The sequence below is a fragment of the Molothrus aeneus genome, chromosome 18 (assembly GCF_037042795.1).
Source record: "Molothrus aeneus isolate 106 chromosome 18, BPBGC_Maene_1.0, whole genome shotgun sequence".
Classification (NCBI taxonomy): Eukaryota; Metazoa; Chordata; class Aves; order Passeriformes; family Icteridae; genus Molothrus; species Molothrus aeneus.
The window spans coordinates 5,957,536-6,028,245 of record NC_089663.1 but is presented as its reverse complement, the minus strand read 5'-3'; the positions used below and the strand labels follow the sequence as shown (position 1 = coordinate 6,028,245).

Below are 70,710 nucleotides of genomic sequence, written 5' to 3'. Positions count from 1 at the left end.
TTTTTTTTTTTTTTTTTCAGGGGGACTTTTTGAGTCATTGCATTGAGTGCTAGATCTGTGTTAAGGTCGCTCCTGCTCTGGCCGCTCCTGGGTGGTTTGGGGAAGGGAGGCGGCCGGGCGGGGGCAGGAGGTGCCGCTTCCCCTCGTGCCGTGCCCCGGCCCCGGCTGTGCAGGCTCGGGCTGGGGCCCTGCAGAGACCCACCCGGCCCTGGGCGGGCTGGGGGCAGCGGGGTGTGCCATGGGGGGAGTCTGGCCCTTGCTCTGGGGGAAAGAGTTCTTTGGGGGAGCTCAGGATCAGCCCTGCATGTTCTCTTCCCCAGCCAAGGCAACTACAAGGCCTTTCACTTGCCCTGCACAGGCAGGGCCAACAGTGGGATCGGCACTTCCAGGGTGATAGTATTTAGCCCTATTTTCCTCCTGCATTTAGTACCATAAGTCGTCTTCTTTATTTTTTTTTTTTCCGTCAGACAGCAGAGCGCTGGTAAACACCATGCAGAAAAGCCGTATTGTGGGGTTACAAAGTCTGGGCTGTTTAAGGAGCTCTGTCATTCCTTTTAATGGAGCTCACTGACGCAGATCTGGGTTCTGCCAGCCGAGGAAATATTGCTGCTGAGAAAAGGGTTATTGAAACCCACAAACTAAATATTATGAACAAGAATCAAATGGCAGGACATTCTGGAGTGTAATCCCTCCTGATTTCAGGAGAAGGGGAACGTATTGGTAAGTGGCTGTGGGTGACAGAATCCCTAAGCTCGGTGGGTGAAACACACTTGGGAAGGTGATGTTTTCAGAGAGGATTATCAACCCTTACTCTCTGGAGTCTCACACCTGGACAAGTTGACTCTTGCATGGAAGCAAGAATCCCCTTTTTTTCTGGACAGATTTGTACAAACTTGCTAGATAGACTTAAGGAGCCAGGACTGGAATGCTAAGAATTTTCTCTCTCTTAAAAAAAGAAAAAAAAAAAAAGAATTAAAAAGGCAACACTTCCCAGTTTTAAAACAATGATAAAATTATTAAATAGGACGGAAAACTCTAAATCAACTTTCAGCCTACAGCTGTTTAAAGTGTTTGCTTTGACCTTTGGTGATAGTGTCAATTCCGCTGCAGAAAATATATTGTAAACTATATAATGTATTTAATTGCAAGATGTCTTTTAAATGGTCTCCTTTCCTCAGGCTAGAGAACTGACTGTGACCAGGGAAACAAGGCTGGACTGTGTCCTTCTGTGTTTTGTGAGATTGTGACTGAGATGAAAATTTAAAAAAAAAACACTTGCCCCAATAGCATCTTTAACCACAAGAAAAATAAACAAACAAAACAGCAACAAAGGGAAGGAGAAATGGCTCCCTAAGCTAAACCAGGGAAAGCAAGCTCTGATCTCAGAGGCCTCTCAGCTCCAGAGACTCAGCTCACTACTTTATTTATCCCAGTGCTTCATTGTAAGGACACTTCAGTCTATTTGTCTCCTAACATCAGAAAAAGGGGACTTAAACACATAGCAAAGGCTCCACTACAGTAAGATTCCCCCACACGCACTGCCAAAAAAAGAGCTTCCATTGTTGAGCAACATATAAAGTGTTATTTCTATACTAGTCTGGGTGACATTTCCATTTAGTTTCTATAACTGTGATTAAAGGCAAGAGAGGTTTCTAAACATATCTAGAGATGCTGAGCCTCACAGTGTATAAATAGCATGCATTTCATAATCTCGTGTTTAAACGTTTATTTTAAAATAACCCCCATATACATTCCCGAGAGTCTCTCTGCTATAGGACATAGTGCAAGGCAGGCTTTGCATATCGTTTGCAAACTAGGGAGAATACTACTGAAGGCTGATTCAGTCTTTATTTTTCCTATTTTGTTAAAAAAAAAAAAAAAGGCAATGTGTGGGGAGGTCTGTGCCAATACACCACTTAGAGATAAGGACATTTTTGAGACACATCTAGGCTCTCAGCACAGATCCAGAAACATAAAGTAACTTAATTGCCTTTGCTTGGAACTTGTGGCTGACATTTCTAATTACATCCCTTACCCTCCCCTGCCAGTTGTAGCTTCTGCAACTACTGAAGTATTTAAGTTGTGAGGAAGTTGTCAAATCGTGCTTTCCCCCACACTATCCATACATCAGTAACATCACTTCATGTGCAGATTGTGTGTTTCCACTGTAAGCTTGCCAGTAGGTTTGTGTCTTGGGCCACTGGAGAAGTTAAATTGTGTGTATTATGTCCTAAGTCTTGTTTGAGATAACATCAAGGCTGAAGAGTGGAAAAGACATGGTAAACAATAAACAAAATAGACTGGACGGGAATAGATGGAAAGGTAAGGCTGAGCCTAGTTGCATCTTTTTTTATGATCTCAGTCCAACTGGATGTCTAGGTTGCAGGGATTGTTTAGAAGTAATGGCAGGATTAAACCTGAAGTTTTGCCAAGGTAACAAGAATACAGAAGTTTGATAAAGCTCAATTCTGAGCTGCTTTCAGCAATCTCTGTGAATGTGGCCTTTTAATTAGTGTGAGCAAAGATTTCATATAAATAAATAATGTGGAAAAAAGATCCCTGTTTTTTTCCACAAGCATCACAAAGGATGGGGAAAAGGAGGGATTGGGACAGATTGGAGATTTTGATTATTGGGCATTAGAAAAAAACCAGACACTGAATGGAGCTTGCCTAGATCATTTTTCTTTGGCAAGTGAGGCAGCATCAAAGAGGATGCAGGGCTGCCTTACACCAGCATGCCAAAAGCCAGGGACCTCCAATGGCAAAGACCAGATCAATGTGGCATGGATAAATTAGCCAGGAATCCATGAATTAGGGGATTGTCCCTTCATTACACTCCAGTTTAATCCACTGGAAAGCAGAACGAGGAAAGAGAAGCTTAATGTGTCAAAATCGTGACCTGGTTTGGGATGGCCTGGGAATGAAATTTCCTTCCCCTTCCTCTGGGCTCTCAAGTGTTCCTACGTGACAAATGCGCTGGGGCAGGTTAATTGGGAGCTGAGTGCAGAGGAAGAGTCGAGTTGGCAAAGCACCCCTGAAGCTGGAGGTGTCTCAGCCCTTCCTTGGGAGTAATTTCTGTGGCTGTAAGCATGTTCAACACTAAGCCAGCCCCAGCTGAAGATTGTGCCTTCCAGCCTTGGACAGAAAAGGTGCTGGGGAGGGGGAAGAGAAGAAAAAGCCAAACAAAACAAGCTAGGGCAAAACACGCGTGCGTCTCCAAACACTGTTTAACCTGTGTGCATAAATGTGAAGTCAGTGCTGGAGAGCCAGCCCTGGAGATCCTGTTTTGCTTTCTAATTTTTGGTGTGTACTTAATCCCGTGATTTCCAATGAAGGGAGGGATATTTAAAACACTGGGCTCTCCAAGTAGGACAGCCCTAGAAAGGAAGTTCTCTGAGGGCTTGATGCCTGTTACTAAGAGGCTCAAAATACAACTATCAGTTAATCAAATAAATAGCACTTCCCAGCCTCTGACAGCTAGGCAGCTAATTGACTGAGGCTATTAATAAAGGAGAGAAATTTACACAGAAGAAAGTGAGAACTGGGGATGGAGGTACAGAAACCTGGATAAAATCCATACTGGAGTTAAATGTGTCCTGGGAGAAATGGGTAGTGCCTGTGCACAGATTCTGTGGGTCAGAGATTTACCCCATTCCTGCATCCCCACTCTCCCAGGAGCACATGGTGCTATAATCCACAGGGCAGTGCACTGCTTTCTAACTTTTTACCCCTTCCCCCTTTGCAGGCATGGAATGAAGCTCCCTCCAGTCACCTGCTGCAAGACACATTATCCAGCTTCCTAACCTTAAGGATGAGACCCTATCAATATTGCCTCTGCTTTTGTGATCAGGGTAGTAGTGCAATATTGCTTATAGGGTCTTTTCTTTTGAGGGTTATTCTTCATGGAGAGAAGAAAGCCACAGCAGGAAAAAATAATCCCATATGCCCACCGAGTTAAGGGAAAAGTTGTGAAACGCTGAGTGTTGTTAGATAGGCGAGTAATTGTACAGAGATGGTATTTGTGACAAATAATCGTGCTATTCTGGTGACTCAGGTTGTGAGTAATGGGCATATTTTTGATGCTATCACACAGGATTCAAAACGGCTTCGTGTTTAAAACACAAGCAGTGATTGAAACCAGAGAAACCCATCATGGTTCCTTTCTAAAATAGTATGAGTTCTGAGACGTTTGAAGGGTGTCTATATTACATACTGATGTAAACACCCACCAAAGGATGGGAGGAGATACATAGCCATACTTGCTGTTTCTGTGCCTGATCCCAGCCCGAAAACCAGTGTGGTGCAAAGCAGAGCACAGCACAAAGAGGCCAATCTCTAATCCCAATAACCTCGGCGAAACAAAGCTCATGGCTCTGCCCGGCGAGTGCGGCCCGCCGGGCTCCGCGACCGTGCCCCGAATCCCCGGGGCTCTTCCAGGGTCGGGCGGCGCAGCGGGGCCGGGCACTGCCTCCGGCCCTTCCCGAGAGCTGCTCTCTGAGGTACGTGGGAACGAAGCAGGGATGGGGGTGTTAAATCTCCTCTCCGCTTTGTGAGGATCAGCTGGGGGCTGACAGCAGCCGGGATGGCCGAGTGGGTGGCCCTGCCTTCCATTTCAGGTGGTCCCCGCGGTCCCTTTCGGGACCTCAGGGGCCCAGGGAAAGGGGTGGTGGGAGGGGACTGAGGGCCGGATCAGGGCGCGGCGGAGCTGCCGCGGGGCCGCTGCCGCGCGTCTCCCCGGGGCGGCGGGGTACGGGGCAGGGTCCGGAGCCATCCTACGGGGCCGTGCCCGCTGCCTCCCCCTTGTACGGCTGCCGCTACCCTCGGTTTAACTCCCTCCGCCCCCCGCCCCGAGCTGCCCCTAGCATCATTCCAATGGGAGGCGGCCAGCTCGGGGACAAAGCCAGGATCTTCCCACCCCACTCGGGCTCTCCCCCTGTGCCCCCAGCCCGGCAGCCGCCGCAGCTGCTGTGCCAGCGCTGGGACCACCGGCCGGGCTGCCCCTCTTTCCCTGTTGCACTACTGTCACTGTCGCAGCGAGCAGTGCAATAATGAAAGGGCGTCAGTGCGCCGGGGAGCGCCGAGAGCCGGGGACGAGCCGGTGACAGCGCGCGGGGACGGGGACGTCCCGCCGCACCCGAGAGCCACCTTAACGGGGCGGAGGGGATACACACGACACAGACGGACGGACTTTGGTTGTGCAACTTTCTTTGTTTAAACACGCAGCGGCGGAGAGCGTGCGCGCAGGGGCCGGACAAGGTGAGCGGCTCCGCGCACCGCTTGCCCCGGGCCCGCCACCGCTTCCCGCCCCGCCGGCCCCCGGCCGCGCTCCGTGGGGCCTGGGGCAGCCCCTCTGCTGTACCCGGCCAACACCAAATAAATAAAAGTGACCCCCGAGTCCCCTGTCCCTGCCTTTTCTTCCTGGGGGGTTTCTTGCAGGTCAGCAGCCCCTCCTGCCTCCCTGGCAGCCCCTCGCTGATAAAAATCCCCTCGACGAGTTTTTGCCCTGCGATCCTGTGTGCTGCTCACCCGTTTGGTCTTGTGGGGAAAGGCCGAAAATGCGAATAGGAAACGAGCGTCTTCCTTCACTGTGGAGCCTGAAAAACTCCAGTCGTGTCCTAGTGCTGGGTTCAGCCATGGGAGAGCACGGGTAGGGAAGTGAATGTGGGGCGGGAGGGGAAGGGTTTGCAATAATGCAGATGAGAACAGTGCTTTGCATCTGGGAAGGCCAGGAAATAGCCCTTTGATTATTAGTGGTGATGGTGAAATGGATACTTGTATAAAAGAGGGCTAGGGAGGGGTATTTCCTTAGCAAAGGACTTTCCTGCTCTGGCCTTTTGAACCTGTGCTTCTCCCTAGCACTATTTCTGCTTCATCATGACTTTTTGCAGAAGAAGGTGAGTTCAGAAAGCAGGCTGGCTGTTGGAGAGGGATGCAATCTAATCCTGATGAAAAGGCTTTTACAGTCTATGCTTAATTTCCTATTTCTTTTGAGTTCTCTCTATCTTCCATCCCTCACATGCACAAGCAGATACAAAAGCTGAATCCTTCCCTGCAGTCTTTCTCCCAGGGAAAAGTCAGCCCCCTCCCCAGCTTCACCTTCAGGCTTTGCGCACACAAAATGGCTGCAGCAGCCTGTGGGTGGGCATGGAGAGCTCAGGAAGCTGCTTTTCTTTTTCCCACCCTGCCTGCCCAGGAAGCCCTTCTGCTTTTATTTTCTGTGGCATTTTGCTCTTGCATAGCTCTGTGCAAATCCAAGGGGGTCTCCAATGTGTAATCTATGCATGGAATGGGAGCTGGGGAGGGAAATGGCCAGTTTGCATGAGAAGGGGACCTGTCGGGCCCCAGTGTTTATTTTTTTGCTGACCTTCTGGGGATATGGTCAGTGAGAGCTGTGACAGCTGCTGGAAGCGGCAGGGGCTTTGAAGATTGTGAAGGTTGTGACCTCGAGGCCCCTTTCCTCTCTCTGTCCCAGGAGCTGCTGAGTCAATCAGGGAAAAGGGGAGGTGAAATGGGGGCTGCTCTTTAGCCATTTTTCAATCGGTGAATGAAACAGGAAAGGACAAATGCAAGAAGAAAAAAGAGCGATTACTTCCACTTTGGTGCATTACTGAGAAAGGGGAATCTCTCTTTGGCAAAAGATTATAACAATAATGGGAAACCACTGTGCTCCTAAGATCCAGCACCTTGAATAAAGGATTTAACTGGGCAAGGAGCTGATGGCAGATCAATAACAGTAAATTAGGGGGAAAGCCTACAAAGTCCTCTTGGTTCAAAGCAAGAGGAAATCCACCTCTTGTTTCCACCAGATATCAGCTCTAGATGTAGCAGCAGTAACATTCCCAGCTGTCCCACTAGCTCCCACCATCTCCTTGACCCTACACTAACACATCTTCATCTTTGCTGAGCTCAGCTGAACCCTGTGGCTGAGATTGCAGAGGCCACTGACAACGGCTGCACCACACATGCCAAAATAAAGAGACAAAGTACATTGTGCAGGGCTGTATCCTTGATGTGTGCTTTCAAATGGCACAAGCTCCCCTGGCAATAGACACCCCTGGGTAGCCCACGAGAGGGCTCTCACTCAGCCCCAGACCCCTCTCTTAAGCCCAGTGAGAGGGGTTTAACTCTTTTTCAATTTCTGGATAACATGATCCTATGGATCTTTCCTTTTAAAATAGTAATCAGAACAGCAAACAGAGCACCCGGCTTCGCTTGACCAATACACAACAGAGGCAAAGAAAGCAAACAGCAGGCTTTTCACTTAGTTTACACAGGGGGCACTTAAATACTGTATTGGTTACATAATACCATTTGGGGGTTGGGATTTTACACATTCTTCTACTAAATATATCTGTGAGATTTGTTTTAAAGTGATCAACATAAATCCAGCCACAGCCTTGAGGCCTATGATTAGACCTAATACCACTAGGTAGCTCATAGCATATTTGCCGAAAACCAAGGCACAATAGAATTTTTTCCCCTAGATCTGCTGGTCTGCACTGCACTCACTCCACTGCAGCAGAGGGTGTACATCGCCTCTAGAAGGGCTGCCACAGACAGCCACTTCCCTGCAGGAAGCACAAACAGCTGGGCTTTAGGGCCATATCCTGCCACTGCTCCACATCCAGTCCTCAGAATTCATTTCAGCACAGACTGAGCAGGACATGTTCCAGCAATTACAACAAACTAAGTGCTAAGAAAGAGGATGAAGCAGATAAAAAAAAAATTCTAAATCCTAGCTGTAATTGGTCAGGAAAAAAAGGTATACGCTGCTAAGTCCTTCAGAGAAACCTGTTCAGATGGGGCACCTGAAAGTACATTCCCTCCTGAAAAGCCCTCCAGTAAACATCCTGTTTCCATCCAAAGGGAGTAGCAGGTGGCCAAACTGCTCCACTGGAGGCTTGACAATGGCATTATCTATCCAGCTTTTCAGCTGAAGCCTGGCTAAATCTGTACACAACTTCTGAGACTCCAGCTAAACCCTTCCTGGGAATGGAAAGCTTCCCCAGGCAAAGCTTGGATCTAGCAGCCCTGCATTCTTGCAAAGGATGCATCCCTCTGCTCAGAAGTGAACAGATGGGGAGAAAAGTCTCAAAGCATCAGAGCTTTAAAACAGTGCTCTTGTCTTTAGTGTATTGTCACCAGAAGCTCCATGGGCAGGATCTCTGCCATAAGGAACTAGCAGAACAGCGGGTGGGTGGCTAATTGAGAATGGAAGTTCCTTGGGGCAAACCAAAATAGTCTTTGTGGCACTGCATGAAACTAGGTACAGTTCCTGGGCTCAGCATCAGACACCGACTCTGTAAAATTCCTGCTTACTCACTCTCCTGGGAGATGAACCTTTTAACCATCTTGAGACACACAGTAATCAGATGACAGGGATAAGCTGCTGTTATGGTGCAAACTTGAATGTATCATTTTTCATGAATGCAATAAGTCAAATATTTTATAGAGTCATCCTGCTACTACTGCAACAAATATCAGAGCCCTGACTTCCTCAAACACTGATATATTAACAAGTAACACCTTTGTCAGGAGCCACTATGTCTTTGTGAGCAGTTTGCCCAATTAAAATCTATGGGGAGTTACACTAACTACAAAAGCCACCATCACACTGTGCTAGAAACAAACTGGTTTGTTCCACCACTGTGAATTCCTGACATTTTTCAGAACAAGGCTGGGGTGATGGCCATCTGAGTTTACACAGCCCTCCAGCACAAGATTCTGTTACTTGGTTTTCTTTTTACAGTGGATACACCTTTTACACATCTCTCAATTATTTTGAAAAATTCAGACAAAAGGGAGGCTGTGTTCTGAGAGGAGAAAATGATAAACTTCCCATTCTGAAGGAAAAGGGGGGTCTCTCACCAACCCTAGAGAAGAAGTATGGAGGTCACCTTCATGTGCAAGCTGTTGCAGACACCAAGAAGGAGCAAAGCTAAGGATTTCTCGCTGCCTATCCCCAAACACCAAGTGATTAACTTAGGACATTTATAGCAGTGTTTGGAGCAAGTGAAAGAGTAGTTTTGGTTGAATGTCTGTCTGAATTCTCTGATCAGATCCCTTCTCCCCCTCATTTCCCTGTTCATGCACAGACAACCTTAATGAAAGGTAAATTTTTACAGGAAGAAAACTTAAACAACGACCAATCTCCTCCCCATCCCTCGAAATCTCACACACATAAAAAAAAAAAAAAAAGGAGGGGATAATTTAATTAGGGGCGGGAGAATCTGGATAATACTTAAATCGGGAGAAGCGAAGCCGAACTGTTTTCCACTTGCACCATGTATTATGGAAGACAGTGGGGTAAGGGGTCTTCTTTAAAGCCAGGACTATCTGAATGAATGGGTCCCGGCACTACAGCGGCTGGGGTAAAGCCCCGGGCTGCCTTCCCCGTCCGGCGGCGGAGCGGCTCCCCGGGCCCCGCTGCCCCGACGGCGCGGCGAGCACCGTGCGGCCGGCGAGCGGCACGGGCAGCCCCGGACGCGCTGCCGCCGGCAGGAATAAAGGGTTTCGGTGCCGGGGGCTCATTTTCGGTGCTCGGCAAAGGCCGGTGCACCGCAGCCGGCTGAGCCCCACAGCTGCTGCCGGGTGAACCGGCCCCCGCAAAGCGATGGTTTGGGGGGTCCCAGGGCCTCCGGCTCATGAGAGGACCCCGCTGACAGTCGGTGCCGCCGCTTTGTTCGCAGGCTCCGACCAAAAGGAAGGCGTCAAACCTGAGGATCTTCCCCCCCACCCCGTGACATAGGGAGGCAGAGGGCGGCCCCCTTCCGTCGGGGAAGGTGTGCTTGAAGCCACTGCCTTCCCCTCCGTGAAAGGCTGACGCGAAAAGTCACGTCCGCCGGTCCTAGCAGAGACGGGGAGGACAGACTCAGAGCGGGGCCAAAGGGGACACCGCCTAAAACCACTTCTCGACATAAACGTCTTGAATTTTTTTATTAACTTGGGGGCACACAATAAACATAAATTTGGAGGGGGAGGGGGGACGACACAGCAGGACTAAGTATTGCTCAGGCTATTTAGTCACACATTTCCGATTATCTCTGCCCAAAATACCTCTGCCCGACATCCAAGAACATCCTTTCCTGGCTCTTCTCTATTCAATTTAAATCCACTGATGCACATAAATGCCCCGGAGACCAGCCTGGAGGGAGCCTACTGCTGCTCCGACCGTGCCGTCGGGAAAGCACCTCCCGGGCCCACCGGGGAGCTTGAGGGTGAGCCCCCGCACTGCTTCACCGCATTTCCCTCCAAGAAGTGAGTGAGAGTCTCCCACCTGCAGCCGGTCAGTCCCGGCGGCGAAAGCACCGGGCGGAGAAGGAGCAGGAGCCACAGCAGCCCGGGCCAAAGAGGGGCTGGCTCCCGGCAGAACACCCAGCCTCCCTCGGGCCGTGCCCGAACACCCCAACACCCCACAGCCCCTGCACAGCCGGACAGGGACAGACAGAAGTCCCTGCCTTCGAGGGACAGGGTGGCCGTCGCCATTTTAACCTGCTCCGAGCAGCCCACAGCACACAAGCAGCGGGTGATCTTCCACCGCTCTGAGCGGCTGTGGGAGAAGGATATTGGGAGGGCAGGGATTCACCTGGGCAGCCCTGGGCATGTCACCCAGTCTCCATGCTGGCTTCTTGGACACCTGCCCCGGAACCCAGAGCACTGCTCACAGACAAGGCAAAGAAAACCTATCATTTTCTCTTCCAGATGGGACGAAAAAGCACCGACACGTTTTTGGGATCACTCAGTTCTGCAGCTACAAACTGAGTACTGCTCATCAGTTCCAGTTCAGTACCTTAAGCATAGCTCTACCTATTCATTCCAAAAGATCCCTGGACTTTAGCTAACACTTTATGAGGATGGAATTTTATTTTAGGTTAAGTACTAAGGAATTCTTTCAGTATAAACCATAGTTTATAGAGTTTATACAGTCTCAGACTGAACAACAATCACTTCTCCTTCGGTTTCTTAAGGCACCAGATATAAGAAAATATGATCTAGTGTTAAGGTGGTTTTCTGACAAGAACAATCTAGACCGGGCAACTTTCCTATGCAGAAGAGCACAGAAAGCAGGTTGGAAAGAAAAGCGACATTCGGCATTTATTGTTATCTTCCCTTCAAAGCATCATTTAATGTAGCATCCCACTCAGCACCAGCCTTCCCAGCGCCGCCCCGCGCAGCATCTCCTCCCCGGTGGGGTCGGTGCCCCGGCAGTGCCCCGGCAGTGGGAGCTCCGCCGCGGGGTCCCAACCAGGAGCGTGCTGTGGGCAGAGCAGGAGCCGCCCCGGCAGCAGGTTCGTGCTGAGGATGCTGAACCACCCTCCCCTGGCCAGCTCCCATTGTACGTCCGTTCCACGCCTGCGCCCTGCCCCTCGCAGCCCCCGCCCCTGCCCTGCTGGGCACCGCCGGGCTCGGAAAGCCTCGTTCTCCGTCACTGACACGCACATTCACTTGGTTCTGATGTTCCCCAAATTCGGGACCCCCCTTCCCGTCCCGGCAGAACAAGAGTTGAGGGGTTCATCGCTCCCCGGCTCGGCTTTCGGGTGTCGCCGGGGAGGAAGCCGAAAAAAGCTGCTATGTCAAATTTCCAGTCTTAGGAGCGTTCTCAGGGTTTTCTCTGCCACCCACTCCTGCTCTCCCGGAGGGCGGTGTCCCTTCAACTCCAGCTGCCGCTTCCAAAAAAATCACAAGCACCCCTACCTTTTTGAGTGGGGAGGAGGGAAGTTGTGCCCTCCCAGCTGCGAATTTACCCCTTAAAGACCGAACGTGTTCCCGCCGGTCGGATCGCCCCTCCCCGCCCTTTGCCGAGCAGCATCCCTCCTGTTCTCCGGCGCCCGGCTTTACCCCTGGGAATGGCAGTTTTCCTAAGGGGCGTCACGAAGCACTATTTCCCCCAGAGCCGAGACCGAGGGGCTCCGAGGCTGCTGGGATTTCTTAAGCAAGATTTCAGTTAATTGCTCACAATAAACAGCCTCCCGTATCATGAGGGAAAACAGAGCACATAGAGAGAGACAAATATTTTAACATTTTAAACTATTTTGCCTTTGAGACTGAAGTCTCTAAGCTCGACTGAGAGCCAATCTCACCGTGGGTTTGTATTGCTGAGGAAACGCAGCACAACATAAACGTGTTTTGCTGTGCAGCTTTATAGAAAATTGCCTGTAGCTCGACTATAATCATCTGCACATCCTCACCCAGCAAAGGCAGAGGTAATGTGTTCAAAAGTATAATATTTGCAAGAGAGAGCAGATGGTGCTCCCCTGGGTGCAATTTCAGGAGAAGCCTTGCATTCTGCACTTCTCGAGGTCTGTTTTACCCGCCCAGGTTTAATGCTATAAGAGCACTATATTTTTTTTCCTTCGGCAATGGAATCACAAGCACACTCAACGCTAGCCCAGTGTAAGATATCGCTGGCACGCGTCATGATCCTTCCCGTTTCGGACAAGCAGGGAGGATACAAGCGGAGTAGACAGGTGATTAAACAAGTGCCTATGTAGTTATTTTCCCACATCACCTTCCGTGTGCCCGCCGAAGCCAGTTACCGAGCTAGATGGGTTTGTACTAGGATGGGAACTGCTGAGAATGCATTACGGCGTGTTTCTCTCAGCGTCAGCAGCCGGACAGGGCCGGAAGCCCTCTCACAAGCCGTATAAAAGCACGATTAGAACAGCCCTAGAGCACGAAGGCCTCCGGGCGTCCTTGATGAGGGTTAGGAACTCAGGGCCCCGTGAGCCTGTCAGCTCCCTCTCCCGGGCAGGTACTGAGTCGCCGCTGTGTTTTCTCGGCACAAGAAGGCACAACGATTCGCTTTTGCAGCCTTTTGGGCTCTCGAGCTACTGGGCTTTAAACTTGCCGCCTGGCCAGAGGAAGTCGGGTGAAGGCAGCGGAGGAATCGCCCTCTCTGCTGACCCATCGGACACAGGCTCTGCCCAACGCAGTCCCGTCCCTGGGCTCGGCCCTGCGGCCAAGCATTGCCGCACCCAGCTCTTCCTTCCATGGGAGCCGCGCCCGCCCAGGCTCTGCCGGGGCCCGGGCTCTGCCCGCAGCCGGGGGCTCCACTGGGGCCGGCGCACACCGTGGGACCTCCCCGCTCCCTCCACGCCCCGCTGCGGCGGGCGAGGCTGAATAAAGAGACGCCGATCGTGCCCGGCAGAGAGCAGAGGGATAGGGGTAGAGTGAGCCGTGAGAACAATTCCGCTACGAGAATGAGGGTCTCCTGCCAGCTCCCGAGGATCGCCGTTAGCAGCGGCTGGCACGCAAATACTGGTACCCGGAATCCCTGAAGGCTCCTGTGCGAGAGCATCTTTCCGCTAGACATGAAAGAAATGAAAGAATATCGGCAGGCGGCGGATGCTGAGAAACCCAAATTGCACCGCCAGGCAGACATGCAGGGGAAAAAAAAATTACGTTCTTTTGGCACGTGAACAAAGCCCTCGGCAATAACTGCGCGGGTAGGAAGGGGAGCTGGACCCGCCGCTTGCTGAGGACGGCTGGTGGGCGCGATGTGGGTGACCCACGAAGCCAGCGGGAGCTGCATCCTCGCAGGATGGCTGGGAGAAGTCTCGCAGCGGCTCGCAACCCGATACCGCGTCGGTAAGAGATGGCAGCTCGGCTTTCATCCTCATGCCAAAGGGGAATCCTCGGCGGATGGCACAGGATCTGCTCCAGGGGAAGCGGTCCAGCAAGAGCCGAGGAGAGCCAGGTGAGCTACGTTAGGGATAAAAGGTGTTCCTGTAACCACCACTGACGCGCAGCCTATTCTAGTTAGGAACAGGTCGTTTCGTTTTAGCTTTTACTGTCGAGATCTTGCGAAATGCAATGCGTTTTTGTTTTTTTGGTTTTTTTTTTTTTTTTTTTTTGTACATGACAGGACAAGGAGAGCTCCCTTTTAAACGATCCTTTTGTGCGTTTTCTTCCCCCACCGAGCACAACCCGGTATTTAATTTTACAATACAGATAATTGCCTTAAATGTACACTGTAAGCAAACAGACTTCATCCTTGGCCGCACTTCAACGATCCTAAAGAAAAATAGTAAACAGAAACGCTTGAAGCACCGCTTCAGAGCTTATGCTAATGTTTTAAACTTCCCTTCTAATAACCGAGCAGAACATGACTTGGCAGAGCGCACCTAAGGAGGCACGGCCGCACGGGCGGTCTTGCAGCAGCTGATCGCCTTAGCAGTGTAACGCGGGGGAAGCGGATGTTATTTGTTTCCCCCCGAAGAGTATAAATCTGCGGCGATCAAAGCTGCGCTGCTGAAACCCTGCCGGGCTGCCAGAGGCACACGGCTCGCAGGCAGGCAGGCAGGCAGGCAGGCAGGCGGGGAGCGGCGCGGAAGGCGGGGGAGCAGCGCTGACTAGCGGCCGCGGCTCCGGCACCGAGAGAGCCACACGCGCCCGCCCCTTGCACCTCTGAACGGCCCTGCCCGCATCCACCCCACGCAAGCTTTTATACAGCTCACCCACAGGGCTGCTCCCTTGGCAGGACAGAGGAGCCACCAGCATTTAAGCGAACAGAAGAGAACTCTCGTGTAGGGGCTGTCTGCGGGCACCGGCCAAGCCAGGCTGAAGTCAGCCCGCCCTCCCAGGCTGCGGCGGCCGGGCAGGCAGAGATGGGGTTGTGAGGGCATCAGCAGAAGAAAAATAACATCGGGCACCTACTGCGTATTATGTTCAGCTGTTGTTTGAGTTGCACTTAGATTCACCCCACCTACTTCGATTTTCAGTACAGCACACACTTGTACTAATTATTAGTACTCAGAAAATGAAGCCGAGGTGGATAAATCATAACCACCACGAGGATCAAGCAAAGAGCCACAGATCTGAGCCAAAGCTAAACAGTCCTCCAAAGCCAGCATCCACACATTATTTTTACAATTAATAAAAAGCACATAGGAAGTAATTACACAGCTTTACATCTTGTACACATTCTGATTAATTTGTAATGTGTTTCATAAAGGTTTGAGACCCTGGAGATGTCATACAGCTTCTAACACCTCTTATCCTAATGAAGCAGGACACCATTTTCACAAAGGACAGGAGACAGATGAATCCCTCACAGAACAGCAGCTTGAATCAGTCTCAGAGCTATCACAGGATTTCACTGTGAACTTTATGCTAATTTAGAATTAGCACAATACCAAATATAGTAAAAAGGCTTTTATAATCAGTCCAATTTGATGCAATTTAAATAGAAAGAAGTATTGAACAGTGTAGCTGCTGAAGTCTACTTTTCAAGGTGCTCACTACATTCCCTCCTTGCTCATATACACCCAAAATAAACCAGTACTGTCCTCACAGGAATTGGCTGACCATGTCTCAATCAATTTCCATGCATTACTGCAATTACAGCAAGTTTGATTCAGGTAACAGATGAGAAGGAGCTAATGCTGGGTTTCCCTCTTTTGCACAGAAAATAAAAATTATTATGTGTAAATACCGCACACCCTACCAAAGAATTTATAACCATGGGAGCACTAAGATGCTTCGAATATCCCTGGAAATAAAAGGAAGAGGTATGAAATACTTCCTCCTTTAGGTTCCTAAGGTTTTTCAAAATGCTTAAAGTTTATTACTGTTTGTGACCTGCATGCATAACAAACCCTAAGGTAATGTCCAAATTGCCTTGTGTTTCCTACATAACTCCAGGGTGGTAAGGTTGAATGTTTCATTCTTCCTTGAGGAAGAAAACCATGCCCTGTGTTTCCTACCCCACCGGACAGAACCAAGCACAGTGAAGAGGGAAAGCATTTCCTTAGCTTCAAATATTCCTGTTTAACTTATTCTCTTGCTTCCTTAAAAAGCTAAATGACACAACCACAAGTGCTGTCTTGTATCCCCAAACACGAGTTCCTGAAAGGCAGCTGATGAAACAGCCATGTTATGAAGCAATTAATTATCAAAGATAATCGATTGGTGGCCCAGGGCTGGATTACAGGAGACGTTTTTAAAGAGAAAATTGCAAAACCAAAAGGGCACAGATGCAAACTCAAAACTAGGAAAGCGGCATTAGCATCAGACACCCTACATACTCAAATCTCTGACGGGCTCTCAGCTGCCAGCAGGGAATTTAGCAAAGAGGCAGCAAGGATGCCAAGCAGGGAGTCAGACACCAGCAGGATGCTGCTGCTGGAAGAGGACACTGCCACAGTTCAGCCTCTGCCTAGGCCAGGTGTGAAATGTGGAGCATCTACAGTGTCAGCCTCTGCTTCAGAGCTGGGGAAGGCAGGCAGAAGACAGAGAAGATTCAGCAAAACTAACAGGCTTACAAATACTGCTGAGGAAGATTCATTGTTACAGGCTTGTTTTGACTGGATTTTTTCCTCTTAGAACGATATGCTAATTTAACCTAATAAGAACAGATATACCCAATTAGTATTCCTAAACACAATAAATTAAATTATGGTTATACCATTTAAATACAAACACTGGTTTATATTTAGCCTCAACATTCAGAATGAAGAATCAATGAGCAACACATCCCTTCCAGCACACTGGAAGAACTAAACCCAGGTTTCATTCATCCTGACTAAAAAGTCAAAGTGTGTGGCAAGCGTTCATATGCAGAGCAGTTGTACAGAGCTTTAAAGAGCTTCCAGAAATAGAGGAAAAATATCTGTAGGCACACACTTGCCTAGAAATTAACATATCTAAGGAACTCTTTGTCATTTCATATTGAACTAGATATATAAGTATGTGTAAAATGCACTATTTGACAGATTTCAAAGACTGACTAGCAACTATTCCCGCTGAGAACAATTATAAATACAGATCCTTCTAATTCTTTCCCCAAAAGCCTTTCTGGTTTCTTAAAGGAGGAGTACAAAGCAACATTGGTGCACCTTTTCAGAGAGTTCTTGTAGTAAAATGTGAGCAACAGGAAAGCACCTGTTCTTTCTTATTTGAGAGGATTATTTTCTGCTAGCATCAGAAGACAAAATAAACTGGTTTCATTTAACCTTGAAGCATACAAAGAATTTTGACAGGAGGTATAAAATGTATCACTTTAAAATAAAGGAAAATAAAGAAACAAAACAGAATTCCCAACTTTTATATCTACATCTCTCAGTATTTCATGTTTTACCCTAGAGCCCCAACAGCTTTAGGCAGACAGTAAAATCACATGGAAAACAAATATCTCCACAGAGCAATACAAAAACAGATTCTCCAAGTCTCTAATCCTCACCCATGGGGGCAGGACTGAAAAGTTGAATTATAAGCAGCCAAAGTAAATAAAAACACCTGAATCACACTCTGAAATCTCAGTACTTGCAAAGGAGCACAAGCTATCATTTTTCACAGCTATAATTTTTGCACTTCCTACATTAACATGACTTGTGTAGCCAGAATTCAGCATGCTAGGGGTACCAATAGTTCTTGATGCACTATATTACACCTTCCCAAAGTAAGATGTACTTCAAACAGCCTTATTTGAGAGTCCTTCAGACCACCACTCAGGGATAAAAATTGGGGAAAAATCCCAACCAAACAAAATCCCCCCCAACTATTGTGACACACACCCAAGTGAAATATTAAGTCTAAGCAACGTCTACACTTTGGTCAGAATCAGAAGTGGAGGAAACTCAGCTCACAGGAATATTGTTGAACACGTCTTTAAATAAGGCAGTCATGGGTATATCTGTGTGTGGCAGCTTGGTTCTTTAGGAACAAAAGGCACAAATATTTTTCAAAACAGAACATAAGAAAGTAAGCAATAATGACTAAAAGTCAGTTTTTTCACAGCCTCACCAAACCAATTTGGTTCAAATCCAGAACAGAAAGCCAAAGGTCCAGTGAGAGCCCACTCAAGCATAATAAATAAGACTGAAAGCCACCTTTGCCAGGGTCAGAAACATCCAGGCACAGACCATCATTGGGTGGGGATAATACCTGGCACACAGACTGAGATGAGCCCCACAGCTCTACCCCTTCTCAGCCAATTCAGTATTCCACAGGTGCACAAACACTAAGCCCATTGGTGTAGGCACAAAGCATTTTAGCTCTTAGTGAACTCAGAGAGCTCATTGTCAAGACTTTCTTCCTCCTGTCAAATGCCATCGCATTTCTTGTGTTTATGTATATAACACCTTCAAAAGAAAAGCTCTCCTTCGTAAGGGAAAAGCTTGTTTATGCAGGTTTGTTTTGTTTTTAAATAGTTATCCTTTTATAGCTATAACCTCAATACCAATTAGTCAAGAGTATCAGTGAACCTGAAATATTAATCACAGGAAAGTTTATTTCTAATACAAAACAGCAAAAGCCAGTCCACTTAATCTCCAAAATGCCTGCAATCCTTAAATACACACATGCAACTAAAATTACTAGAAAAACATTCTTACCTTTTCCTTTGAAGAAAAATGGCAAGGTACACAGAAATGCTGTTACAGAGGTTCCTTGTTCCATAGGGTTTGGACAGATCTTCCCTAGCAGGAAATCCTTAAATAAAGCCTGGAGCCAGCACTCCTGCATGAGGTGCACAGAGCAGCCTGCTGGATTTGTAAAGCTGAACTCAACTGCCTACTGCACCCTCTCAACACAACACCAACACTGAAGCTCCCAACTGCAGCTGTAAGAGCAGTAAATCAGTTTCCTGCTTCCTTAACTGATTGACTAACGAGCACTGTAATCAGTAAACTATTCACACATGGAAACAAGAACACCTGAATGTTCTGACTTTTCTCACTGATTTCGTGAGCTTCTCAATTTCAGACAAAATCACAAATACATGGTATTTTGAATTTTAATCAGTATTTCCAGTACCACTGTGTAAAAATGCACTGAAGAATGAATTCCTTTTCACAGAGGAACACAGAAATTCTTAACTCGTTCAGTGAAGATTCCTTGCTAGCACTCCAGTGCATATCACTCTGTCAGAAATCCATGGCCAAAACATTGTCTCAGGGTTTTTTTGCTTTTCTGGATTCACACATACAAAGCCCCACAAAGATGTATGCCTCACTATTTATTCACCTGGATTGTCATACTGATCTTGTAGTGACATAGAAGTAAGTCAAATTTAACTGTTCCTTTACACCATGAGAAACTGTGTAAAATTCCAATATTAATTAAGCAAGCAGCAGTTTTCTGCACCTGTTCATAGAGCAGAGCAGCCTTACCAATGGACAGTCAGCTGTACCACCCCTACTAGAACATCTGAATTTCTTGGACAAAGTAAAACTCTTAAAATTTTGTCTTCTTACTCCAACACACACAGTATTTTCAAATCTTCCAATACAATACAGAATGAAACTCTCATAAGACATTTGATGCAATTTTCAAATGAATACTTTTTTTAAACTCAAAGACTGAATAGCTGACTACAAGTCATTCAAAACCACCGTATTTCAGAATCATTTTTCCGTTTCTACACTCAATCCATCTCCTCATCAATAACATTCTTTCACTAGGATGTAGAAATCAGTTTCTAAATATTTAATTATAGCTGGAAAAAGATTACAAAATACAAAGTTTTATTGTACTTGAGACTAGAGGAAAGTATTACTTTCATTTTTCCATTTCCTTTGAATTCGAGAAAAAGTAACAAGCAAACAAATGACAACAAAACCTAACAGATGCATGAACTAGTTTCACCAATAAAGCTTGGAAATTCAGAAAGGACTTCACCAAATAAATGTCAGTGGCCGAACCTGGCAGAAGCCATTCCCCACAGAAGTGCTGCATTCCTAGAATGAACTAATGCCCTTCAGTAACACAAAAAATCAGTCACCCAGGCAAGGCAGGACTTAGAAGAGACCAAGGATTAACATCTCCAAACACTGGAGTCAAACAAAGCGTTTTGGATCCTGTGTCAACTCAGAGCTCATCATGTTTTGCAGGGTCCAGACTGGGTTTGATGAAGACTCCCTCCATGGCTTTCCAATAGTTGTGGTGGTTGGCAGCAGGCATGCCATGAACCTCCCGCTGGCCTCGGATGGGGTGCCCGTACTGCTCCCCCGTGATGGACAGGAACACCTCGGTGCCCACGTGCTTGAAGCGCACGGCATCCTCCCGCTCCCAGTAAGAACCACTGCACTGCACAATCCAGAAATCCAGGTCATCTCCTTCGCCATCATCCCCAAAGGCACTTACTTCCTGTTAGAGACACAAGCTTCCTGAAGTGAAAGTGTAAGCAAACACCTCCAGGACACACAAACACCAACCACAGACCCAGCAGAGTTCAAAGACAAGGATGGGGAAAGCAGTGCTGTTGTTTTGCTTTGTCAACAGTTACTGAAGCCAGAAGCAGTAAGGCTCTACCAGACAATCTGAACACAAAGCGCCAACAAACTCCAACCTGTAATCTGAGCAAAAAGTGCTGAAAAAGCTCCAAACAAAACAAAACCTCACAATGATAGATGAACATTCTTACCTTAATGACAATATATGAAGTGTCTACACTGAAAAATGAAACTCAGGGAATGTTTCAGAGTCAATCTTTCCCTTAAACAATTCATTTGAAATGTTATTTTTCCATCACTTTTAATAATCAGATTATTGAGACACCCTACACAGAGCTGAACCTTATTGTTTCAGTCATTTTACTCATGATGAAAGAAAAATTTTTCCACAGAGTCAGAGCTTCCAAGTTTGAATGTAACAACCTATCTACACAGCCTGACATGACTAACAACAAAAATCTTCCAACAACCACATTATTTATGAGAGATTTTCCATCTTGGAGAAGTATTTGTTCTGGGGCTGAATTACAGTTAGAAATTACACTCTTCTAGATATGTACAAAACTATAATTAAGTATGATTGCAAGAGCAGCTCAGTTTTCCTGTGGAAGTAGGACAGAAAAATATGAACAGTGAAATGAAATAGGGATAGCAAGAAGACAACTGAGACTAATACACTGGATGACCAAGGAATATGGACATGGGAATGCCAAATGGTATGACACATGACTAGTTGCCTGGCTCTAGAGCAATCTTCACAATGTTGAGGGAGATACTCAATCTCTTGCATCTAGAAAACACCAAACATTTCAGAACAGCCTTCCCAGCAGCAACAGTGCAGAAAAATAAAAAAAGCAGATTTGTTAAAAGTACTGTGAAATACCAATGCTGGCACATACTATATTACCTCTGTCAAAAACTGAAATACATAATTTCAAGATGCAGAAAAGCCTATACTTGAATCTGGATATGCACAGACATACTGCTTCTGGCAGCTGGTACTCAAGCCTGATTCTCCAAAAAACCAAGCAACTGGAGAGACTATTGTCAATAGCATGTGCTACTTGTACAAAAGCTTAAGATTTAAACCAACTCACTTGGTTATTGGAGAGTGGTGATGGGAAGTGATGAGTGTGCAGATTTTTCCCAGTGTTAACGTGGGTGAGTCGTATGGCTTGCCCACATTTCACTGGTGTCCCACGCTGGCAACTGTTGTCACTCTTCCCACGGATCCGCCAGTAGCTGTTGGCATCATCTGAGGCTTCAACTCCTGTCACTGACTGCTGCCCACTTCCTGTTTGAATAAAATTAAATTACACAAGACTTATCCCGCTTCCTCAGTTCCAACAGACATGAGAAAACTACAGAAATCTGCTTTAATGTTGTCATGCCTTTGTGTACAAGACGCTTAATTCTCACAGTCCATTTACTGACTGCAAAAGGAATGCAGGTACCAAATCATCTTTCAGATGGAAGCAGGGAAACACAGCATGTGTTAGCAGATGCACACTGTCAAAGTTCATGGTGAACACAAGAAAAAAAATCTGATCCATGACAGGTACTATTCACACCATCCCACCTTTATCAAAAATACTATCAAGGTCTTCGTGTTGCCCAACACACCAACATCCTCGTTGCTAGAACAGGCACTGGGAAGGTGCTGCTGAGGGCCGTGACACAGAGCAGGGCTTACCTCAGGAGAGGGCAAAGCAGCCCTGCCACATCCCGGCTCCAGGGCCCACAAAGCAGCTGACACATCTTCCTGTCCCACAGGCCTCAGCATCCCCCTGTCCCTGCCGTGTCTCCAGCCCATCCCTACACCCCATCCCGGGCCTGCCGCTTCCCTCTGCACCAGGGATACGAACCTCGGGACACTCCAACTTCTCCACCTTCCCCACCACCCTCATTGCCTGCCCACCCCCGCCATTTCCCTGTCAGGCACGACCTGTCCCCCGCCGCTTCCTCGGCCCCTCACAGCCCGTGCCCCGCCATGTTCCAGCTCCCCGGCCAGGCCCTGCTCACCGGAGCCGTACTTGACCTCATGCGAGTGGAGCCGTACGCTGTGGCGGGTGTTGAGCAGTTTCAGCACCGAGCCGCAAGTCACGGCGCCCGGCGCCGACTCCCTGCCGTGGCACAGCCCGGGCAGCAGCGCCAGGAGCAGCAGCGGGAAGAGGCGGCGGCCGCCCCGCATCGCGCCGCACCCGGCCGGCCCCGCCGCCCCCTCGGCCCCGCCGCCCCTGCCCCCCTCAGCGCGGCCCTTCCGCTCCCCCGCGCGGGCCCAGCGACCGCCCCGCCCTCCGCCGCGCTCAGCCAATCCCCACCCGCCCCCCCACTCCGCCGCGCGTTCTCATTGGGCTACGGCGAACCGGCAAGGAGGGGAGTGGCCAATCAGAGAGCGCGGCGTGGCGGCCCCCCTCGTGTGAGGACGCGAAGGAGAACTGAGGGCGCTCTCCCTCACGGGGCCGGTCGGGGCCGCGCTGCCGCCCCCGGGCCCGGAGCGGTGTCACCGCCGGCTGCTGGGCACCCCCGGGGCAGCGCTGACACGGCTCTGCAGTTTGCCCTTGCTGAGAACGTAGGAGGAGAGGCCAGGTCTGTCAGTGCGACCCTCTCGTCTAACGTGGTCTGGGCTGTATGAAAAATCACAGCCAGGTCAGGCTGAGGGGTTGTTAAAGGGCCTCGGTGGAAAACGTGCTGTGGGTAGGACCGGCCGGTTATTACCGGAGCCAGGGAAGGACAAATGTCCTGACAGCGAGAGCAGTGCCAGAGACAGACCGGCCCGGAGGTCACAGCCCAGGTACGGGCAGTGCTCGGATCCCGCCTCGGGGAGCCGCAGTTGCACTGTCAGGTCAATCAGCCCCTGCTGTTCCATTCAGGCCGCTTCTAGCTCAGAGCTGGCAGGCGGCACATTTAGCTCTGCTCCTCCCTGCAGTTCTGGCTGTTAGAACGGAGTAAATATCTACCCATTTGGGGGATTTACAGAGAAAAGTAACACAGTGTTGAAAAACAAAGGGAATTCATGTTTGTGAAGTGACTTGGATGATAATTACAGCTCCAGTAATTTCTGAGTTATATTAGAGCTTCTAATGATAGGGCATGAACACTACACAAAGAACAACTAGCAACGGTTGTTGTAACATTAAGCTGTTGCAATAACATAACATCTTTGCTTTTGGATCCCAAAATTCACCTTCTGTGCGTCGATCTCTTGCAAAGTTCTTATAACTAAGAAATTATTAAGCTCTATTCTGTAGAAAAAAAAAAAAAGCACAAATTCACATACATACTGTCCTTTATTGCATCGTTTTGCAAACTGAAGAAATACCCCCCCCCCCAAAAAAAAATCTCAGTAATAGGCAGCCATTGACAAAGGACACTTGAAGTCCTACACAGTTCTTTTACCTCTGAAGCAGCTCAGTGGGTTTACCCATGTACCACATCACAGCCTTGTGTGAGCCCCATGTAAAACTGTGAATAATTCCAAGTAATTCAAAAGAGCAAAAGATTTTGATCTTATTGGCAAGGAAACAGGTAGAAGGACTCCCATCTTGTGACTTACATCTTTGTAATAATGGTATTTTGTCTTTGCAACAGCAAAGAACTAAACCACTGCACTTGATATTACAAGATGATTTAGAAAGCACATTAGTGCTGCTGGGTAGTGCAAACATCATAAGATGCTCAGCTGACTCTCTGTTCCACCAGTCCTGAAGCTGCAAGGTTTTTTCCTTTTTTCCTGCCCATGTGATACCACTCAATCAAATGGTTTGCTTTTTTGTGCTGGCTTTGGCCTGTTTTCCATAGCTGTACCTACATTTGAGAAAAATCTCTGACTTAAATGCCAGGCCAGCATTAAAACAAGCCCAAGTACTAAACACAGGTCACATATAAGTGTGTGTCTATACACACACACACACACAGACACACACAGAGTGTGCTTTCCTCAGACTTAAAACTCAGTTCCTAGTGCTGGAGGTATAAAGCTTTATTCACAGAAAAGCAAAAGCTCCCCCACTGACAGTCAAATGCCATATTTTTAGGTCATTCTAAGCAGCCTTGCTGTGCTAGCTAAGACAACAACAACCAGTTTCCTGATGCCAGTCTGCAGGAGGTGCTTGGCACTGCCAGGGCAGCCCTGTTCCTTGGTGGTGGCAGGTTGGCTCTGGGAGACATCCTGCACCATTCAGAATTTTGGGAGGTGGCAGCCCACTCGGGGTCACAGGCACCTGGGTGGGGGGCAGACCCCTGGACACGAGTGCCAGCCCTTTTCTGTGGGAAACAAAACTCACCATCCCAGTATTGCTTCTGTTGTTATAACTGGGGCAAAACCAGATGTCTGTGGTTGCCATTTTAGCCGTGGAAAATCAATCATATGGGGCTTTAGCTGGCACCTGTCTGTCTTTCTGGGAGGTCGCTGCATCTCAGTGCATTTAGTGCCGTTTACACGGTGCTCCCTACAACGCTTTTCAGTCCCACTTTAGAAACATAATTGGGTTAGAACGGCTGCCAGCAAAGAGCCATCAATGCCTAACACCCACGGCAATTAACCAGCACCTCATTGCCACAGGGCCCTCCATTGTTTCTGCTAGATTGCTGTAAGCTCCAGGTAAAATTGCCTCAGAAATTGCGTGGCTTCACCTTGGTCATGGGAACATCAGCTTTTTTGGATGGGAATCTTTATGATTCTTGTTTATGTACAGAAACAAAATAATTCAACAGTGCTGTAAAAGGGGAGAATATAAAATATAACTACAAAGCCTTCAATCACTCAAACACCCCCCATCATTATGCACAATTGATTTTCAAGCATTTTGGAAACTCTTGCCATTTCCACTCAGGCGCAGCTGTAGGTATAACCTGGCCCTCCCTGAGAAAATGATTGAGCAGTGCCAAATGCTTTTAACATACAGGAATAAAAAATCTGTGGCACAAGACAATTTCAGAGGGTGTATGCTTAGCCAAAGCAACAGATTATAGAAAAAGGATATAGCTTTTATATTGGTCTTTGTTTAAACTTTCTTTGGCTTTAAACTTTCTGTTTGATTTACATGACTGGAGCAGTTACTGGCCGCTAAGGTAGCAGAGCTGGCAGCTCCTGGGTGTGATCCACACTCCAAAATGCACTGATGCATCTTTTGGTACAGACAGCCCTTGATTTAAGGAGAACACTGCAGCAACACCTGGGCTCTTTCTCAGACCAACACAAACCTTAGGCAAACCAGACAGGGGCAGTTCTGAAGCCATTACTACCTGATACAGAAACAAGCCCACATGAGCCCTTCCATTGGCTTTTCTCTGTATCTGGTCCCTTCTCTGATGCCAATAAAGATGAACTCTACTGAACTCAACAGAGTAGCTGTGGACAATCAGATCTGCAAAGATTGTGTGCTTTTTTTCTGTCTCCTTCTTTCACTCCACACTGAGGAACAGCTGGTTATAAACCTCACTTCAGATGAAACATTTGTCTCCACTGGCATGCCTTGCAGCAGAGCTCTTCCAACTGTGACCCCTAAGCCTCATACAGACAGTGAACAGAGTAATAATGATAAAATGTGTCAGCTGGGGAGAAATCCAAGTGATAAAAAATGACTTGCCAAAAATTTATAGAATTCCAGTTTCTTATCACTCGGCCTAAATTGTTTAAGGATTAGATAACCAAAATAATTTGCTCAGATTTTTGCATTCAGTAGATATAAACATAATGTAAGAATAAGCAGAGTAAGTAAATAAGCAGAAGACATTTGACAAAAAAGTATTAATATATACATATTTACATATTTAAATTGAAGATTTTTTCATCTGGGGGAGAAGATTTGATGTTTTTTAATTGCTGTCTTCTCTTTCTAGTCTTTGAGGTAGAGAGGGTTTCCTGGGAAGTTCTGCAGAGTCCTGGCAATGTGTCTGTCACTGTCACCATCTCTCAGCCACTCTCCTGCCTGATGCTTGTCCTCCAAGAGCAGGGGATCTCCCCTCAGAACCCCAAAGGAATTCATCTGCATTTCCATTCCATCAACTGGGTTTTTTCACATGTTTTCAGTGATGCTGGGAGGTGACAACAATCACTGTAAGTGATCTGCCAGATGAACTTTCCTGTGTAGTGACACTGCTGAGGTGTTACCCATGTTTGCATTAATTCTTTTTTTTGCCCCCTTAAAATAAGGACCTGCCTCTTTAATTGTTTTTAATGACTCCTGATCAACATTTGCAATAATCAATAACTCTGCTTTTGTTTAGTGTAAGTTGAAGCTGAGGAAGTTATTTAGAATTTGTAGGCATGGATTGGAATTGTTGTTTTGATGATTAGCTTCTATTTTAGAACAAGAATGTAAAAATGCAGTGTATGTTACATCAGTTCAGGCAGCTTTTAAAATAACTTCTTCATGGGATTTGAAAAATCTCTAGACATCTGTTTCAGTGGTACGTAAGTATTAATGTAATTCTGAAAATTCCACAGAACATCTATGCATCTTTTACAATAACTTTCAGAGAAGTCAAACTGAATTCCTGATGCAATCAAAGAGTTCATGGAATCAGACAGTCTAGGTTTAGCTGTTAATGTGCACAGTTAAACAGAACCTGTTTTGGACCTATCATTTAATTGTCTAGGAGAAATATTCCCCATCTGAACTCTTTTTTGACCAGGTGTCTTTATAGACCTCAACATCAGGCAAAGAGGTATCTGGAAAAGGAATGTGCAGGCTTTACATCATCTCAACCCCAGTTAGAGGTCACAGATGCTGTAGTTTAGTTCATATTCAAATATTAACTTTTACCACACATTAGACACTGAAGGAAATGCAGCAGAGAGAAAAGAACCCTCTGAAAAAAGGGAGAGTGTTTAAAAACTCACCATCCATGAGCCACAGTTTCACCAAGGACCAGAGGCCTGCCAGGTGCATCAGGAGGGATTTGAGTCTGGTGCTTTTAGCAGTCCTCCATAATTTAATGCCAAGTGTCAAGTTAATAAGAAGGTCACAATGGCAAATTTTGCCTTTCAGGCACCTTGCTAGGACTACACACCTTGCCAGGCATTATTTTGTGCTGGTAAATTCAGGTATTTCAGACATGGATGAAGGAAGGTGACAGGTACTGCCTGGCTGTCGCATGAAACCAGGGAAGCCTTTCCCTCTTCACAGAGTGAAATCCCCCAGAGTTTGGGGGTTTCAAACCTTTTTGATGCAGGATGGAAGAAGCTGTTCTATGGATGAAAAACTGTAGTTTAAGCATTTCTACAGAAGCCACGGAACTTCAAAGATTTACAAAACCTCTGAGGCTAGAACAGATTACAAAACCTGTGAGGCTGGGACAGAGAAGAAAATGTTTACATCTTTTCATTTAAAAAATGGATTTTACTTTGTCTCATTTCAACGCCTTTTAGAGTTCACACTTTCAACAAAATTTCATGCAAGGAAAAGACAAACAAAGTCCTACTGTGCTACCATTGTAATCCTAAATGAACTAACTAACTGCAGCCAAGGGAACATGAAAAAGAAAACACATTTTTTATGTCAACATGTAAACAGATGCCTTGTTGGAAGCAGGAATTGTTGGAAAACACTTCTGTGAAATACAGGAAACCTCAGCATTTCTACTGATTAACTCAAAGTTCAGGGAAAGAAATTCAAGCTCAAAAGCAGTGAAGCACTTGAGGATGGTGAGAGCTCCTGCTGGCTTTTGCAGCTAAGCTGAGGTTGGGCTGTGTTTTGTTTTAGTTAAGCTGGAAGATGCAGCCTCTCCTTAGTCCATGTCCTGGCTTATGCAGCTCCACCAGAAATCCTGGCCAATGTGCCTGTCCTCACTGCAGAGGAGAGACTGTCCAGACGAAGTCTGCCTTGCCTTTCAGCTCCAGGCTGAGTTTGTAAGGACCTTTCAGCTCTGGGCTCTTTGGGGTCAGCTGCAAGGGCTGTCCTGGCAGCCAGCTGGGGGTGCAGGCTGCAGAGGGAGCACTGCTGCCAAGGGGATGTGGCACAGGAGCAAGGTTTGCTTGCTGGGGAATATTTGCTTCCAGTGACAGGAAGGAGAGCTGGATAAACAGGTATGAAATCAGAAAAGAAAAGCCTCCAGGAAGTGCATTAAATATTTAAGAAGGATGTTACTGTTAATAGCATTAAATACATACTAAGGTTAAGAAGGCTGAGAAGCCAAGCTTTGTCTAAGATTCTTATGTTGTGCCTCTCACCTCTGCAGAGTCAGGTTCACTTCTAGAAAGAGGCAGAAAACCCCAGAGTTTGCATTGGCAAAGAGAGGAGGTGCTTATTTTATGATTCATGACATTCCTTCAGAATTGTGCTGACTTCAGCTGTTGCAGTAACAGCACTCATCAGTAAGTGAAGCCTCTTGGGGAACGTGGGCAGGCTGTGACGTTCATCTCCCAGAAGGGGAAGCAAGTAGCAGGTGCACAAATATCCCCTCTGAAATGCCAAGGGCACTGAAAACCTTTACAGAACATCAAAAACTTTTCTATAACAGAGCCATACAACTATCAAATGACAGAAAAGCTCACAGGAATTGCCTGAATGAAGATTTAGCAAGTTGTCTATATCATTTTAGCATGATCTGTTTAGAATTTCATTTCATAGAATTATTTTCTAAGAGAAAATGTCACTGAAGAGGCAGAAGTCTGTCTTCCAGCTCTCACCATCATTTCCAGTAGTCATCACTCATTTACATGAGAAGGGAAAGAGCAAGAAAGAGTAAGAAAGTGACAAACAGCTGATGTCCCCTCTTGATGCAGAGAAGTCTCCCATGCTCCCAGTGCTGCCCATTTTGGGGCCTATAGGGAGAGCACAGCCTAGGAACCAAATGCTACCATGAATGATATTGTTACCACCCATTCTGTTTTTATTTTTCTCCTTCAAAGTATCAGAATAAACTTACAAATTATCATCCAAAACTTAGGTGCCCATCAAAGTGCCCTCTCAGGCTAATGGAAACAAAGTTTTGTAGCAGTTTGCTACGTGGACTGCAATTTATGGGAGCCTAAAGATCAGCAGGGCTGCAACCTACCTCAAGGCAGTGATTCCAAATTCCTTGTTAGGAGACAGACCTGGAAAACCATTACTCCCACAGGTGTTCATGCCCCCAGACAAATGTTTCAAACTTCAGGTGTGGAAAGGGTGCAGTTTCCTCTGCTGAAGCGTGCTTCTGTCTCCAAACTGATGGTCCTTGCTTTGCTGAAGATGGTCAGTCTCTGGCTGTGCCTACAAGTCATGTCCTTGACTTTGGGGCATGGGCACGCTGGCTGTCTTTTAGGGATTGAACTCTCTGGTTTCTTTATACATGAATTAAGCAGCAGGATTGTCAGCCCATTCCTACAGAAACAACCCTTAAAGCCTTTTCCAACCAATTTCACTCCAGCTGCTCTTCCAAGAAGCCAGTGCTTGCCTTGTCAGCTGTTTCTGCACTTACCTCCCTGCTGGCACAGGTTCAGAGGTGGAAATCACCATCATCCATGCAAGAGTCCCAGTCCCAGTGTGATCCCTGCTTCCTGGAACAAGTTACAGCAAACACCAAGACAGCTACCCTGGATCCGTGGACATGTTACCAAGGCACTTTCTGAGCTGCCATTCTCCCTACCTCAACCACGAGTTTGTTGTTTCTCCTGCAATATCAGAAGTGGGTGAATGTTTTGGGATAACACTACAGACCAAGAAGGGGGTTGTTCTGCTCGGATAGAACTTCATCGTCTTCCACAGGTGAAAAATGCAGGTTGACAGTATCTTCCACTCTCCATTTCAAGCTGAGTACTTGGCACTTTCACTTTCATTCTGGTAGATCCAGAATAGCTTTTCTGCACTAAGGAAAAGCAGTTAAATGCCAGGACAAATAAGATTTTACATGCAGCCTGATGGAGAACTGGCTGGCATCCAGCACTGAATGACAGCACGTTAGAAGCTGCCCTTCCTGAAACTCTCGTCTGTTCTCCCTGCCCTTCTCTAGCCCAGCACCAAGAGCCACGGGACCTCCTGGCCAGGGTTTGCTGCCCTGCAGCTCTGAAGTCAGACTGAGTGTGCACTGCCAGCAAACCAAGGTGGGGGAAAACAAGCGAGTGGCTACTGTGACAGTCACTGATTGCAGGATTATACATCCATGGCATCCCTGGGATCAGCGGTTTTGCGCTGAAGCCAGCACAGAGCACGAACTGAATCGCTTGTCCCACCCTCAGCCACAGGCGGGTCTCACCTCGGCAATCTGGAGCAGAGGCGGCCCCAGAGCGCGGCGCGGGTTCCCCGGGCGGGCCGTGCCAGGCCGGGCCGGGCCGTGCGGCGCTGCGGGCCGCCGCCGCCAGGGGCCGCCGCCGCCGGGGCCTCCCCCGTGCTCGCCGCGCTCGGAGGCGCCGGAGCTGCGACGGGGCCGCCCTGTGCTCGCCTGGCCGCGGGAGCTCCCGCCTGGGGCCGCTCGGAGCGCGGGCAGGGGGGATGCGCGGCCGGGCGGCGCGGACACAGCTCCGCCGCCGGGGCCAGCGTCCCCCCAGGGGCAGCGGCGGCCGCGGCCGCCCAGACCTGGCGGCGGCCCTGGGAGCCGGATCGGGCCGGAGCGGAGGTACGCACCGCCCCGGGCAGGGGAGGGGGCTGGCGGGCCCTCTGCGCTCCGTCCCGCTTCTCCCCGGGGACACGGCCCGCAGCCCCTCTGGCCGCGCCCGATGGAGCCGGGGATCGGTGGCCGCAAAGACGTCACGGCTGCAGGGCTGCCTCAGGTGACCCGCACCCCTGGCATTTCACTGGGCACCGCGGGCGAGGGTGGGCCCGGCAATGGAATTTGACCCTCTGACGCACCCTCGATCGATTAAATCATTCCACCAAGTCCCTGAGCTTTCGCACTCTCCTCATCGCCAGAGGTAAAAATGCACGCAGGGTTTGCCCCCCCAGGGCAGAGCACGGCTGCTGCTCTCGGGGAGGAGCAGACAGGAGCAGGCAGGGGTGGGTGCTGTGAGCCCGCCGGCCACACGCAAATCCTGCCACGGTGCGAGCCAGCGGCGGGCTGAGGTGGAGCAGGAGTTACTCAGGGGCTGAGTCACGATTGGGCTCGCCCGCGGTAAGCCTCTCTTTCCTGTTTGCCTGTGATCTGCAGGCTGCCGAGTGTTCCGATTTAACCTCCTTTTACTTTTTTTTTTTGCCAGGGATGACATCTAAGGATGCTTCAGGTGAAGCTAATAATAACTGGAGATGACTTCGGCTATTGTCCTCGGAGAAACCAAGGCATTGTGGACTGTTTCCTGGCTGGTGCTGTATCTAACGTGTCCCTTCTAGTCAACGGAAGTGCTGCAGCAGATGCAGCCAAGCTGGCAAGGAGGTAAGCGACTTTCTTTAGGTCCTTTGTGGACAGCCTCCACAAAAAACCAAGCCTGGAAAATTTAGTATTTTGTAGCCCCAGAATAAACACTGTATCATAGCTCAGGCTGGTATAGGAAAACTGTATTCAGACACATTTACTAAGACTCTTCATAGTAAAACCAGTGATCTGCTAACTAATACCAGTAATGGTCTGTCTCTAGAATTGGCCACTGCACCTTTCCCCCCGCCCCCCCCCCTCAGGACAGGAAGCCATTTCCACTATTTGACTAGTAGAATTTGGGTTTGTCAGACTTTCTCCTTCCACACTTCTAAAAATGCATTATGAGAAGGAAAGTGCATATTATATACTCAGACCAATCTGCTAGCCCTAAAACTATAAGAGTATAAAAGCACAAGTCTTTAAATCTCATTTAATTGATCCATTTCATCCAGGCTGGACACAAGGTCAGCCAGGATCATTGCAGAATCAGGCAAAGGTGAGATTCTGCAAAGGCTTATTTATAAAACTGGGCAGTGGAAAACTTGACTTTTTCCCCATGCTGTAAACCTTTTTAAAAAAGCACATCAATATTTCTATTAATTCTAGGCTCGATAAACACATCTGTAAAAATGCATACATAACAGAAGGGACAATACCTTGTACCTACCACCTTTACTTCTTAACCAACTTCAGAGGCTGCTGGCACAGTTAGCTCTGCAGTGGATCAAATGCTATGTGTCAGTCTCATAGTCTAGTCCAGCAAATCCTTTAATAAGAAGCATTATTTGTGTTTAGGAGGTAAAACCCAGCTAAACCATTCAGCTCTGGTGTGGGCAGGTGCTTGGAAGCAGGAATATGTCCTGAAAGAGAGAACATCAGGGTTGAGAAACAATTTAGGAAAGCAGAAAAGGAAAGGAGCTGTAATGCTACTACATAAACTGAGACCTTATGCTCCAAATGCAGCTGCTGTGTGGAAGAGTTCCATGAGAGTCCTGCCGACCTTGTTCTCACTGAGCATCTCTCCTCAGTTTGCTGGGATTTTAGGGGTACTTGGTAGCTTCTTTGGAGCAGGGCAGTGGAGGAAAGCCAGGGTGCTGTGTTAGTGGCAATCTTGTCTGTAAAAAGGATAAATATTCCCCACAAACATCGAGGGAGGAACTGCCTGGCAACGAGAAGGGGAGAGGCACCACACCAGTAAGATTCCTAAAATGCTACTAGTAAATGAAACATAAAACACAGAGATAAAGCCAGCACATCTCTCAGACTGTGAAACCCTTTAAGCCCCAGTGATCTGGTGATGTTGTCAGCTATTTTAGCCAAGGTCTTTAGCAGGCTTTTAAAATAGAATCCACCTGGCCTCATTTCCATAGCCAGGAAGTAGGCCATGTAATCAGGGGTTTAAAAAGCATCTTTGACTCCAGGTCATGACACTGGTGCTGGCAGCTGATATGGGTGTGAAAAGCCAGGTTGGAGGGCAGGGGACAGCAGAGGCTGCAGCCTGCTACTACAATTTGATTTTTTTTTGGGGGGGAACATAATTTTGAATTGTCAATGTGAATGTAATGGATTTAAATCTGTTTCTGAGCATATAAGCAGGGTGACTATGGGAATATCTGCCAGCTCTGAAGATGACCAGCCCAGATTCTTACAGTTCCTCATTTGTGTAACTCTGCAGGTGTATTCAGCCCTACCCAGCCATGGTAGGAGCATTAGCAGGTGTGAAGAGGTTTCCTCATGTTGTAATGCAAGCCCAACTTCAGCTGCTGCTAATTGGCACCAGTGTGTGTAAACAAACCCCTGTGTCACCCCTGAGATGTTTGTTCATGTCACAAAGGCTGACGCAAACTCTTTCTACACAGATGACAGAGGTCAGACTTGCTAGAAATGTCATGGAGTCCTCCTCATCTTGTGCTGCAGAAATGGAAAAGGATCACTGGCTTGACTGCCTTGCCAATATTATTCCCTCTTTCCCTTGCTTGGTGACATCTCCCATCCCACTGTAAATATTGAGACTTTTTCTATTATGGGATGAAAGTCTGCCTGTTGTTTTTTTGGTTTTTTTTCTCCTCATGTTTGTCTTCCCCTATTCAGCCTTGACCAGTGCCATAAGCAGGAAGAGTGGATCTGTCCCCAGCTGAGAGAAGAGGCTTGAAGCAAGTAGCTTGTCCTTTCCTGGGGCACATTCCAGTGCTGTGGAATTTGGTCTTTCACACACATAGTGCCAGGATTGTCAGAGTGATGGACTGCTTTTATGGCTTCTTGATAAACTGTCTATGACATGATTGCTTGTAGCTGCAAGTCTTAGACTCTCACTCTGTTACCCTGGTTTTAAGTTAATTGGACACAAGCAGAGCTAATTAATAAGTAGACAACTCTTCCTTCCTAAGCACCTCATGCTGCCCTACAATGTTAGGACTTGGCATCCTTCAGAAAAGAACACAGTTCCTCTGAAATTTCTTTCTTCCTTTCATTTTCACAATAGTTCTGTAGTTTCTGGGTATACCATCTGTTGCCCCGAGCCTTGATTAAAAGCCTTGGCAGACGTGTGATGATAGTCAGCAGATCTTTGTAGCAGCTCTACCACAAGCCAACTGCAGAACAGCAGAACTAAGCAGTAAAAAGTACACCAAAATACACCTTCCCTAACATTCAGGCTCAGCGCCTTGGGCTTTCCTCATCCACTGTCACAACTGGCCTGAAAGAAGGGGCACACTCATTTCTGGCAACAGAGGAGTTTCAGCAGAGGCCTGATCCATCACCAAATGACAAACCTATTGATAGCATCTGCCAGAGCAGAACATAACCAGAGCAGCAGGTGGGAGAACAGACTGCCATTGTGGGTTGAGGGTTTTTTCAGTAACTCAAAACTTTTCTCGTTATGGGGCCTTGACTGACTGTGATTTCCTGCTTATCCATATAATATAATCTCAATTTTCTACTTAACAGGCCCTGCCTTGAAGTCAGCCAGACTTCCTGGTGATAATTCCAGAGCCTTTCCCAGAAACTAGAAGGGTTATTTTGTAACCTGAAATGAAGAGATGCCTTATTTTTTCCTTTGAAATATGGAGATAGAAATAGAGACATCTAAGACAGTTTGCTGCTGTATCCTCCCACTCCTGCTCTTTACATCAAACAGGTCAGGTGTCACTGAGCCTTAGGACCTTTTTCCAAAGGTGTGTCCAAATAGCTTAAGAAGAGTGACATATTTTAGAACACAACTCAATCTTTCTGGGTGTTTTTTGCAGTTTAAATACTGAACATCAGCCGAAGCCCCCACAGCATCTGGGTACATGTAATAGAAGGATCTAACAAAGCCACATTTAATTACTCTCTATGTTTTCACTTCCTTTCCCATCAACACTAATTGCAAAATGTGTTTGTAAATTGTGACTTAATTCTGACTCTCCCAGTTAACATCTGACTAATATAAAAATCTCTCATGCTTTCTCATCAGCCCCTGTATGTGACTGTTAATCACACAGCAGAGTTCCTCTGCTGAACTGTTTGGATAGGGGTGGGGCCCAATCTGAAGCCTTACACCAGAAGCCCAGATCATACTGACTTTACTGGCAGCAGCCCATTTTACTGACGTGAGCCTACAGACACAGGAGCTGCACTTGATACAAAGATGTAATTACAACAGAAACCCGGGTCCCTAAGCTGTGTTACAGCACCAGCTCAACACTGCAGAGGCTTTAGAGCATTTCTGGCAGAAGAAATAAGTTTTTAGCAGTAATAGAGCAAGAAAATATGCTATTTGATGAAAGACAGATATTACTGAATGGTGAAAGTGTGTGTGAGGAAATATACAAATGCCAACATGAGGAAAGTAAGAAGTGCACATTTGAACTCAAAGCCTTGCTTTGTCTGGCTTCAGACACTTGGGTGTTCACTGAAGTGAGATGATGAGATACAGATATTTACATGAGCCTCTGACTTGGGTCACACTTGGGCTGAAACCTGATGATCAGCAGTTTCCTGGATTATACAATAGGTTGTTGAGGGTGGGATCTGTTTACCCATTAAGGGAAAGGGTAAAGTGCCATGCTTATGCCAGAGCATCCAGCCTTCAGCAAGGCAGTTGGAACAGTGCTTGGCAAATCTCATAATTCCCACAGCCACTGCTGTCCTGTGGTGTGGCCAGGCAGGACCAGGACCCAAGCACAGTGACAGTGCAGTGCCCATCTCCAGGGTCAGTGAACAGGGATTGCAGCTGCACACTGCCTCAGCAGAGATGTTTATCCAGAGCACTCGTGTGGCAAAACAAGCAACTACTTGAAAAGGAAGCAGTTTAAGCAGTTTAACTGACTGTATTTCCTCTCTCTTTGATAACTGGACTGGGCCTGCTGGCTCAGAAGTCTTTCCAGGGTGAATTCCTTCTCGCACCTGCTGTAAGGATATTTCCTCCTGCACAAGTCTCTCCTTTTTTCCCCCCACCTCTACAAGGAATGCTGAGTAGAGGCCTAAAGAGCTAACAGCCAACTTTCAGTGCAAACAGCTCTAGTGCATTGAGCTCAGTGGCCTGAACCTCTTCTCCACAGGTTCCCAAGCAGCTCAGTCTAATGCTGCTCCTGCTGTAGGAGCACACACCTGTAGCCTGTGGCTTTATCAGGAGTGAAGTGAACCCCTGTGCTAAATCCTGCTTCATCTCTGCATTCCCTGGGGCACTGGGACAGACTTGCAGACACAGAGGGGCCCCTCCAAACAGACTGGAAGGGTCATTGCAACTTAAAAGTCACCAAAAAGGATTTAGGGACACCAAGTAGATTCCTCACATCATTTTGTTTCGGCAGTGGTAGCTGTGTGCAGAAACTAAGCTGTTGCCTGAAGCCTAATGCCAATCCTTTTATTTTGCATCTTGTGTGAGCAATTAGCAGTTAATGACCAGCAGTGACCAGCAGGGCTCACCCTGTCCCATCTGGAAAGGGCTTGGGCAGAGGAGTGAGGCCAAACCCACAACAGCTGAGCTCTGGTCCCAGGGCAGCATCACATGCTGTGTAAACTGCTTGAGCTGCTGGTCTCTGCTTCAGTATTTCAGCCAACAAATTAGCAGCTATTTTACAGTCTTTTGAAAGATGTGGGCAACTGCAAAGTGTATTTCTGTACCAGAAACAATCATATGTGCTCTGAAAAGTAGGTCTCAGGATATTCCTGCACCTTGACTTTTTCTCCCTGTGAGCTTGCAGTGGAACTCTGCTGTACCCACTGATCTGTCCTTCTCCCCATATCCTTACAACCTTCCCATGCCTTCTTCTGTGCACCTCCCACAGATGAACATTTCTGAACAAGTTTCTCATGTGCAGCATTTTGAGTTTTGCTTTCAGTGCCTCTATCCCAGACCAATAAACACAAGCAGTTCCTCTCCAGACACCTCAGCATGCACAGTCTGTCAAAGCAGGACTGGCTCCACGAGAACACTATTAAGATATTCAGCTGGTGTTAGGCAAAGCTCTGAAACACAGTCTAATGTTACAGTCAGGGTCTCCTCTTACCCAAGGACAAGGCCAGCTCTCTCTGCACTTCCACATTCTGCACATTCCCAGCTCTGGGGCTGGGTTCAGCCCTGGCCAGGAGCTGCTCTCATGTTCCTCAGTGCAGCCCGTGGCTCCTTGGTGTCCCACACCTGTCAGAGGGACTTGCCTTCTCCTGGAAATAGCCTCCCTCACAGCATTTGAGGCATTGCACAATTGGAGGCAGTTCATTTGATGCTCCTGGGAGACAACACTGAGAGGCTCAGCTGTTCATTTCTTGCCCTCCCACAACACATGAGAAAGAGAGTACTCAACAGAAAAAGTCCATCTGCTGATTCATGGTAACACAGGAATCCTTTTTTTCTTGCAAACAGCACTGACTATGGTACAAATAATACTCCAGCTGAGGCAGTAAGAGCTTCCCAGAGACAGAATAAAGAATCTGGGGTGGATTTCTAAAAGAAAGCCAAAAGAAAACCACAGGCTTGCCCTCTGCCTTTGGACTTGTGCAGGGTGCCCAGCTGGTCACAGGATGGAGGGGAGCCCTCCTGCCACAGCACCCCTGCACTGCAGCTGCCTCCTGTGCTGCCCTGCAGCCTGTCCCCCCAGTGACACACCTTCCACCTCTCGTGCCAGCCAGGAGTTGGTGTGCACACGTGCTCAGGCCCCTGCTGTGATCAACACTCATCATCAGTGAAACAATCGGGCCCTGCTGCACAGAAACCACCAGATCAGAAAAGCCAGAGAGGATCTTTTCCTCAACAAGCTGTTTTGCTCCATTAAACAAACATTCCAGCTCCTTAATCACACAATGGACTAATTTTGTTCCACAGAGCTGTGCATACAATTTGACTCCTAACATTTATGTCTTTGAGAAGTAGTATCTAGCAACTGACTGCACCAGGAAAAAAAGGCTTTCAGTCCTTCAAGGGCCAAAGCCTTAGTACCTGAATGAGCTAAATGATTCTGACTTGGTCCAATCCATCCACAGTCCTGTCTCCAGTGAGCTGGTGCCTCACCAGTCAGCTTCAGATGTCTCAGTTTTGCACCCTTTGCCTCAATGGAGATTGTTTTTGTTTTCTTCTTGTGCTACAAGGGCTGTGCCAGGGACAGACCACACCCACTTTTAGCAGCTCCATGCAGAAGTTCCAAGAAGGGTTTAAAGCATCACAGACTTGTCTTGAAATTCACTCTGCACCATGACTCAGACTGGGCAGCACAGATGGAACATTGCACTTCTGTCATCCCCTGACTGGGTCAGCCAGAGGCCACGGGTTGCCTTGGAAAAAGTTTCAAAGCATCATTTTGGCTACTGATTCTGAGGATTTCCAGAAATGCTAATGAGACCCAGCACAAATCCAAGCACGCACAAGTCCTGTTCTCATTGTAGGGGAATCCACAGCACTCTGCTAAGCCCTGAGGGGAGCTCTGCAGCCACACCAGCTCCATAAGTTCTTTTTTTTTTTTTTAGAATCTTACAGCTTGCAACTGGGTAATCAGTCATTCCCCTGTGGCTCCTTAGCAAGGCTCTACACTTCACTGTGGGCCTCCTTGCACTGATCCTTCTCTGGCTGTGCCAGGGAGATGCTGCTCTGTACAGCTCATCCTTGCCACTCACTGAGTGATTGCTGCACTAGACAGAAGCCTGGCCACTGCAGGAATTCCAGCTGCAGCCCCTTGTATTTACAATTACTGGATTCTACTTAAGGGCAGCTTTAGGAGTCATCAAGTAAAACTCACATGTCTCATAAATGTACCATCTTTAACAGGGTGAACAACTCAAGGGGATACTTAGTAAGGGCTAATGGAGCACTTTAGAAAGAGCTGCAAGATCTGGATTTTTTTGGTTGGTTATCAGTGACTGCAGTTCCTGGAGGGCAGTTACAGCATTTAGCCCGAGATGCCTGGTGCTGTGAGCCAGGGTGGGGCAGGGTTTGGGGGCACTCACAGGCTGGCCCTGGGGAGGGTGCTCAGGGCTGTTACCTGGAGATGCCCTGCTCTGGTTGGGGTCACTCTGCCATCCTTTCTGGCAGAGCAGAGATACAAACATGTACTCCAGTGAGTGCTGCAACACCTCTAAGATCAGTCTGGTTCTTACACTTTTATCTCCCCCTCTTACACCACAGTGAGGGAGGTGCAAAGCTTGGGAGACATTTCCCTCTCTTACAGATACAACATCCCAATAGGCCTGCATGCCAACCTCTCCGAGGGCTCCCCTGTGTGTGAGGTGCTCAAGGCAAACTCTTCTCTGCTCAACCAGGATGGATTCTTCCATGGAAAAATGGGATTCAGAACAGCTCTATCAAAAGGTCTCCTGAATATGTCAGAGGTAGGAGAAAGCCACACACAGCTGTACAACTTCCCTTCCTGATTCCAATCAGCCTGCATTTATCCCAGCTCATAACAGCTGAGGAACTTTCCCAGATCCCAGCTATGAGTAGGCTTAAAGATGAACCATGCCTGTACAGCTTGAGCCGGCTTTAGGTCCTGGGCCTCATTCTGCCAAAGGCTCTGCAGCCTTTGAGAACCCATTCCTCCCTGATTCAGTGCCTGTATACACTGTTAACTATTTATCTGAGGAGGCAGAAGGGGCATTGGGACAGGTATTTACAAAGAACCTAGAGATCAGTAAAGAGCAAATGACAGAAAAGTCCTAAGTAGGTACCAGGACTTTCATCAGTTTGTGAGAAGTTTTGATTCTCTAGGGAGGTGGCTGGTTTTGCCCCATGAGCAAGGATGAAAATGTTCAGGTGATCAAAACTGCATCCATTTAAACAGAAATTTATATTTAGAATAATATTTAGAACATCCCCACCATTCCCATAAGCAATACCACAAAGAGCCCTGTGCCCAAGGCAGGCTCTGGGTAGCCCAGCAGTGCTGCACATCCCCGTACAAGCACAGCACATCCTGCTTCCCAGAGCTGGATCCTGACTCCTGCCCAGTGAGGTGCCAGCAGCCCCATCACTCTCCTGCTCTCAGCCTCTGCCAGGTCTTGCTCTGACCCTTTTCTGCTGCACAGGTGAAGCAGGAGCTCAAGGCCCAGGTGGAGCTGTTCCATGACCTGACAGGTCACCTACCTCCTCACATGGATGGGCACCAGCACGTCCATGTTCTCCCAGGTAAGGAGGAAATCTTCTTCTCCTGCACCAAGCAGGTGAGAGAGTCAGCTCAGAGGGGCCTCGCCCTGGCACAGCTCCCTTCTGGGCAGTAATCCCCACCCTGAGATACCTGCTGGCTGTTGCAGTTTGAATGTTCTCACCTGAGCCCACAGTCCTGCCTAGAGCCAAACTCTGCTTGGAGCCCTGGGCCTTCCCATAGCAGCACCAGGGCATTAATGACAAAATGCCCAAGGTTACACCTCTTCCTCCAGGGAGCAGTAATTCTTCTCAGCATCCTAATTCCATGTACTCACCCCCACCGAAGGAGGCAGACCAAAGCCAGCAGCAGACTGGCCAGTTTAAACTGGAATGGTGGAGCTTGCAATAGCTGCTGGCTCTTTAAGATACTACAGAACTCCATCCTGTCCATTGTGTTCCCACCCCAGTCCCTGCCTGCAGGTCTCAGCTTTAGAGATGAGCAATGATCTTTTGTTTTGCAAAGTCATTGTGGTACAGAGATGGAAAATGGAGTGAGGAAAGAATCCAGGTTTTCCCACTGCAGTACTGACTGCCTCCAGATAACATTGCTCTGGCTGTACAAGGACTTGATGAAGAATTTGTTCCTGACAGTGCAGCCACCTCTGGTGCACTCTAAGACCAGAGTTGCTCACTTAGAAGGGGGGCTGGACTAAAGGCTCAGTGCTGAAAGGAAGAAAGGCACCTACAGGAGAAGTTCAGGGCAAAATGTTTCCAGTATAGAAGGTGACTCCCATACAGATGGATTTCAGCAGAAGATAAACCAAATGGAATTTTATTTTCTTAAACACAGAAAGGAAAGAAGCCTCTGTGCTAAGAGCTTGCAGGGGACACGAGAAGCTGTTTATCCAACTCCTGACTGCATCTCTGGTTTTGCTTACAGAGGTCAGGAATGTGTTTGCAGAGGTGTTAGAGGAATATGGGATTAAGTACACACGTGTCCCCATAGAGCCAGGCCTTCATAACTGTGACTGGATTCCACCATCCCTGATGGACTTTTACCTGGGAGTAGAAGAAGATTCCTTTAACACAGTGGATGTGTTTGCAAAGCATGGAATAAGGTAAGACAGGTATTACTAATCCTTTTTTTGTAGTAAAACATTAAGATTGTATCAGTTCCTGATAGCATCTTTCAAAAATGGAACACCATCTTTCTCTTTCCTCTTTGGACTTAGAGAAAGGTTCAGGAGGAGCACAGAAGTGCCAGAGGCACAAGGGCTTAGGAAGTTTTGTTTGAACAGAGGTGAGTCACTTTCCACTTGAAAAGAAATGTTCTTTTCAGGGTATGCTTCTCAGCCTTTCTAGTGAAGCTTCCTCAGCCTGGCATCTGGAATGGCAGGAGAAATGCTGCATCAATGCTGGAATTTTAGAAGTATTATCTAAGGAAAGCGTTTAAGAACTAAATTTTCATCTTCCTGTCATAGTAGAGAAAGGGTTTTAAGTAGCAGGGATGAGACTAAGTAGAAGCAGGTATTTGTTAAGGGGAAGCAGTGAGCTCCGAGAGCTGGCAGTACCACAGCAGGTGATCACTGCTGTGAGCAAACAGCCTTGTCAGTGTCCTGCATCTCAGGCCAAACCCTGAAAGCTCAGCCCTTCCCCCAATAAAATCCTTCTCTTAAAAGCTTAGACAGTTTTTTATGGGTTAAAGGTCTTTCACTAGAGACCCTTGCAGTCACCTGTCCTTTGGGCCAGATGTCATTACTTCCTCAGTCCACTGGAAACATTATCTTCTGGGATTTTATTTTTTGTATCAGTGGTTCTGAACACCAGCAGATATTTCTGCTGGTATTTCTCCATTCTCAAGAACAGCTGAGCTGGGCTCTTCTGTGATCATTCAGGTAAAGACTCTAGCCTTGATTTCTTCTGAAAAGATTTTCATTCTGCCCTCACATGCAGTGGCTCAGCTCTCTTGGACTCGTCCAGTTATTATGGCTCTTTGATATATTCTGCCAGAAGGTTTCTTTAGCTGGGTGGTTGCCATTTTATTTCAGTCACTTTTGTTTCTACTTAGCTGAGGGTTATTATTCAGGATTAATTTATTTTGATAGTGTGGCATTTCTCAGTTTAGCGTTGCTCTTTGTTTTTGGGACAATAAAATGCACCTGTAAGCTCACAGATGCCAAACACAGTGCTGGGGCTGTGCTGGGCCTTGCTGTCCCTGCAGAACTGCTGCTTGAAATAGGATCCTGGTTTCAATCAGGAAAAGTTCTGGTTTTACTTTTGTTTATCTGGTTTTACTTTTGTTTATAGTTAAAAGATTTTTTAAACTTCTCCCAATTTTATATCTTAAATTTTCAGTAAATTTTGATTCCTAATCCACTGGACATAATTCTCTCCCTGCCTCTAGCACTAACAGCAGTGTTCCCTCCTCTGGCTGCAGGTGGGCAGACATTTACATAGGCCTGAGCACCATGGGCAGGAACATGTCTGTCAGCAGCATCCAGAGTGCCATCGACAGCGCCGTGCTGCAGCTCCCGGCCAGGGCACCGCGCAGCGGCACCGTCACCATCGAGCTGATGGTGCACCCTGGCTACCCCAGTGTCCCCCCTGTGGGCGGCTGTGGGGAAGGACCAGATGATTTCTCACAGTCCTGGGAACGCCTCCATGAACTCCAGACATTAATTAAGCCAGAGCTGCAGAGCCATTACAAAAGCAGGAACATTCAACTGTGTTCATTCAAAGATCTTTAAATAAATGAGCAGACATCCATCCATCCATCCTCTGAAGACATGCAATTGATAATGTCCAGAGAAGCCAGATCACTGTTATCAGTGTCACAGTCCCTGTGACAGGAGGGAGTTCACAGTCCCTGTGAACAGCTCACCACCACCCTGTGAGCAGCTCCAGGCAGTACCCCAGAGTCCCAGGTGCCAGTTTTAAGGCCACAACATCTGCTCAAAACGTGCCAAACTCCTTCTGTGACACCCCCTCCACAGTGCCCCAGTGCAGCACAGGCTCCCAGGGCTCAGCTCCTGCCAGCAAAGGAGCAGCATGGGGACAGACTTGGCTGTGAGACACTGCAGCACAGCCCCCTGAGGGGTCTGATCATTTCTCCTTTCAGACCTGACGGCAAAACAAGAACCCTGCTGGGGAGTGGGTGCTGCTTTGGAGCACCCACTCAGTGCAGGTCGCCCACAGGAGGCCTGGCCACCTTCAGCATTTGGCTCTCTGAGAGCAGGCAGTGCCTGCCCCTCCACTCGTACCTGCTCACCGATGGAGAGGGCTGCAGGGACACGTCACCCCCAGAACCTTCCTCTGCTCGGAGCACTCGGGTCACACATGGCCCTGTGGGGTCTGCAGCCACCTTAGCCACAGGAATTGTGTCTGCCTGTTTACGTTGCCTCTTGGTGTTAAACCCCCCCTAGGAAAGTAACATCAGCTGCAGCCCTTTAGGAGAGGCTTCTTATTTTTTGGATAACTTTGCAGGAGCAGCAACTGTTGACCCATCTGCTATTTCAGTAACTGCTGTGTGTCAGAGCAGCAGCAACTGGTCCTGCACCACCCACTGCCCCTCAGGACAGCCATGAGCTGTGCCAGCCATGACCATGGCTGTGAGTCAGAAGGTCCCTGTGTTTGTCCCTTTTGTTCCTGTCACCAGAGCATTCGAACTCCAGCAAGTCCCAGTAGTGCTGGTATGTTCTTAACTGCAGCCCTGTCATTCCTGTAAGGACTTTCACATGGGGAAAAATTCTCTGCACAAGAGTGATCTATTTAACGTAACTGGTTTTGTTAACTGTATTTTTTAATATAAAAAAATATCAGTTTCACCATTATTCTTTTAAATGAAAAATAAACTCAGATCTTTTCTATGGCAAAGCTTCAGGAGGCTTTCGGGTTTAATTAAGTCTGGTGAGTGAACTAAACCCACTCACCTGTCTGCTCCCACACCGCTGGAAGGGCCTTCCTTTCTATCATTAGTGGGAACTGTCTGAGCTTTCCTGTAACACGTCACGAAGTTTCTGTCCAAGTAGAAAAAACATCAAGGATGCTGTAGAAAATATTTTCCCCGATTATTTCCTATATTATAGAAATGCCTTAGATGTCGGAGGCGGGGCCGGGTGAGAGCGGGGCAGGTGTTACCCTGGGGATGCCCCGGCCCCGGAGCGCCCGCCCCTGCCAGCGCCACCCCGCGCCCTCCGGGCCGCACTGCAGCCGCTGCCGGAGCGCTGAGCTCCGTCGGGTATGGAATTGTCACCGCGTCCTCATGGATACTTTTAAACCTTATTATAAACTGTTATAAACTGCCTCACGTTCTAAGCGCTGGACTGGCTCTGATCGCACCCATCAGGACGTTACACACCTGTGGAATTCTGCATGCATTTCCTCGCAGCTGAGCACTGAAGACCTGGGGGCAGCTTTTACCCAAGCACCATACTGTGAAAAACAGATTTTGTAAATTTGTTATTTTTAAATGAAGAGCATTAAACCCCAAATTTACGTTTAATTAGTGAAATGAATAATGAACTACTAAAAGACTATTCAATAGGGAACCTTTCAATCACATAAAATATAGGGAGATAAGGAAATTTCTCAGTAGTTCTGTGAAAGCTTTAAAGACAACCCAAGTTGAAATTAAAACACTACTACAATCCCAGTTAATTCCCAGACTTCTGTGAAAATAAAACCATGCCACAAAGCCTTTGAGAGCAATTTTTATTAGGGTAGCAGAATGGACTTGCAGAAAGCCTATACCAGTACTCCTGGGTGTAGTTTCACCAGTGCGCTGCTTTCATTGTGGATGTTCAACCGCACGTTTAAAATTCAGCATGGCTTAGGGAACCAGAGAGAACAAGAGCTTGATTTCCTGAGTTATCCTAGGACTTCGCACTTGGATTTCTCCTCCTCAGCCTTCAGCCACACAGGTGCCGGATCCCTTTGTTCAGAGGCTGCCCCAGACACGCGCCAGCACTTTGTTTACACGTCTCAGTTTAGCAATTGGACTATGAAGAACACACCAAGAGAACTGATAGCGAGATCTGTCTTCGTGTGAGCTCTGCAGCTGGAAGGGAGCGGCTGGCGCGGCTCAGCCGCAGCTCCCGCGGGCACCGCAGCCCTTCCGTCCCTTCTGCGGCATCCGGGCACAGCCAGGCAGACGGCGCAGTCTTTGACCTGAGAGGCTTTACAACCACAGAGTAACTATTGAGTAGCAACGAGGGCGGCAAACTAGTGCTACAATTTTGTTTCAAATAAAATTTAGAGGATGGTAAGTTTCCATGCCAACAGACATGATCAAAGGTACAGTGACTAGGGTGATGCAGAAGTTACACACTTCAGTTTGACAGATAATTTGGCATTATTTTATTATGAATCTGAGTGAGCGTGAATGAAACAAAATCAGTACCAACTTTCTGCAAATGAAGACACAAAGATGTGAAAATTTGGTAATAGTGCTCTCACAAGCCTGAAAACACTTAGGAAATGCAAGTTTCCGTAAATAAGGTGAATGTGGTTTAACTTTATTTACCTGCCAAAGAATCTGTCTAAGAACACTTAAACATAAAATTTCTTAGCTCCCTAACTCATAAAAAAATTTACTTTCAACAGAGGTGAGGTACTGGGCTGTCATTGTTTACACTAAATTGGAAATGAAAGCCAGAGGAGAGGGACGAATAAGGAAATAGCAAATACACAAGACATTAAAACCAAGAGAGATCTACTGCTTGACACACTAGTTCTGAAAGGTTGCAAAGGCGGAGGCTGTATTAAAACTGAACTTAGGAGTATAGGCAACCACCTAGGTGTCAGGGTTATTTCAACTCAGCTTCCTGCACATCGAAATGATATGTGCTCCCAGATACTGATGGATCTCTGGAAATAATCCATTCACTCAGTAGCAGAGCCCAGCTGCAGAAGGGGAGACAGCAGGTTGACTGTGTGGCAGTTTGACTGTGGAGCTAGGATCACATTCTGGGCTAGGGAGGAAAGGCAGCAGAAGCAGCAGAGACAGGCAAAGGATGCTCAGCTCTGAAGGGAAAGGCTCCCTGTCCTTTCCCTCAGCATGCGCAGGAGCGCCCCGGGGCAGCCACAGGACGGCTCTGCCTGGCAAAGCTGCTGGACTGACCACACTGAGCACTCACTGCAGCCCTGCAAAGCTGCTGGACTGACCACACTGAGCACTCACTGCAGCCCTGCAAAGCTGCTGGACTGACCACACTGAGCACTCACTGCAGCCCTGCAAAGCTGCTGGACTGACCACACTGAGCACTCACTGCAGCCCTGCAAAGCTGCTGGACTGACCACACTGAGCACTCACTGCAGCCCTGCCCCGTGTGCTGAACACAGCAGCAGCAGCCAAGCACACTCTGCCCCACCTTAGTGCTCAGGCCTGGCCTGGCAGCCGTGCTGGGGCTGGGAACAGCCCAAGGGCCCTCCCACAAACACAGATGCTCCTGACGCATTCTGAGGGAAAACGTTCAGAGAGGACAGGACAGCAGTGCTGTCAGATTGAGTTCTTGAATTCAAAATTAACCTTTCCAAAATAATTATTTTAAATTCAAAAGACAGTTTGTAACTTTGGTACCTCTTGGTCCCCGATTTCTGGAACTCTCCTGAATTGGTTGCAATGTTGTTCTGTGCATGTTTCCCACTACTCTGCATAGGTATTAAAGATAGAAGTGAAGGAAGTTTGCAATCACGTTCTACTACTTGTTTGCTACAGATTTTTTTTCCAAAGTTTTCCAAGAGCAGAACTTAAGCCGTATTCTAATTCAATGATGCACACAAAAACTTGGATTTCCCTGTTTAATAGACATTGGCCAGATTTACATCAGACCCAGACATTATTTCTGATTGGTTTTGAGGGTTGGATTTTGTTTATTATGTTACAAACTGAAGTTCAGGGGAACTTGCAACAAGTCCCACAAAGCACAGTGCAACATTTAGAAAGAAAAGTAGATTAAACTGCCAAACACTCAATCATTTTCTGCCGGAACTGGGATATTTTTCCTAAGACATCACTTTGAGGAGGGGGTTAAAATTCAATGAATGAACTCAAGATAGTGGGAACTGCAAGGAAAAATAAGAAATGACAGCCACAACCTTTTCAATTTAAGGGCAGAATATAAGTCTAAGATATTTTTGATAAATTCTGACAAGAAAAAGAAAACAGCATACTTTAAAGTATATTGAAGCAGTGATTTTTAAACAAAGAAAGCAGAACTAGAACATCTTAAATTTTAATCCTTTCTTTACAGGTTACCTAGCCCACTTTTGATTAAGAAAACTGTAGAAAGTTAGTAACAGCCACAAGTTCACACCAAAAGGTGGCACTTGTCAATTTTCCATAGAGTCCTGCTTTACGGGGTGTCTCAAATGCACTGCTCCGATCTTCTATCATAGGTTGCTGACAGCACTTGTGTCAGATTTTAGTCCACTGGTCGCTTTTCACCATATTTCTTTGTAAACTCTTCAGCGTTCTTACAGAATTTTTTACGGTCCTTAGAGTATTCTTCAGCTAGGTCAGCCCGGAGGGGGTGCTCGGGCTGTGGATCATTCACCAGTGCTATGAGGGACTGGATTACTGTCAAAAGAAGTATAAACACCGTCAGAGACTTAGATGGGTCATTTTTCAAAATCAAAATGTAAGCAAAATTCCCCTGTAAGGAAAGAGCTTTAACTGCATTTAAATACATCCCCATAAATCTCGGGCCTTTTCAAGTGCAGGGCGTGAGTAAGCTGCAGTGATATGCCAAGATTTAGCTCAATGACCATGAATGAACACCAGAAAATGGTATTTGTAAACAAAATCAACATGAATGGAGACCAAAGCGCACTACAAATCATTTCCCATGTAATTGGCATCCCATCTAAAATCCTCTCCTATGGCTGAGAACGAATTGAAGTCCTCAGACAGGTTCCCTCCCTGAAGGGATTTGGTGAAGATGGAATTTGCACCATGAAGCATTTCCCAGCACCTGTCACAGGGACACAGCTGTGACTGACCCTCCTCTGGAAACCCTTTTTTCCAGCTTTATTTCTTACATCTATGAACAGCAGGCATGTCTTCCCTTTACTCTCAACTTCCCAAGGCAGCCACCAGTAGAGATGTACTGGGCAAACAGCAGGGTGAGAGTGGCAAGGTGCTCACAGCAATGTCACCAATGTCCCTGTCACTTTCTGAAGAAAAGTCACTCTTCAGGAAATGGAAGTGCACCTGACATTTACACAGTGAACCTCACACCCCACAGTGCCACTCACTGCTACATTTTCCTCTGGGCAGGAATGAAGTTCATACAATGATGGTCACTCCAGCAGATGCTGGAACACCAGAGTGGCTTTGTTTGGGGCACTGATCCTCAAAACAAATACTCAAAGCCAAACTCAAATCCAACATTTGTCTCTAAACTGCAGAACAAAAGCATTTCTTAGCACAAATCCAAGTTTAAACTGCAACAAACTATCTAAGGAATGTAGAATTGATACCAGCTTCCTTCACAGTAACTCACCAGTCCTGCCTTAGAGCAACTGCCATCACATTGCTGAAAACAGCAGAAACACTGAGGGGCAATCCCTTCTCACTGATCAAAGCATGCAGAAACACTACAGAGGAAATGTGTGTTCAATAACCTTAGTAACAGTAACAAGCCAGAAAAAACAGGCCTGGCAGAACAGGAGCTGCCTCAATAGTCACAGAGTTTGAAAATTATCCTGCCATTAACAGTTGTTTTTAATATTAAGCATAAATTAACAAAAAGTGCAGCAGTAAGATGTACATTTAGTATGCAAAAGGTAAGTTAGTGATTTATGATGAACTTAATTGCTTCATTTTTTGACACCTGTGTGAGCAAAACCAATCACTTTGATGCTGTACTAATGATGCCACATTACTTCATTGAGAAAAGCTAGGAGTGATTTTTCAGTGAAGAAGAAATCTGAAGGAAAAGGAATAGACATTTAAGCAGGGTTTCAGTAACAGTGTCACAGGTTCATACAACCATGTAGTAACAACAGATGTTGACGTTAAAACAACTTGAAGAAAGAGTTAAGACAAACAAAAAACCACACACAGCAGACCATGAGAGGTTTGCAATATTTGATAGTCAGGATTGGTTCCAAATTCTGATTTTAGCACAGCTTTTATTCACTCTCTCAGATAAAAAGGGAGTTGCTACTTCTCAGGGAGACACTGACTATTTTCTGCATGCAAACAATTGTTTCAGGAGTTCCAGCTAATGACAGCTTGTTTTTCAAGCTGGGTAGAGACGTGTAAGTTCTTTAGTTAACTAGCAAAGGCTGATAGCACCAAGACAGCTGCTCAGGTGTGGAACACAACAGAAACCTTCCACTTGTTCTTTCCATCTCCTCCCTCCTGAGGGCCTTTGTCCTGTAAAATCAGGGATAAATCTACAACAAATCCAAGCTCTCAGCAGTCCTATTTCACAGGCTCTCTCTGCTGCCACCTCCATATTCACCAACATTCAGCTGCTTCATCTCTTCTAAAACAACTGCAATTCTCCTGTTTTGTCTTTGGGCAAGATCACACAACCAGAAGTACCTTCTTTAGCACACAGGGATAAACAGAAAAAGGTATCTTAAGTACAGCATTGTTTCCTATCAGGAACACAGATCATGTGAAAATAACCTTTAAGAAGAGCCTGGAAGGGGAAAGTATTTTCTCTTATGGAACTTAAAGCTTAATACTCAACTAATTATCACCTGCCAGACAACACAAAGTTCTCACCCCAACAACTGATGCAAGCAACAACAGGAAAAAACCTACTTATATTACACTTAAGTCTGCCACAGAACTTGACAAAACTTTTTTCCTTACAATATTTAGATTCTTTATCAAAGACACTCTACACAGCAAGCCTGACAGCAAAGATCTTTTAAGTTTACAAGTTAATCTGTAGTATCATCTCAGATTCTGTTTATGACTCCCATGATATTTCAAGCCATATGTTCAAATCACTGAACCACATGGCACATTATAAAATATACAGAACCTTGAGGTTTTAGACCTTGCCTTTCAAACATCCAGGAATTTACTGAACAGCTTTGGATTCTAAAGTCGCTGTTTAAAAAGAAACACAGCATAACCCTCACATGAACCACCAGCAAAATTTTAAAGTATGCTGAGGACACTTCCTTAATAAACTCCTTAGTCATGAAGACCAAGAGTTTTGTGGTTTCCTGGAGGTGGAAATGCCACTTCAGTGCCAGCACCTCCCATTCCAGTAACAAAATGAGGTTCCACAAGTTGTACTCTGTGCTCAACACGTGATTCATGACACAAACCTTACAATGAATATATCCTCAGAGCATTGGGAAACTGACAAGTGAAACGTTATTAGCTTTAAATTCAAACACCACAAAGTTTTTCAGTACCCAGTTCTTTCTCCACATGGAGTCCTACCTTGGTCAGTTTTGGTTGCTGGCTTCCAGTTTTCAGCACTAATTACTGGCAGACAAACCTGCCCCTTTTCATCGATGTTAGGGTGATAGATCTTTGTTTTAAATGTAATCTTAGGAGGTTTGAATGGATATTCTGCTGGGAAGTTGATTTCAATTCTGAAGGCTCCTTTATCATATGGAGGATTGTCCTGCAACAAGAAGGCAGAGTGTCAAGAATGTGGCACATGCTAATGGACACAAGTGAAAAGCAGCATCTACAGACTTGGATTTCATTGATCTCTTCAATGACCTCTCTGAAAGGCATTTTACCAACACTACTGCCAGGTTTATGTGTCAGGAAACATCAAAACCCATGTGAGAGGCAATACAAGCTGCAAGTTTGCATCCACCCTGGAAAAAGCAGGTTGCCATTGTCCTACATTTCTGACATTTCCATGGGTAAGAAAGCATCCAGCTCCATTTACATCCAACTCAAGGCCCTCTCTAGTAAGTAGTTTTATGTTTCAAAAAAACAGAGTAAAGCCCTTCCAAGACACAAACAGCAAGCCTGACAAGGGAAGTGGGTTTTTGAACAGTTATTCTGTGTGTCTCACAACATGGTGGCATGAACAGCAAAGCAATTTGGTTTGTCAGATCTCCCTAAATGTTTCGAGAATGTTTTTGTGCTGACTACACAAAAATCTGCTGAGCATTCATTGGTACTAAAGATAGATATTCACTGTGTTTGCTGATGAGAACATTCTGAATTTGTATGCAGTTTTAGCACCCACTCTTATCAGATCAGTTTTGAAGGAGCAGGATGAGAGATCTGTGAAGTGAGCAAAGCAGTTCTTCATGCTGAAACAGAAAAAACAATGCCCAGAATTTCACTAAGAAAAACCTGTTAGACTATTGATACTGATGCTTCAGATACTGCACAAGAGAGGCAGAACAAAAATAAACCACTGCTACATTTAAAGCCTATGAAAATACCATTCTGCACTGAAAACAGTAACTATGGAATGAAGCCTTTCCAAACACAAGAACAAGAATCAAAGGATGAGAGCTCCCAGTTGGTGTAAAGTATAATCACACACATTCTTCATTAGCAACCAGACCCTTCCCTGCAATCAATTCTGCTCCAGAATTTATCAATACTTGGGGGTGGGGAGTGTTCCATTAAAATATTTGTCAACAGAAAACATTTAATTTTAGGCTCACCCATGTGAAGAATTTGGCTGTGTGTTTGTAAGAAATATAGCACAGTTTCTGCCAGGGGGAGAGGCAACTACAGTGGCTTTAAAATCACTTTTTACCCAAGCAATCCTAAAAGCTTTGCAAGTTGAACTAATAACTTGTGGTGGTGGTGACAACTTAGGCAGTCACTGCCCTCTTCCCCCATAGCTCAATTGTTCTTTCCTCATCATGTGCTGTAATTTGTGAGGATGTTCACTGAACTGACACAAGAAGTGACCTGCCTTAAAAACATCCATTTTTTTCCACTGTGCCTCTTACATGAACAAGGAGCCTGGGCTACCAGTCTTGTTTTGATGTTGAAATCAAACAAACAGTGTACCTTGGCCACCCACAGGACACAAACTACTTCATTCTACAATTTAGAGCAGGAAAAGAAGTTGACCAGCTATCTTCAATTTGCGTCTCAATTCTGTGTGAACACTATTAAAATTAATAAGCATTATTTTTCACACCTTTGTTAAGCAGCTGACCAAGAAATGCCCAGTTATAGCATTTAATAATCAGTAACTGGTTAGTCCTACTGCAGTATGTGTCTTTAAACCCTAAGTAACAACAACTGCTAAAATGGTAACAGCATGTGAAGCAAAAACACAGAGAAAAAAGTTTAACTTTCAATAAGCTCATGTATTGCATTTATAAGCCATCAACTCTGGTACCAAAAATAGCTAAAGAGACAGTAACACTAAAACATCTATAGCATAACCTCAGAATAAAAACTTCCACTACTCTTTGAACACAAACAACAAATTTGAAATTACTATAGGAAGTGTAATTTCATAACAAAATTCCCCCTTAACTATACCAGCAGGGAATTTGAGGCTATTTCCCCTGTAACAGGACATATTACAAATCAAAAGGCAGGTCTGGAGCACAGTTCACTGCACCAGCATTTAAACACTTGTGATGCTGCAAAGCTCTGCAAAACAAACACCATGCTCATCCTCAGTGGAGCAGAAACTGTTAAAAATAGCTGCTGTACACCACACATTCCTAATCTTAACAGGAGTAAACAAGTATTTTGTTTGTTTTGTTTTATTAGTCATATTTACCAACCCTATACTGCTTCAAAGTGTTATCAAATCACTAAACTGTTACACATGAACCACAAAGTGACTGATTAAAGGGAGGTGTTCCTCAGCTCTGTCAAATTTCAGTGTCAGATCCCATTTGCTTTGTTTGCAGGAGCAGTGTCAGCCACTGCAAGGAATCACTTGCAGGCAGGTAAGTAAACAGCAAACTGAATGTATTCCACAGCATTTAAAGTGGAACCACCCAGCCATTACCTCAGCCTGTGCCATGTGAGCTCCAGAGCAGCCTCTGACTAACGAGGCACAGGCACTGCAGAGATGGCTCCAAGTGTTACTCATCGAATAAAAAGACAGACTTACACTGCTTGGGGAGCTTTCTGGCACCACCCACAGAAAACCACAACTGCTGCCCCCATGGCCCATCCCCTATTGCTGCAGACTAAAAATAGCTCCAAGAACCAAGCCAGCCATTTCCCACTGCTATGGGCCACAGCTGTGGGAAACACAAGAGGTGAAAATCCAAGTGGACTTTCAACCAAGAAATCAACACATCATATTTTCTGCTTTCCCCTTCATAACAAATCCCTCTCTACTTGACTAATAAAATGGTTACCTACTTCAATCAAACATGCTTTAAGAAGACTGTAGTGCTTTAAAAAAAATTAAGTAAAATAAGTTTATTTTGGCACTAACTAATGCCTAAACAAAGATACTACTTTCTTTTAAAGAGCTCACTTGAGAAAATCCAAACCTTTTCCTTGCATCAAATTTTTCCCAATACCCAGTTTTATCCTAGTAATAAAACTAGTAAATTAAAAAAAATACATATTAAGGAGTAAAAGTATTTCATACATCCTTTGTTTTTCCTGTGATCATGTAGATTTTTTATTTTAGGCTTAATGTAAAATGAAACTTCACTGCTTCCCCTTCCAACACCTCTCCCAGCAGCCCAGTGCCACCACAGAGCTCCAGCCGTGTGTCAGCCCAGGCCCACAATAACGAATTATTTCATGGTCACCAGCAGCACTACTGAGCTATGGATTTATGAGATACAAATGATCCTCATTTTATTTTAAAGCTCATAAGGAACAGTCTATACTCACAGGAACAATAAGCCCTTGCCAGGTCAATAAATTAGCTTCATCAACCTGGATATTACGGAAGTTTTTCATTCCACATTTGCGAATTTCTTCAAGCTCCTGAAAAGCAAAGCAAAGTGTTAAGTGTAAGTTAATAACTGGATTAAGCAAGAGGCTCACATTTATTTTTCAAAATGCTTAAAGGTCAATGTGATTTTCTTTAATTAGTGGTGTGGCAACCCACACAAATAAGAAATAAAATTTTGCACCTGTAAAAAGTAAAATTCTCTGAGATGAGATACCAAAACTCTTATTTTCTGATATGTGAGGAAAACACAAAAATATCTTGTTATTAACATCATTATAGACACAATGAAGCAGAAGATTAAAAAACTACATTTAAAAATGTCCTTGTATCTCAAATGTAAATCAGTGGCTTTGGTAACAGACTATTAACAATACTGTGAGGTGCAGAAATAAAATGCATCTTAGGGCTTGTGTGAAGCAGAGCAGTGATTTGGAAGAACTATTTCATAATAGTTTTAAACAGGGATAAAACCAAGGAACAGGCCAATTATTTCAACTGAAAATGAGCAAATTCCTGCATGAACAGCTTAAATTGATCCAAACCCAGAAAAATATCAATCAAGCCTTGTTTAGAGCAGTAACTTGAAAAGATTCAGCTTTCTCTCTGTTTAGTACCTCAAAGCTCACAGTACACATTAGGATTCCTCTCTTTAAAGCTGTATCAGTCTTGAGCAAGGTTATCTCTCTGCACCAGTCAAACTATTTTAATCAGTTTGTGAACCAGGTATCACCAAAATAAGTATTTCAGCATTTTTGTATTTAAAATGACATATAAGCCCTACTGTAGGGACTGCTTCCTGGAGTATTTCATAAGACCTCAAAAGAAACACCTCAAGGTTCCACTTTTATTTCCTCCACAACAATTACAGTCCTTTGTGGTTGAACTCTGCCATTTTATCTTTAAAGAGAATTTAATGAAATATGAATTCAAAAATCATCCACAGCAAAACATAAAAGTTTCCCAGTGCTTTCAAAACTGCATCACATGCCTGGTGGCTGCATAGGTTAGGAAAAATGTTGCTTATACAGCAGCACTAGGGTGCTCTGACAGTGCTCAGCTCTGCACTGGCTGCAGGTGTCTTGCAAAATTAGGCTGGATATAATTATGATAAACCCACCAATTAAAAGCAAAGACACTACACAATGAAAAACAAAACCAATCAGTTTTCCTGCTACAAGTGCTGTCCGTGGTTTGCCTTCCAAAATAGCTCTATGTTCATCTTGGACCAAACCTTCCTGCACCTGACTGGCAGATTTCATACTTGCAGTAACCTCTTGCACAAATTCAGCATCATGATAAAATTCAAACCCAAAGGGAAAAGGAGAATTCCAAATGCATGTGAAACAAAAATCAGGACAGCCACAGCCCCATATCAGTAAATGAACATTTATATTCCTGCCCACTGCACCTACTGAAGCAAGAGCATACTCTGAACACAGAAGTTTAACCTTGGAGCCTTGGATACTAATTGATGCCTAACACTATCTTCATGACACTAACACTGACTTCTTAGTCTAGACCCATGGATTAATCCCAAATTCCACTGCTGCTCGATTTATGCAATGTCACAGACAGTTTGGGTGGTTTTTTTGAAGAGCTAAGAGGATTATCCTATTTCCTTAGAGCAGGAAAACATAACCCCCCCCCCCAATAATCCCATGAGTCATATTTATAGGGATAGAGAGCAAACCAAAATATTCAAAAGACAATAAGCTTTATGATTGCAGCTCTAGAGGTGCTTTACCATCACTCAGAGTGCAAATCCCCACGGTGCCTTGCTGTGAGTGCTCCTGCACAAAGGAGCAGAGCAGGGAGAGCCGGGCGGGTCCTGACGGGGCAGGGACCTGCTCTGAACTGAGTTTGCTGCTCACTCCTGTCACATACAGACCTGCGAGGTGCTGGCAAAGCACTGCCCACAGCAGCCAAAGGAATCAATTCCACTCCACACTACCTGGACATACCAAACACTGGGAACAACATAAGCTAACCAAGCAGTAGGTATTTAAGCATGAAGAAACGTGCATCATCACAAGTGCCTCCATTCTAAAAGAAGACAAGGAAAATGGGTTTAGACTATTTTCTAGTTACTAAAGTAAAAACATTATGCATATGACAGAAATCTCCCCCATTGTGCCCAGTGGGACTGCAGCTTCCAGGAGCTTTTGTCCCAGGTTCAGACAACAGCATTGTACTGCTGCTGGCCCAGAGAACAATTGTCCAGATGCAAAAAAAAAAAAGGAAGGACTATGACTCTGTAATTCAGGTATGCTATTAAACTAATACAACAAATCAGAAAAGTGTAGCTTCACATTGCTGGAAAATTAAAGACCTACATTTTATAGTTAGATTCAGGTTAAAAAATTGTATGGTGAATAAAGAAATGCAAGAATGCCATACAGAGATAATTGTAAAATTGTAAAACTTTGTATGCCATCAATGAAAAGTTAAAATAAATATGCAAATTGTTTCCCACTTTTTCTCAAGCCCACCATATGAGAGAGGGAATTAAACAGTACAGAGGCACTAAAGAACTAAACAAAAATTATTCAGGCCATCTTCCTCTTTAAAATGTCATGAGAGGCCTTAGCAGGAAACCACTTCCAAAAGCAAAGCTGTGGTAATGAGTGGAGTGTGTCAGGCCTGTGCTGTGCCCTTCTCCCGCGGGAGGAGCTGACAGCTGTGCAGGGACAGCCGGGGATGAAGGGGCAGCAGCAGCCAGGGCTGCAGAGGTCAGGGACAATGCAGCCACCTCAGCAGGGCACGCACCTGAACCACGGCCTTAGACAGACTGAAATTTGCACTAGAAATTACTTTTCCTATCCTAGGAGTGCTTCAGAGAGTCACTCCAAGTGAATCGACTCCATGCTGGAGCTCTTCACCAAGAGCTTTTCCCCACAAGGGCAGTGTAACACTACCCAAGCCCTGCTGCTTTCAGGAGTGGTAGGACCTTCACCACACACAATTTAAGGGTGTGAGGGGAGGTTGTTTTGGTTTTTTTTCCTTCTGGAAACTGCCAAAACCCATAATAAAGATCTAACTGCCTCAGGGCTATGCAGGCAGACACTGCAGTATACGAGTACTGTTAAAAAAGTGAATGAGCTACCAAATACTTTCAAGCAGCACAGATTAAAAGCTAACAATACCTTTAACACGGGCTTGAGCAACTCCAAAGGGACAAAAACTACTTTGAGGTAAAAAGATACAGTCCAGATATTTATTTCAAAGTAATACTTATGAGTCTAGGCAGACAGTAAATAGATTAATTCCTTTTCTTGTCCTCCACCCCCTAATTTTGTCAAGTAACATAATTAAAGGAGCACAGGATGAGCGTAACTAAAGGTTGGATGACTGCAGTAAGAATTTAAATCAATCTTCATTCCCCACTCCTTTATCAACCTTGCATGTGACCTTGCTGCATTGGTTTATCCACTTGAAAAAATGAAATGTCTGAATGTTCATGGGGCTCTCTTGAGACATGATGTTTGTAATTTGGAAATGTTCAAACAAAGTGTTATACACAGCACACGAAATGGAGAAAACACTGTTTCAGAGGTGGCACCTGATCCTCAAGCATATCATGCTGAAGGTAGTCATAAAAGTACATACTACTTCTCATATATTAAAGGTTTAGAATTGTAATTTTCAATACTGTGTAATCATTTGGGCTGTTCAAATCAAAAATTAAATGTTTTAAAGTAGAAAGAAAAGTGGCACCTATGTAGCTAAATCTTTAAAATGTAACTAAATCTTTAAAAAATCCTGTAACTGTTTTGTCCACTCATCTTTCAAGTTTTGGGAGTTGTCTATAAACCCAAGCCAGATAGGAAAATGCAGTGAAGGCAAATACTTGTAAGAGTACAATCCCAGAATATGGGAATAAGTGTAAGAGCTCATACTGACTTGAGTAAGTTCTGCATCAAGCCCAGAATACTATTAAATTCACAAATAAAACCAAAAGCCTCCTGAAAGAACCCAAAATCATTATTACAACTTATATTTATCTGTTTATGAATACATTCTCTAAAAAATGCCTGTAAGTTAAAAAAAGCTCCAAAACACTGATCAGGAACTGGCTAGTTTCACTTTCTGCATTAACAGCACAGAGAAGTCTTAAAACACCTTAAAATCTGATTCTACCACACAAAAAAATCCATCACAAATCCAACCCAAAACAGAAATAGAATTTAGTTCTTTTAAGAATCAGCAGTAAGTTTCCTTTGCAACATTACAACCCTGTATACTCATGCCTTATTGACTGAACAATTCTACTTTTTGGCAAAGTATTTTCATTTAATTAAAAATCTTTTTGTCAATTCCCAGTTTCAAAAAGTGAAAATGCATCCGTATTCTCACTTCTGCCTAAGGACAATCATATGTTGCTCAAAACCATATTTCCCTTGTTACTAAGAACTGAAGTTTGGATCAATTTATCATTATTTTTCAAGTATCAGAGTTGTTTAAAATCTCTTTATTTGGGAGCACTACAGTGTTTACAGGACCACAGCATCCTGGAGATTGCAGGCCACCTACCTGGGTGTGGTCCTATGTTTGTGTTTTATCATGGAGGAGTTCAACAGTTGCATAAATGTTTGACTATGCAACTATGGAAGCAGAGTAAAACCAATAAAGTTAAAATAATTGTCAATATATCTCACTTCCTATGTGAAGTGTTATTTACTCTTTAAATCCATTTTCAATTTCTATCACTAAAGATCCTTTTGAACATCTAAACTGCAGGGAACCAAAGCATGGATCTCACAGACAGCTGAGCTGCATCCCTGGCAGTCCCCATGGAAGGCCCAGCTCCCTCTGGGGCAGCAGAGCCTTCTCCAGAAGCACCCAGACCCCTGTGGGAGGTGCAGCCCAGCTCCACACAGCACTGCCCCTGCAGTACCGGGAGTGTCCAGCACAGAGCAGCCTTCCCTGTGCACCCCTCACTGCCTCCCTCCCCACACAGCACTCAGCCCTGGATCCAGCAGCAGGAACGGCCTCTTCTATGAGAGTAGCTGGCAACTGGGCACCGCCTCCTCTGGAAGTCACTGGCCTGGATCTCTGGGAGATCCGTGTTCCCCATCAGAGAGCCTGAGACAATTTCCTTTCTATGAGAAAGGGCCATGAAGCCCAGTGCCCCCTCCAAAGAGAAGCCTTACATCCTCTCCTGATATAATCACTCCATATTTGTGTGTTTTAACTCTGACTGTCCACAACACCACATCCTTGACAAAGCCTGCTTCATTCCACTGCTCACATTTCACAAGGAGCAGGATTCAACAACTAGGGCTCTTTAAAAAGGTGTAATGGTGGCTCACAGATCAATGTCACTGGAATATGAGTCATTAGCCATGATTATTTCACGTTTTTGCTATGCTGAGTGCACTCCTGGAAGGGCACACCTCCATGGAGATGCTGTGAATCAGGGGACAGGACTTCAGTGAGGTGGCACCATTTGATGGGATAAAGCTCAGCAAAAAGAGGCCATAAAAAAGATCTTTGGCCTAGGGAAGGTGATTTGTTTAAACACACCCTCAGATAACAAGCCAATCTTGCTGTCTTTATAACCTGAATACCTGTTTAAAATTGGATGGTACAAGTTCAATGTACCAAAATTGGTAATGCTTGTTTCACACAGAGGTCTGTGAACTGAAGATGCAAATGGCTTCCCCAAGTGGGAAAGGGCATCCATTCCCACCTGGACAGTGGACATGGCCCCCAGTTTTCTACAGGCAGCCAGTGAGTTATTATGGATGTACTGCATCCAGTCTCTTTGAGCCATGGTGATTAATATGAATAACTATGATGCATGACTTGAGTCCAGAAAAAATGCAGTACTTCAAAATGTTGGCAAGACCTTAAGGAAACAGGAATTGCTTAATTTTATATAGCTATGAAAGGTTTAAGGTTTGGTCTCATTTATCAAAGACAAGCTTGATTATTTAGCTCTAAGAAAAGACAGTTAATGCTTATCCTAAATTATTTTAAAGGTAATTGACTGACACAGTGAAAAACCCTATTTCCTTTAGTTATAATCACTCATCATTCCAAGACCCTGACAAAGACACCCCAAAGACTCTTCCCAATTGCAAAACTTCAACAGTGAAAGACTTTAAATCCAAGTGGACCTGTGAACGTGGGACTTTAGCAGTGATATTAGGCTGATACACACGTGAGCCTGGACCTTCACATCATGCTGCAGCAATCCCGATGACATCATCCCTACGAGAGCTCCACTTTGTTCCTGCCGAGATGAATGGCAGAGCCAGAGCCTCCTGGGCTGCCTCCACTCCCCGGAGCAGGAAGGGAGCTGCTGATTTAACAGCCTCTGCGAGCTGTGGGACACAGCAGCCCACGGCTCCTCAACTGCATAAAACCCACACAAACACGAACAACCCACGGGTATTAGGCAACAGAAACAAAAGTGAAAATAGAAGAGGTAAGTTATCAATGTCTCCTGCATTCCCACACCACTCCCTCCAAAAAACAACTGCCACACCAATTTTTGAGAAAATAAGGTCACATTCTCAAAACTCCTTTTTAGTGTATTTTAGTGTAAGACTGAAATTCTAATGTTTCAGAAGTATAGTAAAAATGAAGAGGGAGGCTAAAAAGCAAGAGGCATTGAAAATACTAAGAACCATTTTTCTTGCCTTTGAGATTTGTATTTTCTATTTTAAATAAACAATAAAAAAGAAGAAAATATATATGATTCCTAACAGAGTAGTGATGTGCTTTTGAACAATTAATGTATTATTTCAGAGCAGAAAGAATAACTGCCTTACAAAAACAGTAAACAACCATTTAATCTTGTCTGAAACTAAGGGAAACCTTATTTGAGTATAAAGCAACAGACATGGTGATTATAATACTAAAGCCCTGAGAAAATATAGAGCTATCAAAAATGAAGTAAAAAATGAATTCCATCTCACCAGGATCCTTAAGACAATTAAAGGTTTATACCTACTGATTTTTAATACATATGAATGACACTGCACACAATCTAGCTACTATTTCATTTTGAAATGCTCCATAGAATATTTAAACCAACAAAATGAGTCTTATAGAGGCACTGCTGAGCTATTGGTTTCCTCTAAAATACCCAAGTTATAATGGTTATTCATATATCTGCTCATCAAGGAAATGCAACTTCCGGACATGCCATGAACACGTCCGGGTGAAATCCCAACCCTACTGGGGGTCCAGGGCCTTGAAGCCAGCTGTAAAACTGGTATTAAAGGATTAAATTTAACAGAATCACCCAAGAATCTGTTAAATCCCAGTGGAGGGTTACTCTGCACCCCACAGGGGCAGGTTTTTAAATAAGGCTGAAACATTGCTCAACAGTTATGGGGTCTTTTGCCTCCACCTCTCAGGACTGGCCTGTAAAGTCCATTGATTTCCCCACAGACACTGCACATGCAAATTTGGATTCTGCCACAGCATTTTACAGATGAATAAATTTTATGCTACTATGTAGTGTGTCCTAGGCAAGCCTCGCTGCTTACAGTTTAGGATGTTAATTGGCAATTATATACAGCACATAAAATAAATGTGTGTGCTTTGGGGGCAATGGTTAGTATTTTCCTTGTAAGAAGTACCTTCCTCCTCAAAGAAAATAACGAGAAACATAAACCCGAGTGGTATTTAATCATAAACTATACGCGCTCTTGGTAAAAGAGCAGCTTTTACCAGCTGGGGCCGAGTTTCCATTTCCAAGTATCATCCATGGTTCAGAACAAATAAGAGTGAAGACAAAAACATTACCACGTCCGCAGCGAATGAAGAAACTTCTGAACTCAGGTCCGTGTTTCTGTGTGATAAACCTCTTACTCATACGAGGAAGAGGTTACTCTCCGAAACAACGAAAACGAAATTATTTCATCCCCGGGCGCCTAGGGACGGTTCCTCACCGGGGCGAGCGCGGGGGAGCGGCGAACCTCCCCCCGCAGGGAGGGAGGAGAGGGCGCTTCCCCGTCGCGGCCTCCCCCGGCAGGGCCGCCGAGCCCTCCCGCCCTCCCGGGGATGCCCCGGCCCCGGGCGGCGGCGTTTCCTTCCCCCCGTCCCTTCCTCTTTGCTTAGTCACCCTGAAGCCCCCCGAGCGAGGGGGTCGGGGCGGCCCGCGGCGCCCGCCCGGCGCCCCCGCCCAGCCCCGGGCGGCAGCCGGGCCCGCGGGGCGCTGCCGGAGCGCGGGGCGGCGGCGGCGGGGGGGCGGCGCGGCCCCTCACGGCCGCGGCCCGACTGCCGGCTGCTCCCGCTCCGGCCGTGAGGGCGCGGGGCGCCGCCGAGGGGCGCGGAGGAGGCCGCCCCGCCGGGGGGCGGCGGGGGAGGCGGCTCCGCGCTGCCGGAGGGGGCCGGGGCGGAGGGGCGGCCGCGGGAGCCGGAGCCACCCGCCCGGCGGCCCTGCCCGGCGCTGTTACCTTCATCAGCCTCCTGCTGGCCGCCATCTTGGCTCTGCTGCTGCGCCCCACAATGCATCGCGGCGCGGGCCGGCCGCTAAACCCTGCGCTTCCTGGGGCGGTGCGCGGGGGGGCGGGGCGTGCGCTCGGCTCGGCTCGGCTCGGCTCGGCTCGGCTCGGCTCCGCTCCGCTCCGCTCCGCTCCCCGCCCTGAGGTCTCGGTGGTGCCTTTTCAATCACCAATCACTGATTTAAAAGTGTTGCTGTGCCTTTTTCTATTTACTGTGCATCCCCCAAATTCGGTACCATCTTCCTCGGCGGGGGCTACAACCACCTGTAGTCACAGGCTTTCTCAAACAAGCCCACGTCCTCTTCAGAGCCCCCGTAAGCTTTATTTCTTACATTCTTCCGGCACTCTGAAGGGAGAGAGAAGGGCGATTTTCCAAGAGGTGTCTGACCACAGAACCATGCTCAGCTCTGCTGGTCTCAGATGAAAGCACCCTTGGCCTTACCTCTCCTTGAGCAGCCCAGTCCAGCCTCAGCCCTGCCACGCTCTGTGACAGAAAAGTGCTGTGGGAGAGCAGAAATGCACCGCCAGTAGCAGTCCATCCTGCCATTTGAACAGAAATGCACCGCCAGTAGCAGTCCATCCTGCCATTTGAGCAGAAATGCACCGCCAGTAGCAGTCCATCCTGCCATTTGCCATTTGCCATGTGCTTTTAGCCCCTTCGTGGAGCTCTTTAGCTGCTCCCAGCTCTCATGCTCAGGATCCAGCAGCAGTGCAGGTGTCCTCAGGTATCCAAGACACAGGGCTGGCAGATTTAAGTTACTACATGGACATGGGACATAAGTTACTACATCACATCTAAAATGCCACCAGACATCCGTGTTCAGGTACCTGACTTGCTCCCTAAAACCTTCTCCATTGACCCAATGTACTCAGGAATTAGTCCAGGACTGCTGGATGTGTGATCTCAGTTTCCCTTTCCCCCACCCTTGTGTCGGTTCATGTCCTCATTTGATCTAACACTTGTTCTATAGAACAAGTCAGCAACAAAGTTCTAAGCTCTAAAATAAACTTTACAGACTCATACAACCTGAAAAAGGAAATGTTATGCTTATTACAGGCTTTCAAAAACTTGTAAAAATGCAACAGAAGTTTTTAATTTTGAAGCACAGGATTATAATCTTAAAATTAGTTCTTGAATAAGCTATTTGCTAATCAATATTTACATTAATACAGTGCTTATTTCTACAAAACTCAATCAACATTTGTTAATGAAATAAGCTATCTTGCATCTATAAGAAACACCTTAATCCTCACCTACTTTATATGCATATTATGAAATAGTTTGTAAATAGTTATTAAATATATTTGATGATCATGATAACTTTATTCTATTGGATATGTAAAGATTTTTGCATTCAATTTACTCCAGGAAAATGGACTCAGAGGAAGCTGAAAGAGGCAGACCCTCATGAGGAAGCAGTGGAGAGATGCAAAGAGAGCCTGTGGTGAAGTTCTCTGGGTGAAGTTACACCCGTGCCAGGCAGGCACAGGCTGTGAGAAACCAGGAGCTGCAGAGACTCTCTGAGGATTCTTGATGTGCTGCTGAAGTGGGATGCTGGTGATGAAGATTTAAAAATGCTGACTTCTGATAAAAGAACTAGTTCAGATTCTGTGATTGTGAAATGTATAAATACCTAAATCTGATACCATGGTAACTTGGAAGAAGAGTTCTTACAACGGATTATCCAGATGTCTACAAATACTAAAAACAAGCTGCTCCAGATACTATCTTGATTTCTTTATTTGCCAAAACTCTATTTATATCTTCAGCTCATCTTTATTTGACTACATAGTTTTCCAAGATCACCATATGTCTTTGTATGTTCTCTAAAGATGTTTTCCCCCAAAATACAATTATTCCATCCCTCTTCTATACCTGCATTGAGACACAGAGCCACCCAGCACCAGAGAGTATTAGAAGCACCACAGGGAATTCTGAAATTACTATCTGTAATTTTAATCCATGAATTTACAGCTTGTAAGAGAGTGTCAGAAGTAGCTGGGATAATTATAAGATAATCTGCATTTCCTTTAACAAGACAAAAATACCACCCACACTATAACCAACAACAGCCCAGCCAGCTCTTAAGAAATTGGTGTTGAGTGTAGCTGTCCTCACAAATGGACACTTAATGTTGAAATCACTTCTTACAGCAGTGTTTGAGAAGTTTACCCAGAACTGGGCACATCTCACACTCCTACTGCCAGTACCCTGGATCCTCCCAGTGCCTGGGCTAGGCTGGGGAGCAGATCTGATGGTGCCACACTCCTGTGCATCCTGTGCATGAGCAAGGACTGCAGTTGTACTCCCAGTGCTGGATCTCACCTGAGTGCCACTTACTGAGTCAGGACACGCTGCTGTACAGTCCTGGAGAAGCAGCAGGAATTTCTTTTCAGACAGAATTTCATCAATTATACCTCATACTCTTCTGTCAGCAGCAAAATCCAGGCCATTTGTTACATAGTTTGGAAGATGGTTCTGCATTTTTAAACTTGCCTTTTGGTGTGGTTTCTAGGTTGTATCCATTATTTTACTTGACACTTAAGAGTGTCCAGAATGCAGGTTTTGGTGTTTATCCTGTAATATCTTCAAAAGATTGGACACTATATTTATGCCTGCCCTCTGCCAAAGATAACTTTCTATCACATTTCCACTTTTTAAAGCAACATAACTGCTCCACTTTTAGAAAAGAAACTGTGCAAACAGACTTTGTGAACAAGTGAGCCACAAGAGCTCAATGGTTGAAAACTTTAGAAAAAATTCTCCTGGCTTCTTTACTGTTATGAAATGGCCATCTGAAAGAAAACAAAAAACCTTATGAAAACTGAAGGGAAGAGGAAAGAATAAGAATAATTTGGTTGCTGTATGAAACCTTGGTACCCCCACATTGTGCTTACAAGTGGGAGATGTCACTACACCACAAGAACAACACAACAGAACCAGGGAAGGGAAAGAGAAGGGCAGAGGTGGTGATCAAGAGAATGCAACAGTGATGTACTAAGAGAGGTTAAAGTGGCTGAGGCTCTTCCACCTGCAGGGGAGGAGGCTGAGAAAATATGTTAAAGGCTTATGAAATCATAAAGGCACGGGCTGAGATGATGTGAAGCTGTTATTTGTCAGACTGGAGTGAAGGTACACACACAGAGAGTGTTCAGGCATTACCAACTGCCCAAAGACAGGTAATTCATGCTTGGAACTCCCTACCACAGGCTGTAGTAAAGGCAGCAGTCAGCAGGTTCAAAAGAAAACTAGTCAAACTAGGTAGCAGGTCTATACATGAATTAAAGAAGAGAATAGGCATGGAATAATCACCTAACATCTCTAATTAGTGCCTGGTCATAATTATGGATACCTGGAAGTGTGAGGTGACAGACTGTTGGCTTGCATGGTGGTCCCTAAATAAACCATCCTCCCCTGCCATGGACAGTGAGAGAGGGGTGGCACAGGTGAGCCTCTGCTCTGGTCCAGCTGGACACTTCAGATATTCAGGATTCCTTGGATATGATGATTTCCAGAATATACACAGAATTCCGATTTCAAATGGGTTCCAATACCTTGAAAATACATCAAAGGGACCTGTAGTCCACAAGGGCAAAATGAATCTCTAGGAGCAAGGAAAAAGGTAAAAAATAAGAGTAAAAAAATATTAATGCCTTAAATAATTATATGCTTCTCCATTGGAATTGTTAAATCTAAAATGGTTAAAAAAAAAGACATAATTTATTATTCTGTTGACAATCCTTCATCCTTTATTCCTCATCAACAATTTAAAGTTTTTATGTAGATTTTCTTGTCTTTTAGTCTCTTAGATCTCTAATGGCAAGCATTTTAAAGCAATTAATTATGTATGATGATTGTCATCTGACATTTGTTTTGTCTAGTAAGTATCTATTGTAGAATTATAAACACATTGTCTTCCTCCTGCATTTTGTGTGTCGTGAATGTTATTAAAGTGATTCTGTCCTATACAGATGCCTTTCCCCTTGAATGCAATATTTCTTAATAAAAAACTAAATGCATTAAGTCCCCTTTGATGCTGGAAACTGATCTAGAGATGGAGAGGGGAATGCACAAAGTATTACAACAATAATACCACGAACTTTCTATTCATGCTTTATTAGCTTCTATCACCCTGAATCAGAGACAGGGTCCCATGATGCTAGAAACTCTGAATACCACAGTGAAAAAGAGCATTTCTCTCTGAAAAAAACCCTGAGCAGCTGTGATAGTTGGGGACAATCACCTCCAGAGAGACCTAAAGAACCTGGAGGGACTATGGAGTGTTCTTCAAAATAAGAACTGCCTTGGAGGCAGGAAGCTCTTGAAGTGTGGCAGGAGGCAAAGCAGCACAAGGACCCTGAACAGCTTCTACTGCCCAGCACCTGGAAGAAAGAGACAGGTAGTGACATGAGATCCCTTTCAAGGCAATTAGGTACTGACTCCTTTCACGTGAAGCCACTGAGACACAGGAATCAGTAACAGACAAGTGTTCCTTAACCCCAGAGTCTCCAAGGCAATAGGCTGCAAAATTTGGAGTATTCTTAGCTCAACATGGCTATGATGGACCTAGGGAGCACCCTGAAGTAGAGCCTCCTCTAACTACTGCAGAAGTGGCTTACAGCTTTTGAGGCTTGGATGAGGATGGTTGATTTGAGGGAGAGGTGACAGAGGGCAGAGGAGAACAGGTCCCCTGTAGTGTGGTAGAAGTTTCAAAGGGTGACATGGTGACATTGAGCCTCCATAGCCAAGGGAGCTCTTGCAGAGTGCAGATCATGAAGTGAGATTTTGCAGCAGAAGCATGAGCAATGGAGGAAAAAGGGATGGTTTTGACAAAGAAATCTGTGTCATTGTGTTGGCTGATAGACCTGGAGATACAGAGATTCCCCTTAATCATGTGTCAGTACCTTATCCAAGAAATCTCACTTTAGTCAAACAATTTGGAAGAAGTATTGTTGTTGGCTGGGAGCCTCCACTTGTGCTGGCTGTGTAGATATTAAATGTGGTTTCTATACCCAGACAGCTCAGAGGCTCAAGCAGTGATTGAAGACTTGGATTTTGAAAAGTCATACCTACCAAATTCTACTTCAAAGTGTAATATAAAAAGGAAATTACTGTTAGAGGCAACCCAGCATCCGAATAGGGAGAGATTTCCAAATAGTCCAAAATGTTTAACACTTAGGAGCATCATTCTGTTTCAACAGAGGTCACTTGGATGCCAAGCAGCAATTATTTACATGCTGTGCTCCCTGATGAAAGGTACATGCCATGAGGCAGAGGTCCACTGCTCTGTGTTCAAAGCTTGCAACTCAGCCCTCAGCAAAGAGCAAAAGTGAAAGTGTGACCTCAAGATGTGTAATGACTCATTAACCAAGAGCAGCAGGAGCAAAACTCAGCACCAATGGGATTTGTTACTCCAACCACTCATTGTCAGTGAACACTTTGTGTATCAGCTGCTAACAATGCCCAAGAATCTTCCAAAAGAATGGTATACAGGGTGGCTCACAGCTACATTTTATGTGGAGTATTTTAAAATAAGTGAACATTCAAATATTTAAATTGAAATAACATTATTTAACATGCTTATTTGTTTAAAACAGTGGAAGATTTACTAGTTGTAGAAGCATTGTTGGGTTTTGTATCTATCTCAATATTTGGTTTGAGATACAAATGTGTTTTGTGTTTGGTTTTTGCAAACATGAATGTTGGAGATGGCTTTCTTGTGACACAGGCTTACTTAAAGCAATATATTTCTTGCAGTTTTTCAGCATTTTTAAACCCACTATTTAGGGAAGGATAAACTTGTAAAACCTTATGAGAGTTATTTTCCCCTTGCACTGTGTTTAGTTTCACAGTTAACTCACAAATGAATCTTTGATGGGAATGGGATATTGCAGATGAAAAGTGACAAGGTCTAGTGCGGGTTCTACTGATTTGTGTGAAGTCACTCTGTCCCTCCCAGAGGTGGGGACACTCGAGTGCCATCCTGCACATTCACACTGCCCAGGAGCTGGTCTGCCTTCTGGCCTGCCTAAAGTACCTAAAGCTCTATCAGTAATTTAGAAGGTGCTTTTAGAATCTTTTCAATTTGTGAACCTTAGGTGGTTTTACAGCGAGGTACAGAATGCAGGAAACTTCACCTTACCGCTGGCATAAAGCTGCCCTTTGTTCCTTACTGCTGGCTGTCTCAGACAGCCCGTGAGCTCCTGATTATCAAACAAGAAGGGAAAAAGGGAACAGAACCGGAGCCCGGGCAGGGAGCGATTTCCGAGGCTGGCTCGGGCTGTGGGGACACCATTAGGTGGCAGCAGAGCCCGAGGAACGAGACCCCCGCGTCCCTCGAGTCCGGCCGTGCCCCAATGTCCCTTCTCTCCTCCATGGCACCAGGGTCTCCTTCAGGATATTTTAAAAAGGAGCTTTTAAAGCAAAACACTTGCTCTTCATCAATGTGATACACTGCAGCTCTTCTTAAAGCATATTAACTCTAGAGAGTTTCCAGTCCTTAAAATACTTTAATACTTTCCCCTGCCAGCAGTGTGTCCAGTCCATTGGGAACACAGGTCTGCACAATGCCCACGGCTCAGTGGCTCTGCCACACACACACGACAATCCACAGGGTGGTCCCGAGGTAATCCCAGGACTGGAGCCCCCACACTCGTGTTTGCCCCACTGCAAGAAATGCTTTTGTACAGCAAAGTTGACACAGGCTGGATGAACTGATGGGTGCCCTTCTCTCCTCTACTCTTAGCTCAGTTTGATGGAGCAGACTCTGTGGAAAACCATAACATTAACCCAAGTTTTATTGTTCCAGTATTTCAAACCCCCTAGTGTTGTTCTAACCAAGAGGCAGGAGTATCATCCACTGAAGGGAACACACTTTGCTATGGCTTTTACCTCGACCTTTCCTGCACAGCACATTTTGTTCCTGTGACCCAAGCACAACTGTTAAGCTGTCACATCCATGCAGAATGAGGACTTAGAGCTGGCATTAGCAACTCACTGCTTATTCACAGACTGTGACAAGAAGACAGATCCACAAAGTAGGATCCAGCCCTTCAAGATGGCAAATTTGGAGCATGCTGGTTGGCAAAAGAATGAATTTGTGTTAGTTATGTCTTGTGTTACTTGTCTTCCTCATGGTGCTCACTGGATATGCCTTTACTCCTTATTGCCTGTAGGTAGAGATGTGATGAACATGGTTTGGCAGGGCAAGTTTAGATTGGATCTTCTTACAATAAATCACTAAAGAAAAGAAATCCTTATGTGACTTATTTCCCCCCATAAAAGCATGTCCCCAGTCAAAATGGCATCCTCCATTCTGTAATGGCTTCAATTCTGGCTACATGCAAGGGGACAGATGCCTCCAGCCCCTATCTCTGGGTGCCTGTCCAGTCCCAGGGAGCTCATCCTTTCATGTGTTAAAATAAGGGAGTAACACATATGACAGGCAAACCACAAGTGGACTTTTGTCCAGCTGATTGAGAAAGCAGGGAATGAGTCAGAGGAATTGTTCTGCTACCTTGCATCTGGCTCCCAGTCCATGATTTTCACACTTGCTTTACCTAAAGGACCTTTTCCATAGCAGGTTGAATAGCAGCGCCTCTCAGGGCTTGACAGTTCCTTCTGCATTCCCCAATTCCCCTTCAGAAAAACAGGAGTGGCAGGAGTATTGCCACAGCAAGTGATGACTGGCAACTTCTGCTGTTTCTTCTCATAGTTCTCAGAGATTTAATTATTAAAAACTTAAGAATACTTTACATTTTAAGTCACCGTAATTTCTAGTTCTTCATCACCAAATATTGTCATCATTTTCCTTCAGATCATACCAGTGACTTCAGAAAGCTCCAGCACAACAGTGTCTATAACTGATCTGTGAAACCCCAAGATCAAGAAGTTGTTGGTTTTTAATTAATGCTATTCATTCTCAAAATAAGAGGACATGAAGAAAGTTCTCAATGCTTCAAATAATCAAATCACAAAGTAGGAAACCATCTAAGTTTTAAATCAAACTCATCAGTCATGATCTCTGAAAGGGCTCCTCAGTGACAAGAGACATGGTAAAGATAAAAATAATTTTCAGCAGCATTTACAATGTATTCTATATTGCAAAATATGTTTCCAAATTCTAACAATTCTCCATTGCTTACCTTACCCTATTAAAGAAAGACAAAGAGCCTAGGGAGAACAGAGCTTCCATGGCTTATGGCTTTTAGAAATTACCTGCTAAGTGTGTAATTTTAAAGTGATTGTCTTCCATTAGGACTACAATAAACAGCATGGTGGAAAATTCTATCTGATTACCTTTTCTAATGAGCTGCAGGAGGTTGTGGAGGCCAGAGCTGTAGAATCTTAAACATTTCACCACTGATTACAAACCTGCCTCGGAATTAATCAGATAATGAAGTGCATAGATGTAATG

General features: G+C 45.7%; 3 protein-coding genes across 6 annotated transcripts; 1 reads left to right on the top strand and 2 right to left on the bottom strand.

The window, feature by feature from the left end:
• Positions 1–18,209: 18,209 nt before the first annotated feature.
• Positions 18,210–22,390, bottom strand: SDF2L1 (stromal cell derived factor 2 like 1). The gene is made up of 3 exons (XM_066561985.1): positions 22,194–22,390; positions 21,269–21,465; positions 18,210–20,085 (listed from the first exon to the last, which is right to left on the bottom strand). The coding sequence occupies exons 1-3, from the start codon at positions 22,360–22,362 to the stop codon at positions 19,807–19,809; spliced, it is 645 nt and encodes a 214-aa protein (XP_066418082.1). The 5' UTR covers positions 22,363–22,390; the 3' UTR covers positions 18,210–19,806.
• Positions 22,391–30,590: 8,200 nt separating this feature from the next.
• Positions 30,591–44,494, top strand: YDJC (YdjC chitooligosaccharide deacetylase homolog). 4 transcript variants are annotated; one of them, XM_066562545.1, is made up of 6 exons: positions 30,591–30,710; positions 31,288–31,460; positions 39,083–39,242; positions 39,936–40,035; positions 40,934–41,111; positions 42,431–44,494. In XM_066562545.1, the coding sequence occupies exons 2-6, from the start codon at positions 31,303–31,305 to the stop codon at positions 42,738–42,740; spliced, it is 906 nt and encodes a 301-aa protein (XP_066418642.1). In that variant the 5' UTR covers positions 30,591–30,710; positions 31,288–31,302; the 3' UTR covers positions 42,741–44,494. The 4 variants fall into 4 exon arrangements, with proteins under 4 accessions (XP_066418642.1, XP_066418644.1, XP_066418643.1 ...); XM_066562547.1 differs by lacking the exon at positions 30,591–30,710 and adding an exon at positions 30,767–30,864; XM_066562546.1 differs by lacking the exon at positions 30,591–30,710 and adding an exon at positions 30,908–31,005.
• Positions 44,495–44,689: 195 nt separating this feature from the next.
• Positions 44,690–62,342, bottom strand: UBE2L3 (ubiquitin conjugating enzyme E2 L3). Its single transcript, XM_066562550.1, has 4 exons — positions 62,246–62,342; positions 53,771–53,866; positions 50,405–50,591; positions 44,690–47,569 (listed from the first exon to the last, which is right to left on the bottom strand). The coding sequence occupies exons 1-4, from the start codon at positions 62,270–62,272 to the stop codon at positions 47,415–47,417; spliced, it is 465 nt and encodes a 154-aa protein (XP_066418647.1). The 5' UTR covers positions 62,273–62,342; the 3' UTR covers positions 44,690–47,414.
• Positions 62,343–70,710: the final 8,368 nt, after the last annotated feature.

Bases quoted from the DNA above. Each gene is read 5' to 3' on its own strand.
- SDF2L1 (XM_066561985.1), bottom strand. From the start codon at position 22,362: ATGCGGGGCGGCCGCCGCCTCTTCCCGCTGCTGCTCCTGGCGCTGCTG. The intron at 21,466-22,193 runs GTGAGCAGGGCC...TTATTCAAACAG, and splicing joins TGAGGTCAAGTACGGCTCCG to GAAGTGGGCAGCAGTCAGTG. The intron at 20,086-21,268 runs GTGAGTTGGTTT...TGTCTCTAACAG, and splicing joins CACCACTCTCCAATAACCAA to GAAGTAAGTGCCTTTGGGGA.
- YDJC (XM_066562545.1), top strand. From the start codon at position 31,303: ATGCTTCAGGTGAAGCTAATAATAACTGGAGATGACTTCGGCTATTGT. The intron at 39,243-39,935 runs GTAGGAGAAAGC...TCTGCTGCACAG, and splicing joins GTCTCCTGAATATGTCAGAG to GTGAAGCAGGAGCTCAAGGC. The intron at 40,036-40,933 runs GTAAGGAGGAAA...TTTTGCTTACAG, and splicing joins GCACGTCCATGTTCTCCCAG to AGGTCAGGAATGTGTTTGCA.
- UBE2L3 (XM_066562550.1), bottom strand. From the start codon at position 62,272: ATGGCGGCCAGCAGGAGGCTGATGAAG. The intron at 53,867-62,245 runs GTAACAGCGCCG...TTTGCTTTTCAG, and splicing joins CCAGCAGGAGGCTGATGAAG to GAGCTTGAAGAAATTCGCAA. The intron at 47,570-50,404 runs GTAGGACTCCAT...TTCTTTTGACAG, and splicing joins AGCAACCAAAACTGACCAAG to TAATCCAGTCCCTCATAGCA.